The following is a 72,089-nucleotide window of genomic DNA, read 5'->3' as shown; positions in this document are numbered from 1 at the left end:
ACTCAAAGCCATTGTATTCTTCTGCACTGCACTCTGTGCCACTTTACTATACACCACTGTACTCTATGCCACTGCATTCTACTATGCACCACTTTGATCTACATCACTGCATTATATGATGCTGCATTATAAGCAACTGTACTCTATGCCACTGCACTCTACCCCAGTGCACTCTGCAACATTCTACACCAATGCACTTTACACCAAACCATTCTACGCCACTCCATTTCACTCTACTCTACTCTGCACCACTCTACTCTACCGCACTGCACTCTATGCCACTGCACTGTACTCTGCACCACTGTGCTCTATGCCACTCAACTCTACACCACTTCATTCTAAGGCACTGCAGTCTACGCCACCGTATACCACTGCACGCTACGACGCTCTACTCTGACAGACTGCATTCTATGCCAGTGCACTTTATGCGTTTGCGCTCTACGTCACTCTACTCTGCATCACTCCACTCTACGCCACTGCACTCTGTAGCACTCCTTCTATGCTGTTGCACCCTATGTCACTGCACTCTATGTAACTATACTCTACGCCACTCTAGTCTGCACCACTCTACACCACTGCACTCTATGCCACTCTACTTTATTCTGAACCACAACACTCTATTCTGCACCACTCCACGCCACTGCACTGTAATATACAACACTCTAGTCTATGCCACTGCATTCTCCAAGGCTAAATTCTATGTTGCTGCACTCTATGCCACTGCATTCTACTTCACTATATTCTGCAATACTTTACATCAATGCACTCTACACTAGTCCAATCTATGCCACTACACTGTAGGCTACTTTATGCAGCTCCGTTCTGTGCCACTCAAATACACACCAACTCTTTGCAACTCCATGACACTTTAATCCCTCACCATTCCACTCTACAACACTCCACACCACTCCCCTCTACACCACTAACTCTTAGCCATGCTGTACAGCAGCCACGCGGGTGTACAACATGTCTAAAACACATTGGCAAAGTCCAATAGGTATTGCATAGGCAAGACCTATTGGCTTTGCCAATGCTTGTGTGTAGCATGAAGGTGAACATCAGCCAGACCCCCTCCCTTTTCCACGGGTGGCTGACATTCTCTATTAGAGCTCAGGCGCAGAATTCTCCATCTCTTTGCAACCCATGGGAGTTTCTGTCCTTCACTTGTCTGAATATTCCACACCACTAATCCTGACAGCCTCCTTGACACTGCACACACTGGCAGAAAGGGCGGCCGATTGAGCAGATCCCTTCTTGTCAACAGTGAACATATTAAATCCTGTTTTCCCCAGCACCTCTCACTGACAGTAGGAACTCTGTGTGCCTAGGTCTGAAATGCGAAGTTTTAACGAAATGGTATCACTTGTTATTTCTAGCTATAAGTGAGACTAAGCCATGCTGATTTTTGGACCCTAATTATTACCACAATGCACAAGGATCAGAATATTTAATTTAATTATGAGAATTAATAATCGTTCAAATCAGATGTGGATGATACTGAGAGGCAATTCAAATCTTCATGAAATGTGAAAACAGCGAATGCTTTAAAATTGAAGCTCTACTCAGAGAAAACAGAAGTCCTCATAGTTGGAACCACCCCACCAGCATGGAACAACACCTGGTGGCCCACCGCACTCGACAGCCCTCCTACCCCCACGGACCACGCCAGAAACCTTGGCATCGTACTCAACTCCTCCCTCTCCATGAACAAACAGGTTAAAGCAGTCGCCTCCAGCTGCTTCAACACCCTCGGCATCCTCTGAAAGACCTTCAAATGGATCACCCCAGAGTCAAGGAGGACAGTCACCCATGAACTCATAATCAGCAGACCGGACTACAGACCGCCCTCTATGCCGGCATCAACAAGTCTCTACTCCGCAAGCTCCAGACGATACAGAACACCGCAACCAGACTCGTCCTCGGCATCCCCTCAAACGAGCACATCAGCCAACACCTACGGAACCTCCACTGGCTCCCCTTCGAGAAAAAAGTGACTTTCAAAATACTCACCCACACCTACAAATGCCCCCACAACACAGGACCCGAATACCTCAACGAGAGAATCGCATTCCACGTACCCAAAAGAAACCTCCGCTCCACCAACCTAGCCATCGCCGAAACCCTGCGCATCCGCAGAACCAGCACAGGGGGAAAAGCTTTCTCCTACATCGTGGCCAAGACCTGGAAAAAACTCCCTGTCGACATCAGGCACGCCCTCTCCCTGGACACCTTCAGGAAGACCCTCAAGACATAGCTTTTTGACCGAACAGAACTGCGCCCCACCCAGCGCCTTGAGACCCCCACAGGTGAGTAGAGCGCTTAAAACCCCCTGATTGATTGCTTGATTGATTGAAAGTCATTACCAAGCCCCAAAATTCAGAAATAATTACAACAATTTTTAAAGTAATAGTGAATATGTAATTTCTTGAGCTCAAAATATAGCACACCTTTGCAACAGAGAAATGCTTCATTTATAGTCTAACTTTTCTCCTGCTTTGGCGGGCACACCTCTGCACCCACCATCAATTCCGTCCAGGTTCCACTTCTCGCCCCTTTTCTGTTTTTCGACCTTTTTGAGGCAAACGTCTTAACTCCGTTTCCCCTTTTACACTCCCCCCCACAACATCTGACCCCTGCTTTTCTCCCTTCTCCTTGCCCCAAGCTCCACCATTTAAAGATAATTTATTGCATTTCTTACTATTCCCCACTACTATCACTATTATTTTGTATGTAATATTAACATTGTCTATTGGGTTGATAAATATATTTAACTTTGTTTTAGCATAATTATTATTTTAGCAGCATAATTGAATGTATTCTCCACTAAATGTAACATCTCAATTGTTCTCCATACATTAACTATGTTAAAATATTCCCGTTTATTTTTTACGCTTTAAAAACTCATATTTGTTATTTTGTTTTCAAAGTTATTGCTTTATTGGTGAACTATCAAGATTTTCTCAAAATCTCCTTGCATTAATAGGACCATAAAAAATCAACTGCTTGCATCTTCTGTTTTCCCAGCCTTGAGATGATTAACAGCTATCACAGCATAACACACCATTTATAGTATGTTAAGATTTTCGTATGCTACTGTTTTATTCGAACAATAGATTGGTGAAGTGTCCATGCACAAAATAGGACTTTGAATGTTCCAGGATACAAGAAGTCATCAGTAATGGCATTTCTCCTCATCACCACCCAGAATGAGGCAAGCAGCAGAACGTTTTAGAATAATTAGTCTAAAAAGGTTGTAATGCATGAATAAATCATTTATGCTTACGCTACTTTGCAAGGTATGTTTAACATCATCTATACAGAGCTGAGCTGGCCTGGATATGTAGTGAAGACATCTTCAAGGACCTACAAAACATTAAAGAGGATGTTACTGCCTTGGGACATAGAGATGAGACCCTGGAGGAAAGTGGGATGCCAGAGAGACTGAGGTGAAAGCCACGGATCATATAAGAAACATAAAGATCCACCCTCAACTTAACGTAAATGTATGAACTCACAGATTGTGTGTGTTTCCTACAGTGGTTGGAAACACACAGTGTTTGTTTCAATATCCCTACCACACCAAAAGGGCCATTGGTGTCATGCTTCATCATGGAGGTCTTCCCGCCCCGCTGCGGGACGGGGCGTGCTGCGACCTACGACTGCGTGGGAGCACTGATTTTGAGAAAACTATTTGGTGTGTAGGAAACTGAGTTGAAGGGCCAGGAGTGAGTGAAGGAGTAAGTTTAAAAAGTACCTGGCTCTTGTGGAGTAAAAAACTTTAATATTCATTGGAGCGGGTACTGTTAAAAGGTGGGTTGGAGGTGTATTGCCTCAATGAGCAGTCCCCCCTGTGTCTGTCAAGATGTTTCGAAGCCCCCAGGCTTCTTCTTCAGGACCAAACAAGATCCCTTCTGCACTCACTACAATATCCAGCAAATGTCGAGAAAAATATTCAAAGTAAATAAATGTTTAGAAAGTGATGTATGTACAACTAGAACTACTATTTGAGTGGCATGAAAAGTTATCATGCACAGTATACAATACCCAATAGGTAAGCTACGTAGTAATTTGTTCTCAATGGAGACAATGCCCCATGAGCCTTAGAATGAGAGGGAAGGGTACCTATAGTCACACTTACTCCAAGGACACTGCCTCTACTAGATATTGCCTCCTCGCGACTCCGTCAGATCAACAACTACTCACGATACATGATCAAAGTACCGAACAAGAGACCCACTGAGAAGAGTTGGAAAAAAGATCCAGAAGACAAAATATCCACATCAGGGGAGTACTGCTACTTGCCGAATCTGACAATCTTAACCCCTTTCCTGCTGCCGTCGGTCGTTGGTCGTGGCAAGCACTACCTCGCTGGTGCTGCGGAAGTCCAAAGGGTAATGCGGCCCGACACTCCACAGAACAGCCGCACTGCCGCGAAATAAGGCCGCAGCTAAGGTGTTAAACTATAGGTCGAGAAGCTATTCATGCACATGTTAAAGATTGGATGGATTTGTTAGCACGTGTTTGCCATGTGCTGCCACGTGCTCGCCATGTGCTCGCCATGTGCTCTGTCCTCCCTCAGTGTTGACTGCTCTTGTAATCTGCCTAGAAACGAACTATATTTAGCATCTTCCACCTTTGCACATGCTCAGTTGAGCTTGCAACTATCCTTGCAACTGTTTCTAGTCTGTAAATGTCAGGATGTGTTCACCAGAATTAGCAACTTTTAGCTCCTCCCACTTTGTTGAGCAAGCAGATCTTGCATGCCCATATTAGTCATTTTGCATGCTTACATGAGCCAGGACTGCCCCTTGGTCTTATACAGACTATGTAACCCTAAGCATATATAAGTCCCCAGTTTTCTGTACTCCTTAGACTGCCTCATTCATTTGCTAAGGCTTCTGTGTGACGTAGTCTCCCTCATTTGAGGTTGATAAAGATGTTCTTTTTATATTTCAGCTTCTGTGCCAATTTCTTCTTTGTTGGTTTAAAAGGACCAAGTATCAGTGGGACCCCTGAGAAGGTTTCTATTTTCTACACACACACTCTCAGAGCTGACTGAAATGGAGATTATTTATTACAGGGCACATAGAATGGGTCCAAAGCCATGTGGGTCTGACCACCCCCTGGATATTCTCACATGTGTGCACCAGTACCCGCAAAAGAAAGCTATCATGGTGGCCGTTCGGGAGAAGGGCCTGATCACCTTCAACGGTCATACAATAAACATTAACCAAGATCTGTTGGCAATTACTCACAGGGAACTATGCTCCTTCCAACAGAGCACATCACATTTACAATCCAAAGATGTCAAATACAGGTGGGGTCACACCATCAGACTTATTTTCCGATGGAAAGGACGATTGCACCAAGTGCATTCTGTAACAAAGGCCCTGAAGATTTGGAGGCTGGAGCAGCTGGAGGAGGACACAGCCTCCTTGCAGGGGAGTGCTAGAATCAGGGGTTCAGGATGAACTGGGAACAGTGCACGGCAGACTGTCTGTCGAAAGCACAACAGAACCAAACCATCTGCTGAGGTTTTTGCTTCGGAGAGGAAGGCAGTTCTTCCACATTTACTGGGTTCTAGGTACCCAACCCGCTTCTGGGACTTGATTAATATTTTGTCTGTGAGTAGAGTGAGAATGCTAGTATCTTCTAGCAGTAGATCTTAGGGGTCCCATCCCAACATGACATGCATATGTGAGGGTAGGCTTTGGCTGAGGGACTGGGGCGGGACTGAGGGACAACGGAAGAGAGAATGGTAGTCTTTAACAGACAAATGTTGACTTGTCTGAGCCCCAGTACCACAAGGGGAGGGATGATGCTTTGCCATGTGTGTTCGCTGCTAGGGTTGCTTAGTTTGGGAGAGTCTGGGAAATGCCTAACCCGTGCTTTATGATGCATATGACCATGGGGCAACAGTTATATGCGCTCTAGAAGTATTTAATCCCCCTGCATTATTCACATATACTCATCCTAATAGAACTTTACTATGAGGCAGGACTGATTTGATCCACTGGCTTAAAATCTGAGACTATGCGAGGGGCCTAAACGCACCTGTGTAGAGGAGTGCTGTTCTATCATACTTAAGGGACTTAGAGGCCCATATTTGCTTCCTACAAGAGATTCACCTGTTGAAGTGCGATTGGCCTAGACTGCGATCCAGATAATTTCTGTGTCCATACTATTCCTCTGATCGCACTAAGAAATGGGGAATTGCTATTGTTGTCTCAGCTTCATTTACTGGTACGCTGGGGGAGACCTTGATGGACCTGGCGCTTAGGTTGCACAGGGAGATAGTACTTTCACTATGGCCTCGAAATAAGCCAATAATGATATAAAAAACACTTTCTCACACCTGCCATTCTAAAGATATTGCAAACTCTAGACAGAGATATAATAATGGATGGGGACCTTCATGAAGTTATCAACAATGCTACCAAAAATTCTATGCTGAGAGTAAGTCACTTGGGGAATAATCTAAGGAAACTAATGCTTGACTACAAGATTTGGGCCTCAGAGATATCTGGAGAGACACGCATCTAAGATAAAGTAGGGCATGCTCTTGAATGAAGGGAGAGGATCACTCTTTGAACCAAACACGCTATCAATACCTTCTTTCGTTATGTCTCTTTGTTTCAAGACTTTGACTTGATGTTGTAAGGTTGAATTACCTAAGTGGTGAATGTACGAGGGTTGCCAGAGACCAGTGAAGGGAGGCTTGTTGAAAATTCTTTAAAAAATATATATATATATTTTTGATTTTGTACTTATTGAATAACAATAGCCAAAATACATGATTTACAATAGAGCAAGGTGCCAGAATTCATCATACAGTATAATCAGTACATATCTTTGTACCCAGGTACTCAGAATTACATTATTTGAGGCGGAAGTTGAATACATTCTAAAGGTGGAACGTCGGATTACATGAACTAATCCACTTTTCCAGTGTTTGTGTCCCCACAAAACCCCCGTGAAGGGAATCAAAGCCACCCCACACTGCCATGAGGATTCTTGAAAATTCTGTTGAGGCTCTCCCAACACATAATGTATGGTTTGAGGTTCTGTTGTTGTGTTAGGGTTGTGTTGTATCTCTTAGCAGACGTCTGAAGCTTTTATTTGACTCTCAGATATGCACTGCACTTAGGGTTTTCCATCTGAGTACCAGCCACAGCTGCCACTATATACTTCTGACTAGATCATATGAACAGGCTATGCACAGGAGCATCAGAATTCCTCCCAAACAACTTACAAAGATTCCAAAGTTCAGTGGTCAGACTTCTCCTGCACCTTAAACATTGGGATCACATTATCCCAGCCCTCCAGTTTCACAACGGATCTTCTCAAAGCATTTGAAGCTTACACCAAGAACAGTTCTTACATCAAGCCACAACCCAGATTTCCACACAAGGCTAGAAAAGGCTTCAGGCTGTTTCTAATTTGAAAATGAACATTTCCTTTAACCCATATTTGTATTTCATCACATACCATCTCACAAGATATTGGACTGCACCCGTATAAGCATACAACCACCTAGAGTTGAGATTGGGAAAATCCAAACACAAATCAGTACAGTGATGGCAGAGCGCAAAGCCCAGTGGCGGCTCCTCCACTAAGGCAGAGGAGCGTCACCGCACTTCTCTCAGAGGAGTGAAAAAAGGAAAAATAAAATGATATTAACATTGTCATTATCATTTTGTTTCTTATGTACAGGGTTAGGTTAGGGTGGGCAGGGTTGGGGTCACAGGGGGAGGAGTAGTAAGCACACACTAAGGGGCCGATTAGGATGGCGGACGGACTTGCGTCCGTCCGCCACCCTTGAGGAGGAGGGAACGTCCGCAGGGGCTGCGGCGTTCCCTCCGTGCTGATTAGGATGTGACCGCCAGGGTGGCGGTCACATCCTCTATATTTAACATTGCGGCAAGCTGCACCCGCCGCAATGTTAAAAAAGCATGTGTTACATTTACATGCACAAAGCGGCAGGCACCGCACGGTGCCTGCTGCTTTGTGCACGCAAATGCAGGGGGGTACCATAGGTACCCCCCATGTGCACCCCCCACCCCCCATTCACCCAGGGGGCCCGCAACGGGCCCCCAAAGTGAATGTCCGTATGCTTTTCCATGGCGGAAAAGCCGCCGTGGAAAAGCAGTTTTACACATCCATCCTAATATGGCGGACGGTGTCTCATAGACACCGCCTGCCATGTTATAGCTTTTCCGCCGCGGTCGGAAGCCGACCGCGGCGGAAAAGCGGCGGACGGAATTCCAGACCCACCAGCCATCCTAATTTGGCGGTGGGTCTTTGGAGCCTCCGCAGAGGATTTTCCGCCTCCTCCGGGCCGGAGGTGGCTTCCGCCGGCCCGGAGGAGGCGGAAAATCCTCCATCCTAATCGGCCCCTAAGTGTGCATGACGGTTTGGCTGACTATATTGAGCCGCCAAAACAGTCTTTGCATGTTCCTCACCAGGTTGTAATGCACAGTCTGGTGAGGAACATGCACAGGCTAATTTTCCCTGTCTGAGCGCTGAACCAAGCCCTCACAACGCTGCATTGCAGCATTGTTATTAGCTTAGGCGATGCTATTTCTGTTCCGGGACTCGTCGGATGGGAAGCAGAGAAGAGACGCGGCCGGCCGAAGTGGTACATTTTGTTTTATAGTTCGTATTTTTCACCCTTTTGTTTTTTATTTTTTAACAGATGACAGTATGGACAGTTCTCGGATCACCGGGAGCACTGATTGTAGGAAGCTGGCTCTATATATACTATACCAAAGTGAGGTATAGTGAGCACAGAGCCCAGTGGAACCCAAAAGGTAGGCAGTGGTAAAGAAGATAGCACCTCACACTCTATTTAAGGTAGTGTGGTCGAGCAGTTAGGCTTTATCAGTGGACAGTGTTAAGCATTTGTTATACACAGTCAGCAACTGAACTCACACACTCAAAGACTGAACTTCAGACCAATTGTTTTTGTATAAAAATATTCTTTTAGTTATTTTATCTTCCTAGAACCAAGCAAGCCTGGCACAGGTAAGTGATAAATACTTTGCACTAAATATACAGTTGTAGCATAGTTTGGATTGTAATTGTATATGCACTTTGTTTTGTTTTGATTTACAGTACTATATACATTAGTATACCTGGATACTACACTGGGACATTTCCTGTAAACAGGTAAGTAAAAGCATTTTTGTTATTTAGTACTGCTGTAAAAGGTTTTCATAGATTTTCGAACTCCACACTTCGAAACTTTTCATAGAAAAATAGTCTGTGTTATTCCATGGAGGAAAATAGTGTTATTGGTTCAAAGGTAAGTACTTTGTTGTGGGAGGTGGTATTCTGGGGTTAGACTCAGGGGTCCCCCAGGGTCAAGGATGCACTCTTGTTAAGCCCTCTGTGGCACTAGGGCGGCTAGTGCAGAGTGCTGAGGCCCAATGTTATCCAATGGAGGATAGGGGACCTCCAGTTGGTGTCTGCTGATGAGCAGGCCACTGGGTTGTGGGAGCAAAGCTCCTGGACTTTAGCTCAGGGCAAATGGGGGTTTAGGCCAACACAAAAGATTCACCCTCAGCGGCACTGGGGCGGTTGGGTGCAGAGTGTTGTTTTGGCGTTGGGTACCCTGTAGCTTTCGGTTTGCAAAAGCACTGCAGGCTCGGGGATGAAGGTCTTCTGGGTGCGACCACAACTTGGAGAGGTAAGTTGGGATGTTGGGGATTGGTTAGGCACCATCGTTTGGGTCACCCAAAGCCGTGGGACATCGGGTGCAGGGGTGTCTTTTAGGCTCGGATCTTCTTACCCGCTCCTGGTCGCAGTCGGGGGGACCTTCCGGGTGGAGGCTGCAGGTGTCGGCTGGAGGCTTAAGGCATGTCAGGGGTCACCGGATCTCGGGTCAGGATCACTGGGGAGACCTCCTCTTGGTATTGGGCCACTCGAACTCGGGCCTTGGGGGTCAGGTGCAGAGGGGTGCAAACTCGCGGATCCTTGTGGAGTGGAGACTGTTGTTTGAAAAAATTTGGTGTTCACAGGAGACAGAGTCTTTAGGATTAAAGGCAGGCAGGTCCTCCAAGTTTCTCGAGGTTGCTGGCTCCAGGACACACCAGGATTTTGCTGGAGCAGGTTTGAGGTGGGGACAGGCCAATAGTTGTGGGGTCAAGTCAGTGGGCATCCTCCTCTTGTTAGCTTTGGCACGGCTGTTCTGTCCTTCGTCTTCTTTTCTTCTTGTACGTTCTTGTCTGAGGAAGAAAGGTTCCTTTCCCTGGGGTGGTTACACCTCCTATTATGTCACCTGCCCATCCTTGGGGAGGAGGCTTGGCACCTTGTCCCAGGATGTGCATTGTTTCAGGCCCCCGAGAGCAGCAGGCTCTCTACCCAGGGGTCCAGAAACATGTCTGGTGGTGGCAGCTGAAAGCAGCCACTCATCCTGGACACTAGTGGTAGGTTGTTTTTCAGTGGGCATCTCTAAGATGTCATCTGTGTGCATTTTTCATTAAATCCCACACTGGCATCAGTGTGGGTTTGATGTGCTGAGATGTTTGATACCAAACTTCTCAGTTTTCAGTGCAGCTATTATGTTGCTGTGGCGTTCGTATTGACAATCTCCCAGCACCATATACTCTTAATGGCAGCACTGCACTTACAATGTCTAAGAATTGACTTAGACACTGTAGGGGTACAGAGCTCATGCACCTGTACCCTCACCACTGGTATAGGGCACCCAGATAGATGGGTGACTATTTTGTGCCAGGACAGTGGGTTGCAAGAATGGCACCCAGGGATGTGTGCCATATTGACTCTTCACTTTTTTCTGCACCAAGACACGCAGCCTGCAAAGGCAGTGTGTGATGGTACAGGGCCACTAAGGGTGACACAATTAGTGCTGCAGCCCTTAGAGGTCTTCCCTGGTGAAAGTGCCCTGGGTACCTGTGGTACCATTTACCAGGGGCTGACTTGTGGCCAGAGATGCCAATTAGGTTTCGTTTTTAATGCAGTGTAAGGGAAAGAACATAGGCCCTGGGCACTTGATTGGCAGGAGCCCAGGGCACACTCAGTCAAAGCACCTCAGCAGTTCAGCAACAAGTGGGGGTTACCATTCAGAAAGAGGGCACTTTCTCACACGGATGAAATATTCACCTTCAAGGGAAGTATCCAAAGAATTGCAAAATAAAAAGAGGCTTGCTTTAATTTCAAAATGTAATGTGTACTAACGCTAAAAAGTCAAAGTGAAAAATGGTAGAGCAGGTTAGCAGAAAAGAAACCAAAGTAGTAGAATCCAGTTGCCATCAGTCCCCCCCTCATGTCCGTCTCTGATGCTGTAACTGGCTGCAGCCCCAATGAGAAAGGACAGTAACACCTTTATATCTCTCTTCTGCTGCACCAAACAAAATCTACACTGTTTAAAGTGCCGAGACTCTGGACAGCAGAAACTGAATGGCGAGCCTGTAGCGAAATAGTCAATTTCCTGACACTTCAGCTAAGTGGAGTTTGCAGGGAATGGTAAAAAAAACCACAATTTTCCTAAAGATGAGTCATTCTTCCAGACATGAGCCGAAGAGACAGGCCTACTGGGGAGAAAATTCTCATTTAGAGTAAGGTTCTGTCTTGGGTAAGAGCCAATTCTTAAGTGAAGCATAAAATATCTAATACCTTGTCAATAATGCATTCCATGAACAGGGCGCGTTTACACAAGACTGAGTGTAATCCGACCAGCAGAGAGTTACCGGCTACTATTTCATCGCCATTAGCACTTTGGTATTTAAGAATCACTCTGTCTGAGCAGGCAGAAGATGCCCGTCGAACCCAGAGCAATCGGAGCAAAAAAGCCTTAATTGAAAGCCAGGGGGAATTAATAATCAATGGGTAGGAAGGGCGCACTTATTCAATATTAATGCAATAATGATGTCTGTGTTCTTGCTCCATGATCCCATTACGGCCAGTGTGAGATTTCAAAGAATGCTGCAGTGTTAGTTTGATGGTGTGGCTGGCTTGATTGTTTCTTTCCTTCTCTAAATAGTTTGATTCTATTGTAGCGCTGAATACTACCGTTCAGCTTTTTCTAAGCACTGTAAAAGGCAGGTGTAACTGTCATACATTTTAATGGTACTCAACAGTAGTGCTGGAACGGATTTTAGAGTGGGAGTGCTGGTCAATAATGTCACCTGAAGAAAGGCATATGGGATATTTGACAGTGTTTCTTTGAAAATACAAAAACTGCTGCCAGAAGAAACACATTTGAAGACTCCCTTTACGGTGCAGTTTCGTTAACCGCTTTCAAGCTTTACGGGGGTGCTGGAGCGCTTGCTGCACCCCTAGTTCCAGTGCCACTGGTACTCCATTTAACTAAGCTAGCATAAAGGGTTGGGTTTGTATACTGGGATTGTAAACACACACAGGTCTTAAAAACACTTGATCTAGAAGACCTTAACACACTGGTCTTATTCATAAAAGCTTTCACAAGTACGAGAGATAGCCAGAGGCGGCTCCTCCGCTATGGCGGAGGAGCGTCGCCCCACTGCCCACAGAGGCAAACGAAAAATAAAACGATCTCAGTGCAGATCATTTTATTTTTCGTCTGTGGCTGTCTTGAGGGCGGGGCCTCAACCGGATGGAGGATCAATCAATCAATCAATCAGGTCATTTGTAGAGCGCACTACTCACCCGTAGGGTCTCAAGGCGCTGGGAGGGGGGGGGTGCCGCTACTGCTCGAACAGCCAGGTCTTGAGCTTCTTCCTGAAGGAGAGGTGGTCTTGGGTCAGGCGCAGATTGGTCGGAAGTGAGTTCCAGGTCTTGGCGGCCAGGTAGGAGAAGGATCTTCCTCCTGTTGTCGCTCTTCGGATGCGGGGGACGGCGGCGAGGGCGTGGTTGGTTGATCTGAGGAGGCGCTTGGGAGTGTAGAAGTTGATCCGGTTGTTGAGGTAGCTCGGGCCTTGGTCGTGTAGGGCTTTGTGCGCGTGGGTGAGGAGCCGGAAGGTGATTCTCTTGTTGACCGGGAGCCAGTGCAGATCTCTCAGGTGTCCGGAGATGTGGCTGCGTCGGGGGATGTCGAGGATGAGTCTCGCCGAGGCGTTCTGGATCCGCTGGAGTCTCTTCTGGAGTTTGGCAGTGGTTCCGGCGTAGAGGGCGTTGCCGTAGTCCAGTCGGCTGGTGACGAGGGCTTGGGTGACCGTCTTCCTCGTCTCGGTGGGGATCCACCGGAAGATCTTACGTAGCATGCGCAGGATGTTGAAGCATGACGAGGAGACGGCGTTGACTTGTCTGGTCATGGAGAGGGAGGAGTCCAGGATGAAGCCCAGGTTGCGTGCGTGGTCCGTCGGTTTGGGTGCGGTGCCCAGGGCGGGGGGCCACCAGGAGTCGTCCCAGGCGGAGGGCGTGGAGCCCAGGATGAGGACCTCCGTCTTGTCTGAGTTCAGTTTCAGGCGGCTGGTCGTCATCCATTCGGCTACGTCTCTCATCCCTTCGTGCAGGTTGGCTCTGGCGGTGGCGGGGTCGTTGGTCAGGGAGAGGATCAGCTGGGTGTCGTCGGCGTAGGAGATGATGTTCAGGTTGTGTTGGCGTGCGATGGCCGCGAGGGGGCTCATGTAGACGTTGAAGAGGGTTGGGCTCAGCGAGGATCCTTGGGGTACGCCGCAGATGACTTTGGTGGCCTCTGACTTGTACGGTGGTAGGCGGACTCTTTGTGTTCTTCCGTCGAGGAAGGAGGTGATCCAGTCCAGTGCCTTCTCCTGGATTCCGATGTTGCTGAGGCGCTGTACTAGGGTGCGGTGGCAGACAGTGTCGAAAGCCGCGGAGAGGTCCAGGAGGATGAGGGCCGCTGTTTCTCCGTTGTCCATCAGAGTTCGAAGGTCGTCGGTGGCGGCGATGAGGGCGGTCTCGGTGCTGTGGTTCGCTCGGAAGCCGGACTGTGATGGGTCGAGGGATCCATTCGTCTCGAGGAAGGCGGCCAGCTGTTTGTTGACGGTCTTCTCGATGACTTTGGCCGGGAACGGGAGGAGCGAGATGGGACGGTAGTTCTTGAGGTCGGTGGGGTCTGCTGTGGGTTTCTTGAGGAGAGCGCTGAGTTCGGCGTGCTTCCAGCTCTCAGGGAAGGTGGCGGAGTCGAAGGAGGTGTTGATGATGTCCCGCAGGTGGGGTGCGAGGACAGCGTCGGCTTTGTTGAAGACGTGGTGAGGGCACGGGTCAGTCGGAGATCCGGAATGGATGGAGTTCATGGTGCGGATGGTGTCTTCGGTGCTGATCGGGGTCCAGGTGCGGAGGGTGGTGGTGGTTGGCGTCGTTGCGGTTGTGGCTTGCGTTGGTTGGTTGTTGAAGCTGTTGTGTATGTCCGTGATCTTGTTGTGGAAGTAGGACGCGAGGGAGTTGCAGAGGTCTTGCGACGGGGTGATGTCGTTGTTTCCGGCGTTGGGGTTGGAGAGCTCTTTCACGATGTTGAAGAGTTCCTTGCAGTTGTGTGCGTTGTTGTCCAGCCGGTCCTTGTATGCATTTTTCTTGGTGGCGCGGATCAGTTGGTGGTGTTTCCGGGTGGCGAGCTTGAGGGTGGTCATGTTGTCCGTCGTTGGTTCCCTTCTCCAGGCTTTCTCGAGGGCTCGACAGTTCTTCTTGGAGCACTTGAGTTCGTCGGTGAACCATGGTGTTTTTCTGCTGCAGGATTGGACATCTTTGATCTGAATGCCCTTGTGTGCCCCTGGATTTTACACGCGCCGCTACTCTGTATTCTATTGATGTTGTGCCCTCTTGCATTAGGACTTGTTTTATAACACTGGTCATAAGCCACAAATGCTATATGCTACATGTCACCTTCACGCCCCCTTTCACTTTTCCGTACTTTCACCACTTAGTAATGGCCGATCTTTTCACTTTCCCCTTAACCTCAACACGCTGTGCTAAGATGGCCGCCACCTCAATCCCATTGGTTACTCTACCCCATGTGATCCGGAATGTTCCCCACATCCGGCAGCATCACGGCTCTTCCTTGATCGTGAGGTTTCGCCACGACTCACAAGGACCCTCATTGAGGACCTGCGCCCATCTCATACCCGGTAAGCCTATTTCGCCCTTTATGCGTACTCCAACTGGCTTAATGCCTCCTACTCCCAGCGGGCTTAACATTATCGCCCTTTTCCTCCACAGCACATCATCGACATCAATACTTTGGAACCACTGTTCCTTGGGTAAGCAAATTGTACACGAGGAGCATGCTTGATATCGAATCAGCTCACTTCTTTCGCCCGTAATTTCTCTGTCCTTTTCCCCACAGATATTGCAAGTCGCCATTGTGCACTTTGCAAATGCAGAGCTTATACTGATTCCTCCGGGTAAGCTCCTCGCACAGCCAGCAATCGCCTGGTTCTGCTTGCCTCACAATTGTTTTAACGCCCCACCACCCTGTCGTGTCTTCAATGCAATGACGACAGACACTATAGATACTTTTAATGTACAGCTTTATTAGCTACCTCTTGGTCGGTCCCTGTCCCTACTCTGACTACCCTTATCCTGTCTATCCTCCTCCTCTTCCCCTCATCCCCAGCTAGCTCCACCCACTCAACTACTAGACTGCTGACCACATAACATCTCCCCCTTTCTTAACAAAATGAAATTAACTTCGACCACGTTCGCACTTGTCCGTTCAGCCCCATGAATCGGCAGACAGTCTGTTTGGGCCACAGGAAGGTGTCTCCATGCATGAGTCCAGGTTCAATCCGGTCTTCAAGCATCAGTAGAGTCGAATCAGTGATGGGCCTGTCTTTAGTTGATCCTTCTGTTGTCTCAACACAGACGTCTTTGACCACAGGAGCGCTTTTTTGAAGATGTGGGACATTGTGTGTGAACTGCTCGTTCTCAGAGTCCACAGTTGTCACAATTTCTTTTTGCTGTGTGACTACTGATATCTCGGCGTGGCAGTGGCGGTCTGTTCTCCATTGTGGCACTTGTTTTTCTAAGCATCCGTTTGTGAGTTCACTTCTTTTGTCCATTAGTTCAAGGGCATCAATGCTCTCGTGCTCACGACCCTGCATATCGGACAATGGAGCACTGAGTGTCCTGGTTCGGTTTTGGGACTCATATGCAGGATCTATCGGTCCTGTCTGCTCCCACTCGCGTTTGTCAGTGTTGAACTCCTTGAGCATTGGGGCATGGGCACATTCCGTTCTCGTCCCCTCTTGTCTTCGTGATGCTGATCCATCTTTGCCACCACACCTTGTCTTTTTGACGGAGTGATGGGACGGTCCTTTTTCCCGCCAATGTCCAGTGTCCCATATGGTTGTCTTTCTTCCGAAATCCCTTGGAGTCAACCTCGCAAACCCCTTCAGGGGTGACGGTATCCTCCTCAGGTCCGGGTAAGACTGCAACGGACCGGACAAGTTGCTTGACGAGGTGATCGATTGTTCCGAGCCATCGGCAGGGGATGTGTCGCTTTGGATGGGTGGAACAGTCTCTGAGTCCACTGTCCGCTCAGGTGATCGATACCACGGGGTTTGTCGTGAGCTTGAGTCCGTTGATCCGAGTGATCGTACCGACATGTCTTTTGACTCAGAGAAGTCTCTCGCTGATTTCCTTCGGGACCCTTCTTTCAAGTGTGGTTTGACTGATACACTTCTTGAGCTGGTAGACTGTGACAAACTGCTTTTAGAGTCAGAAGTGTCTTTGGGACATTTCTTGACATATGTCTCTCGACATGTCTCCCACGCTGTGTCCGTGGAGAGACTGTCTGACAACCAGGCGTTTATTTCTTTTGTTCGATCCCAGGGCCTTTTGTCGCTGCCCCTCTCGTATGATGTCATTTGTCTCTTCCCAGTTTCCTCATTTTCACTGGTATCATGAGTGTGCTTGCCTATCATTTTCTGGTGCCGGAGTGAATCACCCAGCTTCGTGAGGTCTCTTTCTTCTTCTCGCTTGTTGAGGGCCCTGGTGTCTGTGTCCTGGGAGTGTTGTTTTCTTCGGCTACATGGTTCTTCTGGTGACCCGCGCGTTGCTCGGGCGTGCTTGTGTAGCGGCTCCCAGAGTTGACATGACTGGTCCGGCGTTCTGTGGCTTGTCTTTCCTTCATACTTGTTGAGCAGGCTGACCTCGGTTCTATCCATGTGATCCATCCCACTTGACACCTTTTTAGAATAGTTTGTATCATTTGTTGAGTGGCTCCTTGAAGTTGAATAACTCCCTGAGGTTATGTCGGTGGGGCTGTCATAATCCTGGATCATCTCAGTCTTTTGTCTTTGCTTTGTTGACTCAGAGTACTTCATGTCACTTTGTCTTTCCCGCTGTCTTGTCGCTGGCCTACCTTCATCCTCCCTCTTTCGGGTTTCAGTTGCCTCTTGGATTTGATGCTCTGACACGAGGGATGTCTCCTTATACTTATCTTCTTTTCTTGCATTGACATGCAATTCTCTTGACAGCTCTCTTGTTTCGGCTCGCTCTCCAGCTTTAACCCTCCTGATGATTTCCTTTAACGGGAATTGCCTTCGAAGTATCTTGCGCTGTGCGTCTGGTTTTAAACAGCTCTCAATCGCCCGGAGACGGACCGCTTCCTCATTTGTGAATGTATTGAATTGACAGTACCGTACTAACTTTTGTAATCTCGTGCTGCGTTGAAAACGATGCGTTCATGATCGACATCTTCCTTTGTGGTGAAATGAGCACGTATCGTTCTTTTGAGTTTTCTATATGTACCTGTATCCTTTGCTGAAAAGGTTCGGATTAGGCGTCGGCCTTCGTGACCCACCAATTGGAGCAGTAGTAGTAGACGTTTGCTATTTCTTCGCTCTCCGGTAACGTCAAGAAATGCATCCAGTGATTCCAGCCACCGGTGCCATTCTGGAGCCAGACTCTGGTTGCCGGTCTGCGTCACTGGGGGTGGCACTCCAATGCAGGGGCTCGATGTATGTGTTTCTTCTCTCACCGACATGATGGTGGAATGTGCTGGCATGACAATGTCGCAGGACTGTTCCCTTATTCTTCTTCTCGCGCTTCCACTTCGTTGATGAGAGAAGGCTTCTTTGATATTTGTCCACCCACGCTTCTGGAACGTTTGTTTTATTAATCTCTGTTGCTCTTGAATTGTTGGTCTTCACATGGTGCTGAACATGCACCTTGGTACTTGCCTTTGCCTATGTTTGTTGCATTCTCAGTGCATGCATTTTCAGTATATGTCTTCAGTGCATCCTTTGCACTTACCAGTGTCTGCAGTGTTCATTTACAATCGGGTTTACATTAAGTGCAATCTTCGCGATCTTCACTTGTTTCTGGCACTGCCTTCTGCTCTCTTCAGCTTGTGCCACTGTTGTATTTTGCATTTGCTTAAGCTTGCTCGTCACCTTGCGCTTGCCGGTGCTTGTTCTTCCACTCACTTGCATTTGCCAATGCTCGTTTTCATGTCGCGCCTCTTGCGTTTATTTGGGTTCGTTCTCTCGTTTCCTTTCTGCCTTTACGCGTGTTTGTTTGCTGTGCAGTTGTCAATGGTTGTTTGGCTATTGTCACTACTTCAATCTTGCATGTACCAATACTTGTTTCTGCAATTTTCAGTGCCTGTTTTGTAGTTTCCAATGTTGCCTGACTTCAAAACGGCCGCCCATTCACTTCACAGGGATGTCCTTGACTGCTGCCTGACTTCAAGACGGCCGCCACCAGTCATCCACGAGGGTTGAGCTCCTCTTCAGCCTCAGTCACACTCGGGCTCTTTCTACACTCACCGAAGGTCCCCTCTTCCAGCAGCAGGGATTTGGCAGCTCCACATCCACTTCTGGGCCATTTTCCACCCTTCAGGTAGGCCAGGGCAGGCTCTAGCGTCTTCCGCTCGCCGCGTGCCGTTTCTCACGCATCGGGGGTGAGACCCGATGTCGGCGAGATCGGCGCTTTCGTTCTGGCGCCTCCGTAGGCTTCACTTGCCTTTCACTGCGCTCCTCACTTGAACAAGACGTCTCAGAAAGGCTGGGGGGGCTCCCAGTGGGCTCCTCTGGGTCCCACGCTCACTCGGCAATACCTTGCCAACTCCCACGCATCGGGGGTGAGTCGCGTTTTTGGCGCGATCGACCTCACCTCTCCTCAGCGCTCCAGCGCTTCTTATTTTCCTCTCCTTCTGGGCTCTACACAGTGGCTTGACTGTGGAGCAGGGGCATGTGCTGCTGGCCTCTCAATCTAGGCGGCAGCCTCGCTTCCCACGGCAGCGTTACTTCTCTTTCTCACGCTGCTCAGGACAGGGCACTCCTTCAGGGTCCTGTGGGTGGCAGATGCACCCATCCCACCTTCGTCGCCAGTTGTCGTGTCTTCAATGCAATGACGACAGACACGATAGATACTTTTAATGTACAGCTTTATTAGCTACCGCTTGGTCGGTCCCTGTCCCTATTCTGACTACCCTTATCCTGTCTATCCTCCTCCTCTTACCCTCATCCCCAGCTAGCTCCACCCACTCAACTACTAGACTGCTGACCACATAACACACCCCAATCGGTTGACCGCCGGCCGCCAGTAATTCACAGTCACCGCGTCCTTTCACTAGCTTTTGCGGCTGTTTTAACAACCCCCGCTTCACCGATAATTTCGTCGCTGACCGTAGGTCCGCATGTGTTCCATTATCCTCATATGGTTATTTACCCTGTGTCTCTATCCTACACCAATCAATTCACTCCGGCAGCCCCTTCACTTTGCACCTTGTGCACTTCACGCAGTACTATTCACCAGATGGATGGAATTGTTTCTTTTAGTAGCCTCATATGCTGCCCGCTATTTGATGTCACCTATACACAATTTAAGAAGTTCCTGAACTGTAGCCAAGTATTAACCTGTTTTATATGCTCTGTATGTTTGACATGCTTACACAAATTTTCTAATTTGTTTTATGTTTCCCCCCCCCCCGTTTTCTTCCTATTCCTTCCCCGTAACTGTTTATATTGGCACTTATTCACACAGTGTGGGTCTTAGATATATAAACGTCCATTAGGCAATCCATTGTTGTCCTGAGGATGAACGTTGTATTATAAATGGGTTTGAAAGGTCGTCGATATGAATACACTAAATGCATAACTACTTTGTGATTTAATGCTTGCATATGTGTATAATGTGTATTGTCTGTGTATGATTAATGATATTCAGACCACCAAACCTTGCCTAAAATCCCCCTGTTCGTTTTCCCTTGAGTGTGTTAGTCGGGCATCGGCTGGTGTCCCACTTGTATCACACTGATCCTTACCTGTACCCTATCTATTGGAAATTAAAACTGTCCGGCTGGACATAAGATATAGAACTATCTAGTCTATATTTATTTGATTCCATTGTTTTTTTATTTAAGGACCATTGTCTCTGTTAAAACGTAACAGAGGAAAGTGGCACAGTCCTTTCTGTTTGTACTAAATGAACATGAATATTCCCTTACTGTGCCATTTTATTCTCATTTTAGGCATGGACATCAATTCAGCAAAATGCCAGGGGTAGCAGAAGTGACATCACATGCCCCTTCACCTTCACTTTCACTCACACATATATATGCTTATACATACACATGCATTTACACATACACACACACTCTGCCTACACATGCACACAGATTCACACACTCTCTCTTACATAAACATACTCAAAACTGCAAGCACGCACACAACATACATACATTTAAAAGCATTTTTTTACTTACCTCAGCTGCTAGGGAAAGTCATATTCCAGCTATTTATACTCCATTTTATAAAACAAATAGTGCATAATGTAATACTTTTCACTATTGGTGTAATAAAACAAGTATTTTCAATGCAATCGGTCTTGCCTTTGGGACCTTATATATATATTAAGCTATGCAGCACATTAACCTGAGTGCTGAAACATCTGCTGTTCTTTAACATGGACGGAAATTAAGCACCAAACTGCTTGACACACCAGGTATGTGAACACATGGAGAGAAATAATTACTTTCAGCAGGAAATGGTATAGTCTAAAGCTCTCTTTTTAATATAAAATCAGGGCCTCCGGTAGAGATATCACTGAAAATACAAGATTTGAAAAAAAACATTATTTTCTACGGGTGCTCGTGGAAGACAATTTCTATGGACTGGAATCTAGAGAATGCTAAAGTGATTCTGGTATTTTACTGATATCTGCTTGTCGTTTTCTATCAAGAAAGTTGAAAAGAGGCAGTTGCCAGAAAAATAAAAAAAGAAAGTCCCTCAGCAGAAAGCAATTCTGGTGCTTTGCTGAACTCTACTGGTTGTTTTCTATCAATAGATTAAAATAGAGGCTGTTGAACAGAAAAAAAGTCCCTAAGGGGAAGCAGACAAGTCATAGGGATTAACTCCAGAACCCAAAAAGTACATACACATATAAGTATATACTGAAGTATAAACAAGAGGTCTTGAATGCTCGACCTAAAATTTACAAAAAAATTAAGTTATTGAAGCTCCCACCGACGTCCATAAGGACGGTCTGCTTCTGTTCCTTCCACTGATTTTGCCACTGCTGACGCTAGGGGTCACAAAGGCAGTGACAGGGGTCAAAAGGGGTCACAGTAGCAACCCTTGGCAACGCCATATTGATATCAATGATGTCAGATGTTTTAGAGCCAATTCATAAAGGCATAACGGCTATATAAGAGCGTTCTATAGGAGCAGTCCATTACTTACTCTAAACTCCCTTTGTAAATAGCCCCCTATCGATGAAGGGCACTGTCAGAGTTCTGGCACTGGACCCTGTGATGTGGGGAGCAAGCCCTGGAACAGTTCTGGCAGTAAACGTAAAACAGTGACATCATTTATGGGTTGAAAAGCAATGTGTTTTAAAAAGGGGTGAATTCCCACAAATGTACATCTAGAAGAGTAACCTTAGGTACATGTGTTCTAGATTTACATTTTTGTAGGAATTAACACAATTCTGCTGGGTTCCACACAGAAATCTATTCCTCGATTTCAAGCCATAAGCCGGCAGCCTCATATCCCTAACTTTCCTAATACTGGGGGCGGAGCTTGCCGGCATCGATGGCGGCCGCTTGAGCGCAGGGCTCTGCCAATTCACCTCAAATATCCTCCATTTTTCCTTTCCCCCACAGCGCTGAAAGTCTGGCGGGATCGTCGTCTCACCCCCGCGTGCCGCTGACACCCCCGGTGCCATAGTCAGAGTCCGGGCGGGGCCGCAGGGCACCGGAGTCTGTAAGCGGAAAAGCCAGGGCGGAGGGCCGCGGAGCCGCGGCCTCAGGTATTAATGCCCCCGTGCTGCGTGACAGGACGTGCTGAGCGGGCGCTGCCTGAGGCCCGAGTGACGTCACGAGCCCTCTTTCCAGCCCCGGGTGATTGGCTGGCGAGGTCGTGGAAGGCTGTACACTACCCACAGGAGCGCCGGGGGGCCGCGGAGGGCCTCCATTGACATCCCCGGAACAGCGGATCGCTCTCGCCTCAGAGGAGGTAGTGGGCTGAACTCGGCGTTCGCGCCGACCGCCCGGGGGGGGGACGGGAATCAGTGGGGCTGCCCCGGCGGGCCCGATCAACGAAGGGGGGCCGTCGGAGTCGACGGGGGGGCCCTTGAAGGTGAGGCGTTCTCTGCGCGCGTGGCTGGGCCCGGCGCTGTGCAGGCCCCCGGACATCTCTCATTGCGACTGCCTGCGCGTGCCGGCCAGGACACGCTTTCTACCTCCCCCACCCCCCACGGGCCATCGGCAGTATACTTTCCTGAGCCCGGCGGTGTTGAGCACCTAGCCCGAGGGGGCGACCACGACAGCGGCAACACTTCTGGGACTGCGCTCCAGGAACAGAGGGAGCCCGCGGTGTTGCCCTGGACCAATTTCACCCCAGCTGGGGTAGTGGGAATCATCGAGGCAGGCACCCCGCGGCGCGGACCTGGTCAACGGCCCGGTTTACACTACAGAGCCCCCCCTGCACGGTGGATAGGTAGGGGGCACAGAGACAGTAACGATCCCGCAGAGCCCAGAGGGGTTCGGCTAGCGGCCCCCCCCCCCTTCCCAGCGGGGCTTGCGAACACGAGGAGAGTCGAGCTGGGGTGTCCCGGAAACCCCTCCACTGAACGGGAGTTGCAGCCACCGCGAAAGACAGCTCCCCCCGGGGCCTGCAGATCAAGAGGAAGCCCGACGGAGCAGCAGCGAGGCAAGATGGGGAAAGGGGACGCGAAGCAGTCAAAACTCCCATTCGAGCAGCGTCGCACCAAGCCGGTGGACTCGGGAGAAGCGTACAGTGGGCAGGCATCTGCGGCGCAGGCGGGCTCTATCTACGCCGGCATAAAGGACCTGCTGGTCACTATGGAAAAGGGCCTGCAGGAAAGTATGGCATCGATAGGGACCAAGATTGACGCCCTCACCTACCGCATGGACAGGATGTCGGAAAGGGTCGACAAGCACGCAGAACGCCTCGACATGTCCGAAAGACGGCTTACGGAAGTGGAAGAAGGGCAAATGGAACTTGATAAGGACCGCAAACACATGGCGAAGTTATTGCAGGTCATTCAGGACAAGTCTGAGGATTTAGAAGCGCGCTCCAGGAGGTCCAACATACGGATCACGGGGGTGCCGGAGACGACCCAAACGGGCAAAATGGAGCTATTTGTGGAGAAGTTGCTGACCAGCCTGCTGGGGGAAGGTGTATTCTCCAACATGTTCATAGTGGAGAGGGCACCACGCTCTTTGGGACCGAGACCTCCACCGGGAGCCTCCCCCAGGCCCATAATAGCCAAACTCCTAAATTACCGCGACAGGGACTCAGCTCTGAGAGTCGCTCGGGAGAAAGGCCAGCTGCAATTTGAGGGATCCAACATATCCTTATACCCTGACTTCACTGCTCGAGTACAGGAGGATCGGAGGCGTTTTGCCCCTTACAAACAACAGATGAGAGACCTTGGTCTGGACTATGCAATGCTGTATCCGGCGAGGCTGCGGATAAATCAGGGTGGTCACTCCCATTTCTTCACGGTCCCGAAAGAGCTTCAAAAGGCGCTGAAAACCTGGGCAAAAGAGCGACGAAACAGCCCGAGGGATAGACCAGAGGACCCGGGCCCCTCCAGTGCTCTGGAGGATCAAGAATGACGGCTCAGCCTTTTGGGACTCGTCCAGTTGGAGCCGGGCCGGCGCCCCGCCACTGCGGGGTGTCGGGCAACCAGTTCTGATCGGGGGTTCACACGACAAGACGAACTGCGCAGAGGGGGTGAGCTGTCGACACATTGGGAGAGAGCACGGACTTCGTCACGTGGTGAGATTGGTCCTACATGTGGGGGTTTGTTTAAACTTGGCGCCACTTGAGTGCATTACTCGCTCACTCTGACTTAATGGATTTCATGAGACTGTTGGCGCTGGCAGATTTTTCCCCCTGGTCTGCATTGAATTTTCAAAGAATGGGGTGTTGGGGCGGCGGGCGGGTGGGGCGTTAAGTTTCGGCTGACGAAGACACTGGTCATGATTAATGATTCTGTTATAGAATGCTGTGGTAGGATTACGGATAGAGGTGAAGGGGCGGGGGGCCTGATGGCGAACGTTGGTTTCGGTTAAATGCTTTCTGCAATTCTCTTGGTGACCTCTGCCCTAGAGCTGATCGTGCACAGGGTTCCGGCTGGGCCCTATGGTTTTGGTTTGGGGGACATAGGGAGGTGGGAGGTCTTTCGCATCATGCTAGGCCAAGTTGGGGTTGGTCTGCTGTGGGTGGAGGAGGGGGGAGGCATGGTTGCCATTACGAGACAATGGGAGAGTTGCAATTGTTATGTTCTGTTTCAATGTGCCTTGCCTCAAAGAAATCAATGCCCTTGCTTCAACTGTTTGATTGTCTGCTCTTTAGTCTGCTCAAGACACTTGCCTGCGATGATACTCCCCGGGTGGCGCCCTGATGGCTGAGGGGGGGGTTGGAAGGGCTGATGAGCGCCCTGGGTTGGTACACGCTTTGACATGGAATGTGAGGGGGCTGAATGACCACAGGAAACTTAGAAAAGTGCGCTGCTGTCTTAGACGCCACAATATCGACATCGCGCTTCTACAAGAAACGCACCTCCCACTCACCAGTAACATGCTACGCACCAGGAGTTTAGCGGGTAACATAGCGGTAGCGGGGTTCACCACTCACGCGCGGGGCGTCCTCACCTGGATAAACCCGAAATCGGGATTCCTCCTGCAGACCCTTCAGGTCGACCCAGAGGGGAGGTATGTCATGGCGTCCTGCACAGGGAGGGGGATGGAATTGCTAGTGGTTAACACCTATGGCCCCAACTTTGACTCTCCTGTATTTTTTGACTCCCTGGCCACTGAGATCTCCAACCATAACAAGTCACACATACTGTGGGGTGGGGACTTTAATTTGACGTTAAACCCTGACTTAGATAGGTCTTCGGGTCCCCCCGGCGGCCCTCCGCAGCCGCGCAGTCACTCTCCGCGAAGCTGGTGATGTTGGACATGATAGATGTGTGGAGGAGCAGGAACAACGGGATGAGTGGTTTTACCCATTACTCTGCGTTCCACGACATACATACAAGGATAGATTACTGGTTTGCTACTGCGAGCTCTGACCGCTTGATCAAGTGCTGCAAGGTTCTCCCCCGCACCCTCTCGGACCACTCCCCCATTCTGTTAACCCTGGAGACCCCAGTGAAAGGTTACGCTCCGTTCACCTGGCGCTTCCCGCCGTATTCCTTGTTGGATCCGATTTTCAGCGGAGAATTGGCGGAGGCGATCAAGGTGTTTTTTGAGACAAGTGTGGGCTCGGTTGAAGACTTCCAAACGGTGTGGGAGGCATTCAAAGTATATATTAGAGGGATAGCAATGTCCAAGCACTCTAGTGTCTTGAAGACTATCAGAGCCTCGTTGGCTGACCTTGAGCGGCAATTGAAAAAAAACAAAAAAAACCTTTCCTAATACTACCCCTAACGGATTTCAGTATGGGGGTTTTAGTGTGTTTTGCACTTTTATGTAACACACTTGTTTTCTCCACCACGGACAAACCCCTTCTACAAAACCCTTGTTAAATACGTGTGACCCCCTTCTCTCTCTGAAACATATGTTGCTTACTCCAGCCTTTTGCAGGAGTAGAGTTCTAGGTGCTCCCAAGATGGAAAACCCCCTTGGAAAATCTTTTGTGAATACCCACGAAAGTGAGACCTTTTGGGTGTTCAGTTAAATGTGGATTGTTTATTAATTTGATAGTCTTGTGAAAATGGAGTGAAAAAACATTCAATCCATAAGGAAGAGTACAGAGAGTGCACAAAAGTAATTAAAGTGAGTAGAAAAAAGAGGAGACGTGGAGAACAATACAATGGAGATACATAAATAACATTTTAAGGACATCATTGCACCATATAAATATATGCATTTGGATGGGCACACGAATGAGGGGGGACATAACATGAAATTACAGAAGAACATCCAGAAATATTGCTAAACACTAGGAGGCGTGCCATAGTGTTCTATTTGGAAGAAAGGTAATTAGGAACTAGTTATAAATAGAGGGCAAAGACGGACAAATGACAGCAAAAACTATTGAAGAACAAAGTGTGTGGTACAAAAATATGGCTTTTATTTTATTTTATTCAAATGTTATTCTGATAAAAAGCATCATTATTTTATTACAGGTAATTATCGTGTGCATGCCTCCACTATACATGTGACTTTCAATCTACATATATATACTTATTGTTGCATCCTATACACATTTCAAGGTAATTAATTTAAACTTGAAAGTTGTGTGGAAGATTGTTTCAGCACACTGTACATAAAAACATGGCTAAGTATGACATCTACGCGCGTTTCGGCTGGGGGCCTTCATCAGGGAGCCATGTGAGTATCCAAATGGACCTGGGTAAATAGATGGTGCCGGTTCTCACAGAAGGGGAAGGATAAAGAGATCTTGACCTATGAGATGTTTGTCTTTGAGACGTGGGCGCTGTATTGTAATTTATTTTGCTTGTTTTATTTCTCTTTCAATGGGTGTCCTGCTATCTAAGGGTAAGCTTCGAATTTTGAGCTGTAGAGATGGTCTTGTACAATTGCTAGGTTACGTGCTCCTGGCGCAGGAGAAATGTTGTGCAGGTAACCTGTAGATTAGGTTCATAGGTGCTCTAGGTTGGGATCTCTGGACGTTTCTTGTAGCGCTGACTATCTTTAGCCTGCGTCCACTGTGTTTACACTGGGGGTCTGTGGGCTTCTAGGGTTTAGCCGACGGATGCCGTCATGTTAATGGCGGTGCGAGGACAATCTGATGGTTGTCTCTTCTTCGCTTTCCGATTGGGGGGTCTGCCATAGTGTTCTGACAAAAGAAGAATGTGGGAAGCTTGAAGTCAGAGAGAGCAGAAAGGAAAGGAGACAAAAAGAGGTAGCAGGAAGGTGTGCAGGGTTGATGTACAAGGAGGACGTTGCAAAACAGTCAGTGTTGTTGGACCCCAACTGGTCTGAAATGGCATCTTAATTTTGCAATGCAACTGATGTTTCAATCATTTGAATCACACAACACACATTTGCAGGTTCTCACAAAACGTCCTTCCTTCATTAAATGGCCCTTAGGAACAATGGCTACTTTTATTTAAAAAAAATAAAAAAATAGAATTTTATCAGGGAGAGCATTCAGAGATCCCCTAGCCCTAACTGTTCTGCCCCAGAGGCGGCCGATCACTGTTCACAAGATGGAAGCTACCTAATGGGGGCAGCTTCGACGTTGTATATCGGTTACCGCCTCATGTTGTTTGTCCATAACCTATCAATGGTTTACAAACCCGTTTGTGGTTGTAAAGCTTTGTTACATGCCATTGCAAGAGGGACGTCCCTTTTGCATGCCCGCTTCTTTGCGTTTTGGAACAAGTTTCAAAAGTCAATAGGCACTTTGCAAAGTGCAAATACTTTTCCAGTTTGCCTTTAGTATTTGTGACTTTTGCTTTTGCCGCTGCAAATATATATACTTCACAAAGAAAACCATATATGCCCACTGTACGGGTGGTCAGTACATATTATCCAAGCATTAAGTCATGTGGGGCTGAAATAGATGAGGAGGTATCGGCTGTACATTAGAGGTATCCACAAGCTAATTAACAACATGATATCATTTAAACTTAATTGCAAAAAAGAATAATTCTCAGAGCACCAGCAACAGACAAACTTAGGGCTCCATGTACAATCCCATTGCACCATCGCACCCTTGGGGCAATGGGCCTGCTCATATTTAAAAGGCCACATAAGGTCACCCAGCGTGACTTTTCATGGCCTTGTAAATATGTGCCCCTTTCAAGCATTGCTAGGCGTGAAAGGGACGCTCCATGGGTGCCTTGGAATCTGACACATTACCAGCTTTACAAAGTGTGGTAAAACTGGGAATGCAACAGAATCATATGCCTTCCAACGGGAGGCGTAGGAGTGGCGCAACAAGGAGAAATACTTTTATTTCTCCATATTCTTTAGGAAAATGGCATCAATTATTGGTATTATAGTGGATACCCCTAGGTAGTTTTAACCTTCCCAGCACGCACCACACCACCACCCTTCCCTGGATCCCTTCTCGCTCCTTCCCCGACCCACACCCGCACTCATCTAACGGCTTTCTCTCTTTAAAAGATCTCTGTGAAAGAGCCGCTTTGGGGGCCCATCAGGCCTAGCAGCGCCGGCCTGACGAGGAGCAAAAAAAGCCCGATGATGAAGCATGACATCCTTCTGGGTGTGTGAGGGCGAATAAGAGGCAAGACTTGGCCCTCCCCTTCGGGATTGGATCATTGAAACTGGGGATATACATCTGCCTCTTTTCCTTCTTTCATCCCTTTTTCTTACCTCTCCGCTACTCCAGTCTTTCTCCTCCCTTCCAATTTGGGTGACATACATGCACCCTTTATCACGGAACAGTGTCCTCATTCATCTTACTAGTAAGTATTTGAGGAGCACGGACACTGGACCTCAACGAGCTCCCGGTCCCCCCTTCCCTTTTTGTTGATTCACTTGATAAAGGTGGTCCACATTGTTACGATACCATCAAAACGCGTCAACGCATCTAGCAGACCAAATCTGTAGAACACACCGGCATGCTAGTTGTAAATCCTATACTAATCAGATGCCAGTTGTGATCAAGTATACTGATTAGTCGATAAGCTGAGGACAAAGTGTATTGTTGTTTGTGTTTTATCTCTCTTTCCTTCTGTGGTTTCCCTCATTCTTTGTATTGTGTACTTTACACTGTATTTATTATGATAGTGCAAATGAGGTGATGTGTTGATGGTTGGATCAATTTTATTGATTTTTACATCATGTTTACAATTCACTGTGAAATAGATTGTATGCGTTATTTTAGATGGCTATATTATATATTTGAATATGAGAGTCACATTTTTAGCAATATATCTTTTTAATAAATACTAAATATTTTCTCATTCGTATGTCAGTGCTACTATAATTGATGAAGGAGGTTTAGATGTATTCATGAGATGTGATTGAAATTAACAAGTGTATGGTTGACAGAATTGAACTTGAGTTTAGACCAAGGGGAATTTGAAGTTTTACATACATTAATTGCAAGACAGCATAGTTTATCTGTCTGTTTTTGCTTGCCTTGGTAAATTGATCATTGCTATGTCTTTAAATTAATTAAGATAAACTGTTTCTCAAGTGAGTCTAAATGGCTTCGTGAACCATTGTTTGGCTCCAAAACTTCAGCACAGTGCAGCACCTAGGACTCTTTTCACTATACACATTCCCAATCTAATACTGAAGCATCCATACACCAACACAAAAGCCCACAAATCTAGTCAGTGGCTCGTGCCATGATACCCCACATCTGTAGATGTTACAGCTAGATAAATGCCATCAAATCCCGGCATCCTTCACAATACAATTCAAAAGATCACCTCAGTGCTCGGTGCAACACACCGCATATGACCAAACAAATAATAAACCTTATCATGCCCAAACACTCCAACTCAGCAAATGATCAGACCTAAAAGACATGCCATCTAGCTTTAAGCTCCAGGATCATTGCTGGGTGTCCTTGAGTGCGGAGTCCCGCAGGGCTCTGCATTGTCACCACTCTTATTCAATCTTTATTTACAACCATTTATAGACTCCTTGGCAAGCATGGGCTGCAGAATTTTTAACTATGCGGATGATACTCAGTTATTACTGAGTATTGACAACACAGCATTTGCACAGACCCAGGCCCAGAATATACTTAGATATACGGTTAGCTGGATGACGGCAGATTTGCTGAAAATAAATCCCGATAAAACTGAGGTTTTGGTGGTTTCAACGGCCGCCTCGCCCTGGAGTGATTTGTTTTGGCCCCAAGAGCTTGGCCCCACCCCGAAACCATGCCCCAATGTAAAAAGCCTTGGTATTAAGATCGACCATGAGCTGACAATGGCTAGCCAGATATCTTCTGTTGTTGGGACCTGTACTAACCTAATTAGGCAGCTACGTAAGCTAGTTCCCCTACTCTCCCTAAATATGCTTCGGACCATTGTCTCGGCGTCAATAATTTCAAGGATTGACTATGGGAACGCACTCTACCTAGGTCTGCCAAAAATCCTGATCAACCGCCTGCAGATAACTTTGAATGATGCAGCGCGACTGATCTTCAGATTACCTAGACAGACCCATGCTTCCCCACTACTGCGCAGGCTACATTGGATCCCCATAAAGCAAAGGGCGGAATTTAAAAGTTTATGCATCGCCCATAAGGCAATCTATGGGCAGGCGCCTGCCTATATAAAAGAACGACTTGAGGTCTATAATCCCAAACGAGCGCTGAAGTCTTCCAACTCCCAATTGTTGTCTTGTCCACGTTTCAAAATGGCAACGAAGGGAGGGAGATCTTTTTCGGTCCAAGTCCCACAGTTGTGGAACAAACTACCGGAGTCCCTTCGTAAAGAAGTAAATCTTCTTCACTTTAGGAAGTCATTGAAAACACTTTTGTTTAGGGAAGCTTTTTGTTCCATTTGAGTTGTTGTTATATCTGTACCTTCTGTCTACCCACTCAGCTGTTGTTACTGCTTCTGTCATGAGCGCCTAGAGACCTGACGGTGATTTGACGCTATACAAACCTCAGATAACAATAACAATAACAATTGCTTACCGCTCCTGTCCTGCTGACAGCATTTACAAAAGACATTCCCCACTACCAAATGCAATCACTCCCTCTCCTCCTATTGCACAGTAACTACCTCAGCTCCAATGCAAAGCTATGCAGTTCACATATTCCATTGCAGTCCAAAAATCCCTATTCTTTCATTACGGGTTAGCATAATACACAATAACAGACGTCTATCTGCAGTTGAGGACAGAACCTTATGGGAACCCAATAACCTTTTCACAGATAGTTGACTTGAAGCATAGTTTACACCAACACCCAAAGATCATATGAAATTGCAACCCTAGATAGAAAATTCGATTCACCTTTACGTTCTGCACCTGCTAATTCTTTGAGAGCAATATTACAGTATCCTAAGAATGGGATCTTCTGGTTTCACTGTACTCCCTGCACATAAAGTGGATCTTTCTCCAGCTTCAGTACAATAGTCACTTGGGCCTAACTCATGTTTGGGGTGATCCTCACAAGTGAATGCAAAGGAAATGAACAGCTTCATTAACATTGGGGATTACAAAATGGTCTGTAGCTTTGTCTGTTTTCATCAGTTATTCTCTACATTTCCACCAATTTCATGGCCTGATGCAATCCTTGGGATTGTAATTGAGAGAGCTCCAAATACTTTCCAAGTGATCTATTCGAGATCCTAAGAAAGCAACATCCCCTTGCAGATCATTAAGACAGGCCTCAAAAACTTTTGTAATTGTTTCCACCTTTGACTTAATTTTACTGAAAACATTTTGTAAAAAGTTCAAAATAGTACCCACTTTTTCCTGGTCACTTTCCTACTTGTTCATAGAAGGATGCTCGGATGCTCCTGGGATCTAATCTTTTTCTTCCTTGGATGACCAGGCCATGGGCATCTCCTTCAACAGCCCATCTCGCTATTCTCTGTTACTAGCCTTCCAGACACTGAGAAAAAGTTCATTTGGGTAGTGGATAGGTGGGGTGGCATCTACATGTGGTTCCTCACTGGAGCTGTCACTTTCTACAATATCCTGCATGGCCTCACTCACTCATCTCTGGCTAAAAGGCCCAGTCCAAGGCAGATGTCCACATGCATGAACCAGAAGTGGTCAGCAACCAGTGGTGACTCTTGTAGGGCAGAAGCTTCTTTAGATCTGGGATCCTACCAGGAAGCTCTCCAGCAGAAAGAACATTAAGTGCAAACCACACAGTATTTCCTGCCTTTTCATCACTACCAGACTGCAATTGTTGCCAATTTTGACAAACACTTCTCTTCCTCAAAGAAGGTCTTTGTTGTCTCCTCAGGGTAGATGACAAGTCCCTGACTAAGGTAAGGGTTGGTTGATTGATCTTACGACTTGTCTTCAGGCAGCACAGGACAGTCACCCCCTGAGGCAATCATTAGTGACATCTTCCATCTTCTAAAGACTCCTTTAGATATTCCCTTCCACTGTGATCCCACATTTGCAGCGAAGAACGCCCCTCGAGCATACTTTGTCACTGTCTAGAAAATAGGGATAGGGTCATTCCGTACAGAGGGTCAGGTTGCTGCTTAGTTTGCTGCTGCAGTCTGCCTCCCAAATTCTTTCCACTTCAATATCTATGATCCAAAGAATCAGCCTCCAGCCTACGTGGGTCCAGAGACGGTTGAGTAATCTAGCACTTCTGCACACATTTCCCTTTCATGTTTCAGGTATGGCTGGAGAATTTATCTGCAACTTGATTTTTGCTCTGGCCTGACAGCCCGATCCGGTCCCCATGTTTACACTCCCACAAGTATAGATTGTGGGGGTTGGGGTGCCGAGATAACTCGCTTTCTCCATGGCCGCATGGGCTTCAGGCGAGTGAAATACAGCTACTCCCTAAGGCCATGCTCCTCGAATAAAGATTTAAAGCCAAAAAGGCAGCAGTCAAAGGCCTATGCTATAATGTGGAAGAACTTTTCGAGAGTTATCGATTCTCTAATCTTTGATGTTTTTTGAATCATCTAATGAGTGTTACTCATAAGTAGGCTAGGTGGTCGTAATTTTTTTACTAAATGGCACCCACACCTGACATTTTTCACCTTCTCAGAGAAAGTAGATAATATCAGTGGTTTACTCTTTAGAATTGGAAATTAGGCATGGGAAAGGATCTGGCATATCTGAATTCATGCAGTTATTGTCCATTTTAGGGAGAAAACTTAGAATATCAATTTTTTGATATCTGTAAATGAGGGGTTCTGGCCCAACGGTATTTACGCCCCAAACGTGGCAACCAGCAAACTTGTAATCAGGGCTTAGATGCCCATCTCTCCTTTAACTAATTTCTTTCAAATGCTCTTTTCCATACCACAGTAAGTAAGTAATATATTTATAAAGCGCACAAATGCCGAGGCGTCTTGGCGCTAAAGAGAACATGATGTGTGATGTCCAAGCAAGCAGTGGAGCTTATTTTGGGGGAAATAGACAAGTCTTAATCATTTTCATGAACTGGAGCCTATTTGGATGCAGCCTGATAGTGGTTGGCAGGCTGTTCCAGAGTAAAGCTGCTAAATGGGATAGGCTCCTCCCTCCCCATCTTACTTTTTGAATTTTGGGGACCTCAACCCGTCCAGTATTGGCTGATCTGAGATTCTGTTGTGGGGAGCACCAGAGGAATAGTTTCTGCATATCCAAGGCTCCCCCGCCAAAAAATGTCTTGTGTACCAAACAGAGTGCCTTAAATTTCACACATTGTTGCGTCAGAAGCCAATGGAGTAGCCTAATGCTAGTGGAAATGGAATAATATTTAGGGATGTTGAGTAGTATTCTACACTGACTTCCATTTGGCCATCTGATACATGTCAATGCCCAAAAATAATACATTGACATAGTCTATTTTTGAGAGGATTAACACACCTATTACCATTGTCCTAAGATCCTGGGGGATAAAAGACAGGATCTTATTTAGAATGTTTAATAGAATGAAGCAGGAGGATGTCAGACAATGAATCTTTCCTGCAAAGTTTAACTGATTGTCAAATGTCACTCCCAGGTTTCTCGCCTTGGTAGAAGGAGATGGACAGTTGCCTGCCTCAATTGGCCACCGTGCTTGATTCCATATGGGTGGACCCTTCCATAACTTCATGACCTCCGTTTTTATCAGTGTTGAGCTTGAGAAAATTTAGGGTCATCCAGCTCATAATACTCTTCAGGCATTTGTGAAAACTAACGGCTGTGACTACAACCCTTTGTGATATAGATATAACTATCTGGGTGTCGTCAGCGTATGAGATCAACGTAAAACCATGCTCTCTGATTAACTTGGCTAGAGGGCTGACATAAATATTGAACACGGTCAGTGATAAAGCTGAACCTTGTGGCACCCCACATGGGAGGTGAAATTTCTCTGATTTGAGATTGTCATAGCACACCCTCTGCTCTCTAGATGCTAGGAGGGAGGAGAGTAGGGCAGAGCCGTCTCTTTAATTCTTATTGCCTACAGCAGCTGCACCAGCACCGCATGGTTAACGGTGTCAAATACTGCTGATAGGTTGAGTAGGATAAGGACGGCTCCCCCCCCCCCCCATTCAATTGCTTATGATTCTCCTCTGTGGCCATGATCAGGGCAGACTCTGTGGAGTGGCGTGGTCTTAAGCTATGTTGGGTAGGGTCTAAGAGATTATTGCAGTCAAGGTAGTGGATTAGCTCTGTATTTACTGATTTTTCTAAAATGTTGCCCGTTATTGGTAAACATGATATTGGACGGTAATTCTTTACCTCAGTGGGGTCCCGGGCAGGTTTCTTCAAGATAGGCCTGATGCACGCCTTTTTCCAAGACAGGGTAAAAATCCCTGCATTCATTACCTTGTTTAGAAGTGGGGCTAGATTAGCACTGGTCTTTTCTGAGACCAGATGTAAAGTGGCAGGAGGACACGGATCATTAGGAGAACCTCACTTGGTGAGTAGTAGTATATTATTCACTTTCTCTGTAGTTAGTGTCGAAAACCGGGTAAAATTACCTGGGGGTAGGTTCTCATAGATAGTTAGGTTATTATTTACAGTCGAGTTCGGTGCTGTTTTAAGGAAATCATCGTAGACCAATTGCACTTTGGTTTGAAAAAAGTTAGCAATCTTATTACAAAAGGTTTGATCTAGTGTAAACTGATGATCCTGCTGCCGCTTAGACAGAACGTTAACCGTCTTGAAAAGCTCTTTAGAGGAGTTTTTAACTGCAAAAATTATAGTTGTAAAATAGTCAGTTTTTGCTTTTTTGATTGCTTCCTTATATTCCTCTAGGACTCAATTGTACGCCATTTTGTGTTCCCTGCTGTAGTCGACCCTCCATAATTGATCAAATTGTCTACATTTGGACTTAATGTTTTTAAAGTCTGAGCTACACCAAGGAGCTGACACCTGTTTTTTTCTCAGTCTCTTCGTTTTTTCCGGAGCTGACTGATTTACTGCTGATCTGATCCAATCATCGAAGTTATTGGCTGCCAAATTGTTATCTGAAGCCTGCATAGGGGGTTGCCTATCACTGCCTCTTTTAACTCTATTTTTTTGTATTATGTTCCAGGGGCGGGTTTTAACAAGAAGCGGTCTGGTTGGGATGAACCTGTTACTCTACGTTATTAATACTTTAAAGTGGATGGCTTTAGGATCTGTCCAAGGTAATGGAAGAATTTTGTCCAGTATGATGTTAGGATTGTTGGTGAAAATGCTATCCAAGATATAACCAGTCAAGTGTGTAGATTCAGATCATTTTGGTTAGACCATGTGCTGCAAGATTATCCAGCAAAATGGCTGTATCTGCATTATTGTTAGATTCGAGGTGAAAATTGAAATCCCCCAAAATTGTGAACATGGGAGATTGTAGACAGGATTCTAAAAAAGTCTGGAGTGATTGAGTAAAAGCGGACCATGGCCCATGTGGCCTATAAAGAAGTAGGCCCGGGAAGGTCAGAATGTTGTTTACTTTGATATTAAAAAGCATAGCCTCAGCTACAAGTTGTTGGATGGGCTCTGTTCGTACATTGAGGCAAGAGCGATATAGTATGGCAATAGCCCCCTTTTCCCTATCCTGTCTAAGCAGGATACTTGATATCCTGTGGGAAGAGCGATGTTCCAGTCTGTCTCAGACGTGTTGTTCGCCCAGGTTTCTGTCAAGAAAACGAAATCTGGATTTGAAAGTTGCAACATGGTATTCAAATTCATATTTATTCCTTATCAGTGACCTGGTGTTCAGCAGGAGGCACTGTAAGGAGTCTTCAGAGATAGCCTGGGAGGCATTTCCTCTTTGAGGAGGATCTGCTTTTACTGGGTCCAGGTGATGGAGCGAGGTGGCAAACGCAAAATTTTGTGTACACCTCTCGAAATTAATGTCCCATAACGTTAATATTTACTAATTGTATGTTTTGTGAAATTAACCAACCATAAAGTAAGATGCACACATTATTTTGTTATTATACATGGGAGTACTAATTTTGCTTGCATGTTGCCATATAATTAATTAACATGTGTTGTTATGGTGTTGTGGATTAATGCATAGCTTTAATATAAACGAACGCAAACTAAATGTGCTTTTTGTAGACGTTTTGTTATAAGAAGAAGTCGATTATGTAAGTATAAAACGCATTTGTGTGGCTTATTTGCTAGGTAGCAACTAATGGGAAACATTAGTATGGGGGGAGGTAAACAGAATGGGTTTAAATTCAATAATTAACATGAATTTGTGTTTGTTTCTATGATAGTTCCAAAAGTGGCTTCTGAGGCCTAGTCAGAAAATGGACGCTCGGGTAAACTGTGAGTAAGAGCTGAACAGCGCAGGCACGCCAAAACCTGCAAAGTCAGAGTGAACTGCCTGTGCTCGAGGAGGTTCAAGGCTGCCTTGGCCCGGAACCTAGGATGAGTGCCAAACATGAGCGCTTGGACGTTGTGATCATGGGAAAGAGTACCGATGTATCTACTAGAAGAAATAGTTACGCTATGGACTGTCTTAAAACAAAGACCCTTTATTTTTCTGCTGAACCATCGAGAAAATGATGTTGTAATGGTGAGATGATGCTCACCCACCCCGAAATTGTCCAATGAAATTTTGAATTAGAGATGATAGTTACTTTTTAGATAGATTAAGTTAGAGAATTAGGGTATAAAAACCCCTGGATTTGACTAGAAGGGGTCGCTTTTTCGAATTCATCTGGAAATGCTACCCGACTGATGACCGATTCCTGGATGTAAGACTTTAATGATTTTTCTTACTTGTTTGCTTTGCAGGATTGAAGGATAAGATGAGGGTGTTATTTAGGGATGCTAGGAGAGAATGAATTTGAAACTATCTGATTTTTGCTACACTTTAACTGTCTTCTAAAATAAAGCAATTTTCTTGAGCTCTAAATTAAATGATCATTTTGAAATAAAGTTTAAGATTTTCTGAATAAAGAATTTATTAATGCATAAATGTCAGACATAATAAAGTTTTGCTGTTAATAAAATTGGGAAAATGGAATTTTAAAAACTGGTCTTGTGATTTTCCTACGCCTAATTTTCTTTCTAGCAGATCCATTGCCACAATGGTGGTGTGTCTGAATAAATTAAAAGTTTGACTAAAACCATGGTAAAATGTAATAATCTGCAGGCGTAAATAATAAATAGTTAAATAGGTTTAAACGCTCCACCAAATGTTACAGCATTTCTCCATTGCGATTCACCAAAGCCTTGAAGCCAAGTGTAAGGGAACAGGGTAAAATGCGCAGTGTTATGGGCCCCAATGGTGCATGATTTGTGAGTTTCAAGGTTTCAGGGAAATTGGTGAGTATTGATTAGAAATGTTTTCTGGAGCCACGCTGTAGCAGTTATAACTTGGTAGCAGAGTAGTGGTTGCTAAGGAAATTAGCTAGGGTTATGTATAAAGTACTATATAGAGTTTGATGTACAGAATTATGACTAACATCTGTTGAGTTCGTATTATGTTATATGTAGTCCTGAAAAGGCTTCCAAGTGTTGGGTGAAGCCAGTGCCTCTGTCTGCAGACGAGGAAGTGTGGCAAGGTAAAGTCGCACAGTGAATTAGTCTGTTTCAAAAAAAAAATATCGCCGAATACTACGGTGGTATCGTTGTATATCACTGTTTAGGGACAATAGGTGTGAAAGGATAAATGTATAGTGAGGACAGTCTATGAAATTTCAGCCTTCAAGTATAGGGACCATTCCGTGCATCCTGATTAAAACTTACTGCTGGGAGAATAATAGGACTCAACCCGAGCTTGAAAGAAGGGTAAAGGAGCGGCGTCTACTTTACTAACGATAGGGGAATTCTGTGATGGGTTAGATGGACGTGCTGCCTACTGGTAACACAGTTTATGCGCATATGAATAGGGTTTTTCGTATGAACGTGTGTAAATGATATTGCAATACGCGTTCAAGTGAAACTCTGGGATTGTCTCTAAGGAGGTGAAAAAGATCTCTGTATGTGCTTTCCTAGAGAAACAAGTTAATTATTGCCTGATGGAAGGGTAAAGCCAGTAGTGTTGCTTTATCGACGAGTCTAAAAATTCTAAGGAGATAAGCGTCGTCTACTCCGGTTACAGAATATTTGTGTGATTGAAAATGTTATCACTTTATTAGCGAAACAGTTTAGTGGAATTGTTTTGTGTAAGTTACTAACTGATTTTGTAAAATATCTTGTAAATACAGCTTCTTGAAAAAACCCTGTAAAGGAGGGGTCAGCCAGCGCTGCAGAAGCCGGAGCGCTGGTGACGTCAAAAGTGTCGCGCTGGGATTGCTCCACGTGACCAAGACAGAGTTAGAGCTGATTGGTTCATCACAGAAAGCAGCAAAACCTATTGGTTAAGCACTATAGTGACGTATCGTGTTGTAACTGGTGCATTAGTGCGAACCGCGCTGTGATAGGTTGGTGTTACGGAATCAGCAACAGAGTAGTACGCGATCTTTTGAAAGCAGGGAAAAGTTACCAAAAATGTCATACTACTATTATGATGAGGACAAGAAGAAACCTTCATGGTTTAAAAAGCTGAAAAGCATGTTTGTAAAAGACAAAGAGGTAGTTATGAGAGGGGGAAAAATACTTCCTTCACCGAAAACACCTGCTTCCTATATGTTGACGAAATATGGTTATCATACATGTTTTTGGTTGGAAAATTGGCTACATTATACCAAGGATGATGGTGTGTTAGCCTTTCCAGAAGGAGGATCATTTAATGTGGCTATTCTGAGGAATTTGAGAGACAAAATGATGAAGCTTGAACCGAGACCCAAACCAACCCACTTTGAAGCATTGGTTGAATGGGAAGATGAGATGCATCAAATGGAAAGTGAGAGGTTGAGTAGGCATCTTAGACCAAGAGGCAGAGGTAGAAATTTGTGGGGAGAAACACATGAGACTAGAATGCGAAGATGGAGGAATGGAAGTATGTGCGATGGTATGTATCCAGTTAGATTGGTAGAAGAATATGTGGGACAAAAAAGTACAGAAAAGAAAAAGAATACTGAATTAGGAAATCATAGCTATGGTGAAAGTGAATCAGAGGATGCTGTTTTAGAAGAAATATTAAATAGGAGACCGCCCCCATATCAACCAAGTTCTTTATGGACTACCCCAAATGCCCCGATGGCAGAAGAAAGAGTTAATGAAACGCCAAGACAACCATCAAATTTCAGAGATTTCCCTGAGAGAGTAGAAACAAGATATGTCCCGAGTACACCGATAGGAGAAGCTAGAATTACGGGTACACCTGTGCAAAGTAATGATTCACACAGACTTGTGTTAAGTGCGGAAAGACGAAATGATGAACAACCAAATATGTCTGATTATGAGCGATCTGCACATGAATTGATTCAGACCCTTACTAAAAATATGGAAGCTGTAACTGTCCCCGTAACAATAGGACCTGTAATACCAGTGTTTGAAGATCAGAAAATGAAAGAGCCGAGATTAACTATTCCATTACAACAAAGTCTACAGTGAGCAAGAGGGAGTACTAATCCTGATTTGTCAGAAATAAGGCAGAATATAAGTGTAAATCCACCAGAGTTAACTTTTAATCAAAAGTTGTCATGCGAATACCCGACAGGAGCAGAATCTGACTCTGCCACTCCAGAGAGAAGTGCAGACAAAGTAGATTTAACACAGCCACCCATGGGACCATCAGAAAGAGAGTTGAGTGAATGGATAAAAACGTTAAAATTAAAAGAGCAGGAATTAAAAGTATTGGATGTAGCTAAATTAAAAATAGATATGGAAGAATTAATAATTGGAACAATTGGGACAGACAGATTAAAAACTAGGATGATGAGCTCATGTTTTTATGTAAAAGTATAACATGGAGAGCTAAGACAATGTATGACCAACTAGAAGAGGTAGCAAGTGAATGTGGAATAGATTTTTCCAAAATAAAGTCATTGCAGAAAACCTATCGAGTAGATTTTGCAGAAAGAGACATTGAAAATATGAACACTGCAGGAAGACAAGCTCAGATAAAAGATTTGATTGTGTTGTTGCGCAAATGGGGTGATGTAGGTAAATGGAGAGTCAAGTGGGCAAAGAAGAAAGAAGATAATAGTGATACATCTACCTTGGCTTTCCCCATCAGAGAAAAGGGAAAGGTGTCAACTGAATTCCCTATGAGAGAAGTTCCTGGAGGAGGATATGTGCATGTTCCTTGGAGCAGACAAGATATATTCTCATTTACGAATGATTTCCTAGACTGAGAGAAAAACCAGTAGAGTGGTATCGGCAAATTGACAGATTTGTAAAGGTGTCAAAGGTATTGTGGATTGATCTGGATGGATTGTTTGACATAGTAGTGCCAACAGATTTATGGACAGAATGTAAAATATCTGTGATTGGCCAAGGGAGGAGTATCCCAGAGACAGGAGCTCCATCGCCTGATGTGATGAGAAAATACGAACAAGTGATAGTGTGGTTGAAAAACAAAATACCTCCAAAAGAAACTGATTGGGTAAAGATAGACAGGACCACTCAAGAGCCGAAGGAAACTGTGCATTCATTTTATGAAAGATTGTTGTTGGTTTTCAAACAATATAGTGGTTATGAGGAATTAAATGAGAAGGATATGAGTAATTTTGTATATAGATTTGTATATGGATTAAGACCAGAAATCTCAGACATGATTAGACATAGCAAGATGGATTGGCAGTCGAGCTCAGTAGATAAGGTACTGAGACAGGCAAAGTATTGCAGCAAAGAGATTGATGCAAAACAAAAGAAGTTGAAAGAGAAAGCCATGTGGGCACAAGTGAAAGTAGCATAACAACAAGTAGCACAGATGAAGAATAAGAATGCAGGGGATCAAGGAGGATTTAAAGGCAAACCTAAATTGGTAGGGAATATTGATGAATTGAAAAAGAAAATGCCCTGTTTCAATTGCGGCAAGATAGGGCATTTGAAACACGAGTGTAATGGGGAACACACATCATTGAATCCGCAGGTGCAGTTTGAGGTAAATCAGCAGCAACCACGGCAACAATAGATAGCAAATCAGCAAAGTCAGGTGCCGCAACCGCCACTGCCATACAGTGGGAATCAGCAGAGATACAGTGCAGAGACAGGATTCAGCGGAGGTGAGCAGGTAAAAAGACCGCAAAGAGTAAATGCGTGTCCTCAATATTGGTTGCAAGAAGAGAATGTGAGCCGGATGAAAAGTTTCTGACGGTGCCTGAGGAAGGAAGAAGTGTGTATGCTTGGAGCCACTCTTGAGGTAGGTCAGTCAGGTTCATTTGTGAGCGGAAAGGTGAATGATGTGGAAATAACCTTCCTAGTGGACACTGGTGCTACCCGTTCTACTGTTAGATCAGTGGAAATTCAAAATCTTCCTCTCTCGGGTGAGACCATCCAGGTTGTAGGTGTAGCTAACAGACAAATAAATACCCCTTTGTCAAAACCAGTTGAAATAGAGATTGGGACATACAAAGATGTGCATTGGTTTGTGGTGTGCGACAGCAGTCCTGTGAATTTGCTAGGCAGGGATATATTGTGTAAAATGAACTGTGCCATATATTGTTCACCAGATGGCATAGAATTGCAAACTCCAGATGAAGATAGTTTGTATAAACTGACGATGCTCATGATTGAGGCAGAACAAGATAAACTGTTTCCTGTTTTTGATAAAGAGAAAATTCCTGCTGAATTGAAAGAGGCAGTGAAAGAAAGCATGTGGGATTTCACTGGAAAAGATATAGGTTTGATGAAAGGGGTTGATCCTGTGAAAGTGTCTATAAAAGAAGGTGCAAGCTACCCAAATATACCTCAATATAGAATGACTGCAGAGGTAATTGGAGGAATTACTCCAGTAATTGACAAAATGATTGAGCAGGGAATTTTAAGAGAAATTGAGAGTAGTCCTTGTAATTCACCAATTATGGGATTGAAAAAGACAAATGGAACATTTAGAATGGTGCAGGACCTGAGAAAGTTTAATAAAATTGTTGTCCCATGTTGTCCAATTGTTCCGAATCCAGCAGTGATTTTGTACCAAATACCTCATGATGCTGAATGGTACACATGATTGATTTGTGCAATGCGTTCTTTACTGTTCCATTGCATCCAGAAAGCCAACCAATTTTTGCGTTTAGTTTCCAAAATCGTATCCTAGCATGGTGTAGAATTCCACAAGGGTACACTGAGAGTCCATCGATTTTTAATTAGCTCTTAAAGAAATCAGTAGAAGATTTGAGCATGCCTGGACAATCTGTGTTAATGCAGTATATTGATGATCTTTTGGTTGCATCAAAAACAAAAGATGCCTGTATAATTGATACAGTAGCATTGTTGAATCATCTGGCTGAGGAGGGACATAAAGTGTCTCCATCAAAATTACAGTTTTGTCAAAAAGAAGTACAGTATTTAGGCCACAAGATTGCTAAAGGAATTAGGCAGGCCACAATTGAAAGAATTAAAATGATACAGGGAATGCAGCCACCTAAAACTCAAAGACAGGTAAGAATGTTCTTAGGAATGGTAGGTTACTGTAGACAGTGGATACGTGGATTTTCATTGATTGCAAAACCATTGCAGAGACTGACAAAGGCAGACATCAGAGACCCTATTGTTCTGACCAAAACAGAGATGGAAGCATTTGAACAGCTAAAAACTAAGTTGTGTGAAGCACCAGTTTTGGGAATGACTGATTACGAAAAAGAATTTGAACTGTACTGCAGTGAGCGAGAAGGATGTGCTTTATCAGTATTGATTCAAAGACATGGAAAAATTAGAAAACCAATTGCGTATTTCTCAGCTGTTTTGGACACTGTTGCAAAGGCTTTGCCAGGTTGTCTGAAAGCAGTAGCAGCAACTAGTGTGAGTCTGGAGCAAAGTGAAGGAATTGTTCTGGGATTTCCTGTGAGGGTATATGTACCTCATTCAGTGTAGATTCTCCTCACAAGAGCAAAGACCCAGTACATGACTAACAGCAGAATGACACGTTATGAGAAAATAATTTTGGGAGCTGAGAATGTGACAATTGCAAGATGTGTGAATGTCAACCCATTGACATTGTTACCTGATACAATTGGAGCAAAAGTGAAAGGTGAACTTGATCACGAGTGTTTGGATGTTCTGGAATATTGTACAAAGCCTCGTCCAGACATTAAAGATGAACCATTGCTCAAATCAGATTTTGTAATGTTTGTGGATGGATCATGCTTGAGAACGGAGTGTGCTGCATATGCTGTTTGTACAGTGGCAGAAGTGTTGGAGGCATCTTGTCTGAAAGGAATTCATTCTGCTCAGATAGCGGAGGTGATTGCTTTGATACGAGCATGTGAGTTGGGAAAAGAGGTGAAAGTAACCATTGTGACTGATAGTCAATATGGTTATGGAGTTGTTCATGATTATGGACAGCTTTGGTCCCAAAGAGGATATTTGACCTCTGCCGGAACACCCATTCGGAATGCAGAGTTTGTGAAGACACTGATAGACGTGATACAGTTACCTGAAAAATTGGCTGTGGTAAAATGTTCGGCTCATAAAAAGGGTGAGGATTATATCACCAGAGGAAACAGTTACGCTGATGCAATTGCAAAACATTGTGCAAATAATCAAATTTCTATCAATCGGGAAAAAACTGAAGAACATGTTCCAAGTCCTTTAATGCTAACCACTGTAGTTGAAACTTGGCAGGAAGTGAAGCAGATGCAGGAAGAGGCAGGAACAGAGGAAAAAGATGTTTGGTTAAAATCAGGATGTAGACAAAGGGAGGAAAATGAAATTTGGGTTTACAAAGATGAAAGACCAGTAATGCCCGATAGCATGATTTCAGATATGGCCCGAATGTACCATGGTCAAGCCCATATAGGTAGAGATGCTATGATTCGTCTCTTCAGACAAACTTGGTATAATCCTAAATTCAGAATGATTGCTGAAAGCCTGTGTCAAAGATGCTTAGTCTGTCAGCAATTTAATCCAAACAGAAAAACTGTTGTAAGCTTGGGAACCATAGGACGGGAGGGTGGCCCATTCACAAGAGTTCAAATGGATTTTGTTGAGCTACCTCCATGCAACAGACTCAGATATGTTCTTGTGATAATCTGTTTGTTCTCTCGATGGGTAGAAGTTTTCCCCACGCGGAGGAATGATGGATTAACTGTTGCTAAACTGTTCTTGCGTGAGATAATACCACGTTTTGGTTTTCCGGTGACGATTGAATCGGACAGAGGCCCGCATTTCCAAAATGAGTTAATGCAGATGATCTGTGAAGCTCTGGACATTCGCCAGAAGCTACATTGTGCATATAGACCTGAGGCTTCAGGAGTAGTTGAACAAGTGAATGGAACAATTGAAAACAGAATTGCAAAAATGTGTTTGGCAACAGGGATGAAGTGGCCTGATGCTCTGCCACTTGTTTTAATGACATTGAGAAGCATACCTGACAGAAAAACTGGATTAAGTCCACATGAAATCTTGATGGGCAGGGTGATGAGACAGGCCTATGTACCAGTTGATAAGTTGTTAACAATTAATGATAACCGTATACTGGATTACTGCAAAAATCTGTCTGATGTGGTAACTTCTGTGCTCCATCAGGTGGGAACTGAATCAAATCCCAAAGAGAAAATTCCAGCTCATGATCTAGTCCCTGGGGACTGGGTACGAGTGAAAGTTCATCGCAGAAGCAATTGTTTGGTACCAAGGGGGCAAAGACCACGTCAAGTTATCTTGGTCAGTACTACCGCAGTTAAGTGTGCTGGACTGAAAAGGTGGGTTCATGCTAGTCACACCATCCGTGTGCCTGAACCTGAATACCCATACGACGGTGAAAGTACAACTGACTCTGATTCTGAAGGTGAACCAGAGAAGGATCCAGATATTGAAGATCGACAGGAACGTTGACATCTGGAAGTATCAGAAGCCAGTTCTGCGTCTGAAGGTGAAGGTGAAAGGGAGATTGTTGAAATACCAAATTCAGAAGATCAACCTGAAGATCGAGAATCAGTAAAGACAAGCACCAGTAAAGACGCAAAAGAAAGTGAAGAGAAAGTTGTTGAAAAGGAGAAAACTGTAAAGCAACCTGAAGACTCTGGAAGCAGGAACGGAAATCCAGAATCTGGGGAAAAGGAAGTAACTCACGATGAGGATGAGATTCCAAGTGCCAGTTATGATAGTGTTCTTAACAGAGTAACAGTGGAGAAAACTAAAACTGATGAAGACAAAGACATTGTGTAGATCATAATCAATGATACAGTAGAAAACACTGAAAGTGAAACTGATGACAGTGCAGACGAAACTCCATTAAGAAAAAGCACAAGAAAAATAGCTTGGAGAGTGGAGCATAACACAATAGAGCCGAAGACTTAGAAAGTCTGCAAAGGAGACAATTGGCCTAAAGGAGCTGGAGGATTAAGATTCAAAATAGTAAATAAAACAAAAGAGCAGGAAGATCAAGTGAATGAAATTACCAGTCAGAAAGAAACACTGGGAAAGAAAATAGAGACTATTCAAAGGCCAAAAAGAGTAAGACATCCAAATGAGAGGTACAAATCACCTGGTATACAGCCTTTACAACGAAACTTTTACAACGAACTACCATTACAACGCAACTTTTACAACGCAAACCATTACAACGCATAGCGCTGGGGGGCGCTCTAGGATAGGGAATAGGTTTAATGTACTATCCAACACCTTCCCTACTATCCACGGGGACTGGAGTTGGAATAGTAAATTAAACTATTCACTACCCAGCGCCCAAAAGCATTATGCGTTGTAATGGTATGCGTTGTAAAACTTGCGATGTAAAGGTAGGCGTTGTAAAAGTATGCGTTGTAACGTCATACATCCAAATCACCTGAGTGGACATATATTGTCCTGCCACCAATTGTTGAAGTTAATAGCAGTCAAGAACATCTGTACAACCCAAAACCAATTGGGAAAAGTGAGTAAAGAAGTCAACTAAGAAATGGAAAGTTAGGTGTTCAAATTATATAATATTAAAGTAAAAAGTCTGAAGTCCTGTGAGACAGTTTTTGTAAATATAGGAGAGGTCGGAGTTGACAAAAGGTTGAAGAAAAACTTGTTAGAAAATCTAATTGTAGTATAATTTAGAATAGAAATTGACACAAGGTCGAAGAAAATTTGTTAGAGTGCTGAGAGGTGTGAAATTTATAGGTGACATAAGGTCGAAGAAACGGTGTTAGGGAAGATGGCAATGAATAATCATAAAACTAAATGTTCTATCTTTAGAAAGTGGTGTAGATGTTTTACAATATGTATGGGACTGTTGATGATATTGTGGGTAATTTTAGCTATTGCGATTCCTTTCTAAAGTAATTTAACAAAATTAAAACCGAATGTGAGTTCAAGTAAACAAAGTGAGAAAGAAAAGGTGCATGAGACTCATGTGTATAAGCCAGAATTGTATCAAGATAGGTCCATTAGTGATTATACCAAGAACACTTATTCAAAGTTACTGCTTGAGTACATCAAAACAATGAATGTTGATGACTGTTATGTTTGTGTAAAATTACCAGCATCAGTGTCAGAAGGGGTGACCTATCACCACCTTCCTCTTACATATGGAGTAACTTGTAGTGTAATTGCAAGTTTGTTTTACAAGACTGGGAAATTGGAATATCATTATTCCAATGTAGATGAAATATTTGCAAAGTTAAAGATTGACAATACATTAAATAAAAGAAAACATGCAGAGGTAATGGGAGAATATTTTTTAGAAGTAGATGAGTTAACGCACGAGTACGCTTTTAATCATAATTTGGCATGTAAAATGAGAGTTTAGGAGAAAACATTCTTAAACGTGGTTGAGGAAAGAAGAATTGCTTACAAACGAAAAGAGAAAATGAAACATGCAAAGTCAAAATATTATACATTTGATGAAGAGAATATTGAGGACAAGAATGTGAATGTAGCAATCAATATAGATGCACCAATGTTGGGAACATTTTGTATTAGAAGAGACAACTCAATGTATGACAATTATTTTGTGGGTGCAAGTCAATGTGAAGATACCTATAGAATTATAGGGGATTGGGGATTTAAAGGAGGAAATGATCCTGTTTTTCCTGGAATTTATTTCATTTGTGGGAATAGAGCATATTATAGACTACCGGACCATTGGTATGGGACATGTTATGTGGGTTTGGTCTTTCCTAAAAATTTTCATGTAGATAGAGGTACTTATGGAAAGCATGAGATAGGTAAAGTTCTAAGTCGATAAAGAAGAGAAAGTGTGTTAGAAATAATAGGAGATGTATTAGGAGCACTGATACCAGCAGTGGGAATTTCGTACAATGCAAATAGAATCAGAAAATTGTCCACAATTGTTGATCGATTATCAACAGACACAGCAGGAGGATTCCTGATGGTCAATACTGAAATGGTTGCTATGAGAGCTATGGTGATGCAAAATCGACTTGCCCTTGATATAATTTTAGCAAAAAAGGGAGGAGTCTGTGGAATTTTGAAAGTTCAAAATTGTTGTACTTATATTCCAGATAAAAGTCAGAATATTTAAAAGTATATTATAAACATTACAGAAATTAATTAACATAGAGAAATTGAACCACTGGAGGTTGAAGGTGTCCTTGAAAGGCTGGGTAAACGTTTCTCAGCAATCAAGCATTGGTTTCAAGAAATAGGTAGTTCAATTATAGGTAAAATACTAATACCGATAACAATCTTAGTGATAGTAATTTTTATGATAAGGTTATGCTGCATATACAAAGGTAGAAGAGATTTTAGAAAGTCAATAAGGAAAAGGAATGAAGAACAACAGGCCAGAATGAGAGAAAAGAATGAAATAGAAATGGGAGAAATCAAAGAAAAGTTTTTCAAAGACTCAAAGGAGAAAGAGACAAAAGTACAGATGACATTAACAAAACAGAAATTGAAACATGGTCTGCTAAATTTTCCAACATTTTGAGAGTTATTTGGTGATTAAATCACCAGATGAGGGAATTGATGGAGCGAGGTGGCAAACCCAAAATTTTGTGTACCCCTCTTGAAATTAATGTCCCAAACGTTAATATTTACTAATTGTATGTTTTGTGAAATTAACCAACCATAGAGTAAGATGCACACATTATTTTGTTATTATACATGGGAGTACTAATTTTGCTTGCATGTTGCCATATAATTAATTAACATGTGTTGTTATGGTGTTGTGAATTAATGCATAGCTTTAATATAAACGAACGCAAACTAAATGTGCTTTTTGTACACGTTTTGTTATAAGAAGAAGTCGATTATGTAAGTATAAAACGCATTTGTGTGGCTTATTTGCTAGGTAACAACTAATGGGAAACATTAGTATGGGGGGAGGTAAACAGAATGGGTTTAAATTAAATAATTAACATGAATTTGTGTTTGTTTCTATGATAGTTCCAAAAGTGGCTTCTGAGGCCTAGTTAGAAAATGGACGCTCGGGTAAACTGTGAGCAAGAGCTGAACAGCACAGGCGCGCCAAAACCTGCAAGTCAGAGTGAACTTCCTGTGCTCGAGGAGGTTCAAGGCTGCATTGGCCCGGAACCTAGAATGAGTGCCAAACATGAGCGCTTGGACGTTGTGATCATGGGAAAGAGTACCGATGTATCTACTAGAAGAAATAGTTACGCTATGGACTGTCTTAAAACAAAGACCCTTTATTTTTCTGCTGAACCATCGAGAAAATGATGTTGTAATGGTGAGATGATGCTCACCCACCCCGAAATTGTCCAATGAAATTTTGAATAAGAGATGATAGTTACTTTTTAGATAGATTAAGTTAGAGACTTAGGGTATAAAAACCCCTGGATTTGACTAGAAAGGGTCGCTTTTTCGATTTCATCTGGAAATGCTGCCCGACTGATGACCGATTCCTGGATGTAAGACTTTAATGATTTTTCTTACTTGTTTGCTTTGCAGGATTGAAGGATAAGATAAGGGTGTTAGTTAGGGATGTTAGGAGAGAATGAATTTGGAACTATCTGATCTTTGCTAAACTTTAACTGTCTTCTAAAATAAAGCGATTTTCTTGAGCTCTAAATAAAATGATCATTTTGAAATAAAGTTTAAGATTTTCTGAATAAAGAATTTATTAATGCATAAATGTCAGACATAATAAAGTTTTGCTGTTAATAAAATTGGGAAAATGGAATTTTAAAAGCTGGTCTTGTGATTTTCCTACGCCTAATTTTCTTTCTAGCAGATCCATTGCCACAATTGTGGTGTGTCTGAATAAATTAAACGTTTGACTAAAACCATGGTAAAATGTAATAATCTGCAGGTGTAAATAATAAATAGTTAAATAGGTTTAGACGCTCCACCAAATGTTACAGCATTTCTCCATTGCGATTCACCAAAGCCTTGAAGTGTAAGTGAACAGGGTAAAATGCACAGTGTTATGGGCCCCACTGGTGCATGATTTGTGAGTTTTAAGGTTTCCGGGAAATTGGTGAGTATTGATTAGAAATGTTTTCTGGAGCCACGCTGTAGCAAAGGCAAGTAGAGAATGACAGAGTGGCTTGTAAGTCTCCTTCTGGCGCGCTAAGCTCTCTTTTTGCAGCAGACGGAGCTGCGCAGTTGTTTTTACATTAGTTGTTAACATGCTCGGTGTATCCCTAAAGGTGAAACCACAGGAGTTACATTTGAATGTCCCTTTGTCCCCAAAACCAAGACATATAGCGGGGTTGCAACACTCAACAGTCTTGTACTCAAGCAACTATTGTCTGGTACAAAAATGGTAGGGAGATCGGGCAGGGGTCCTGGTTCTGGTCACGCTCCGGGTGCTGACGGGCACAGACGGGCTTGCCTGTGGCACGCCTTCGGTCGTGCCAGTGTGTGTTTTTATGCTCTACTGGACGAAAACGAGTGCAGTGACCCGTGTCTCTTACTTATGGGCACCGCAGCTGTGCACGGGGTCTTATTAGGCTTATTAGGCTGTGGCAGGTAACTACAAGTACATTTGAAAGCAATATAAAAACAATGTGCAAAATTAGGACAGTACTTAAAAGCTATCAAGCAGACACGCGAAAGATCCCGGTTCCTGTAACTGACACAAACAAGTCACACGCTGTGCGGTCGCGCCATCATGTGTTTTTATGCTCTACTGGACAACAACCCCAGATTTACCAAGCCACGCAGGACCATGCAAGGTGGCCTTGTGCGGTTTGGTAAATATTATTCTAGGTTTTGTGTTTCCCGTGCTCTACCTTGCATTGTGCAAGGGCAATGCAAAACTTTGATAAATATGCCCCATTGTATCAATTTATCTCAAGTAATAACTACATTTAATAAACTGAAGATGGATACTTTACTGCATGAAGTACGTGTGGTTTTCATGCATACCACCAGACTTTGAGTTACCATCAGGAGAATCACGCTGTCAATCGCAATAGTTAAAGATAGCTTGGTGATTTACACAGTGTGTAGTTATCTTTGTCATATTGGATCACCGGGCAATGTAGTGAGAAAATAAAATCTACTAAAAGGGTAAAGGAGCGTGTGAGAGATTGAAAGAAAGAGGCTCCTGTGTGAGAAAGTAGCATCTTGGCTTTTGGCCGGGGCTAAGGTGGCAAGAAGTTGTCCTGATATACACAATACTCCTGACAAGCATCCTGGTAAAAACATTCATTAACAACAAGATGTATCTTTTCCTGAATCCACCTCCTTTTGCTCAAGGCATGTGTGACTTTTGCTGGGCTTTCAATGTGCCTAGCACTGGCCCGCAAACTCTCTTCAGGCCTCTTCAGTCCTCTTGCATGATTGGTGGCATCCACATTTTCTTAAGCATGGCTCTCAATAGAATGGGTGCCTTAAGAGTTTAAACTTCTGACTTCTTTTATTTACAGTGTAATTAAGTGGAACTCATTCTCTGGCCCCCAAAGCATAGATTTAATAGGAATGTGGTGCTCTTGTGGTTTTCAGTGAACATGCAAAGAATTACGACATGATCAACGGCATGCAAAGAATCATTCCTTTTCTAATATTTAACCACTTGGGAGCTAGTAAACAAACCTCCCCAGTGCTGCGCTGTCCATTATCCGGTGCTGAACTGGACGTCCAGCGGTCGCACGCAGCACTGGGGAGGTAGTGCCCGTGACGACCGTTGGCCGACGGCAGCACTTAAGGGGTTAACGCATACTGTTTACATACCACTTACACATGTATATCTTTCAAAGAACTGTTTACAATTAATAATACGTTATCTGACTTGGTTCTCCTTTCATTGAATTAAACCTGTGATCTGTAGATCACACAAACATCTCATCATAGCTATGAAAGCAGATGACACTAACTTGGAAGGAATTAAATACAAGAGTGTGATTTTATACTGCTAAGACCGACATGGCCCCTTTTCTCCTAAGTAAGTATAACTTGATAGAAAGAAGTGAGGACAGCCAAAGTTACACTGCTTAACTGAAATAAATCAAAGGAAATTGTATATTTTCTGTGACACAGTACAAGATGATTGTTCAGATGACCTACTTTCTTTATTCACATTACTTGCATACATTCCTAAGGTGGTCAGAGCTAGTATCCAGCTAAAATGAGTTTTACCCTAGACAATGTGTTCGCCCAGGGCTTTCTCAGGGCTCAAAATTATTATAGTACAATAATGGTTGACAAAAAGAGATTGTATTGCTCTTAATTAAGATTTGGGCATTTCAATGCATGTTTCAGTTCTTTGCAGTGCAACTGCAAACAGTGAAAAACTGTGAATGCTTTTCCCATTGATTTCATTTTTCTACTTATGGGGCCAGATGTAGGTAATTCATATTTACCGATTCTTAAATACCGAATTTTACTGATTCGGTATTTAAGAGTCGGTAAATATGAATGGGGGAGACGTAGGTATTACAGATTCTGTAAATACCGAATCTTTAAAATTCGGTATTTACCAAATCTGTAAATACCGAATCGGTATTGCCCATTGATTCCTATGGGCCTTGAAGCCCATAGGAATCAATATCAATACCGATTCTGTAATTACAGAATCTGTAAATACCGATTTTGGCAAGGGTGCAGGGGGTGTCACTTTGACACCCTCTGGCACCCCAAAAATAGGCATGTGCGCCATGTGGCACACAGACATGCCCTAAGGGCATGTCTGTCTGTCACATGGCTAGGTGTGCATGCACACATGTGCATGCACACCTGAATTCGGTATTTTAACACCCAATTGGATTGTGTGTTCAAATACCGAATTTGTAGGGCCTTTGGGACTCAGAAGAGTCCCACCTACATCTGGGAATTACCGAATCGGTAAAAATACCGATTCGGTATTTTACAGAATCGGTAAATTTACCGAATGGGTAAATTTACCGATTCTGTAAAAATATGCCTCTACATACCAATTCTTACATACCGGTCGGTAACGGCCGAAAATACCGATTTTCGACCGTTACCGACCGACCTACATCTGGCCCATGGTTTTAATGATCAGTTCTGGGAAGAAATAAAATTCTTGAAGAATCTCAGGAATACATGGGAGCAAGAAGTGGGAAAATGATACACCAATGAGAGTGAATATAGGGGTTCCAACTAGGAAGAATATGAGGATATAGAGGTGACACCTGGGGCATTTAAATCAGAGCAGATCTTCACACCTATATGCATTAAGATATATGAATGGTTAACTTCGTCAACGTCCACATCAAATACCATCGCCATAGAACGCAACTGGGCTGGGGGTCCAGTATATAAAACTTGTTTAAGTTGTGGTTTAATAATTCAGGCTTAATGCAGATTCTTAGATTGAAAAGAATAATATAATATGGTAATATTGATATTTGGAAAATAAAATAATGGGTGATACGAGACTGCTAAAAATGACATATGTATGAGAAATGTTGAGTTATGCTTACAAATGTAAAACTAATAAACATATTTGAAGAATATTGTGACATATTGAGAACATTGAAAATATAAGTTACTGGGGCTGGTTTAGAGTTTGAACTCGACAGACTACTTTGTCTGCCAAACTTTGATCTGCCATCCTCATCTAGAGTTGGGAGGAGCCCCGCCCCTTTGACTTTTGATTGAAGTCTTCCTCTGATGGCCCGACAGAGTAGCGGCCATCGGAGAAAGGGCATTCAACTACTCTGCCTGTTTAGAGTGGATGGTGTAATACCTTTTTTTTCTGTCCGTCACCATTCGTTAAACCTGATGGTGAGGGACAGATAAAAAACAATAATGACCCTCACACCCTAGAAGAAAACTCCCCGGCCATGGTGGTCTTTAGGTTTTTTGTTCTTCAGAAACATACACCTGCTTTAGGAGTTTGTTTTTGAAAAACAAAACCAGTTCAAAGTTTGGTGAACAGAAGTCAAAACTGATGGCCGCCATCAAGCGCCCCTTTTTTTGTATTTTGAAGGGAACAGTGTGACGGCGGTTCTCTTCAAGGTACAGAGAAAACGGCTGGGCCAGCGGTCCTCTCTAAACGTGATGGATTGGAGTCTGTTGGGGTGGAGGATGAAATGTCCTCTGCCATACCAATGGACAGTATTTCGTTCATCAAAACTGAAAATGAGACATTTTATCCTTGCTGAATAACATTTAGCCATTTGTAGAAAAATCCTCTTAACTCATGATGGCAATACAATGATATCATTTCATTGAATTGCTTACAATCTCTTCCTTCCCTAATACTGCTATTTCTCCTGTTTAGTTTCTCTGTAAAAGAATTTTAGAATATTGTTCTTTAAATTACCAGATGATATGTATGGAAAAGATCAGATATTGTATCGCAATTTTTGTCCAGTGTTAGCATTGCTGTATTCTTAAACATTGTTCATGTCCTAGAAACAAATAAATATTTAAATAACACATTTCACTAGACCATAAGCCACTACTTGATCACATTCTAATATGACAACAGAGCCATGGTCACATGACGCCAAGTTAAATGAAGGGTTTGCTTCATTATATTTATTTAGCATCATATGTATCAATAATATGCAACGAGAACTACATAATAATATAATGTGGTATCTCCCATGGACATTAACCTGAAAAATCCTTCATGATGCACCTATGTCATTTCATTTTACTCAGGTGTGTGATAAATACCTTCTTCAAGGACTGAGTGTGCTTTCCACACAATCCCTCCTTGAGAATATAGGCGCTTTGTATAAACCACAATGTTGAGAATATATCACACTTTATTTTATCTATTTTGCATTGTCCACTGCATAGAACTGAAAGACATTAATTGAAATGCACTAATTATTTTTAAGAGTAAAACAATCTCTTTTTTCCAACCACTATTCTGTTGTGAGAATATTTAACCTTGAAAAGACTCCTTGAAAATGACACATAGGTTGAAACAGGTTCGCCACATGCTACTTCTGACCACTATGAGAATGTGACACAAAGAATTTGAAAAAGGGAAATTCAACATTCTGCATTATGTCCTAGATAATACGCAATATTCTTTGGTTTAAATTCAGGTATGGTCTGTAAGTTTAGGTGTCCACACGTCTTCCCTTTAAATTGTGCAGACCTCAGTAGAATGGGTGTCCGACTGTGTTTTAAATACGGAAATCTGATCAATAGGAGACAAGAAAAAAGTACTGAGAAGTATTAACATATCCATGCCCAGGCGAACACTGAAAATGCTCTTTAGCTGCACACACAGAAAGTCAAACAGGTATATTTTTCTCTATTTAAATCATGTTTCTCGTCAGCCTGTTTGAATTACGATCTTCCCTAAAAAGATCTTTACAAATTAATGCAGTCACGATTTCTAAACATCAACATCTCGTTTCAAGGTTTGGTGTCAGAACTGGTTAAATATTCATAAACAAAACTGTCACGACTGACACCAATAAATATCTTCAGGGCTATTCCTTAGTCTTCCGTCCTTGCAGACATAACTTCCCTTCTGCACTGATTATTATTACAACCTGTTATTGTTTCTGCTAGATGGACAAACTGACTACATTATAAAATAGAGATTCCTATTAATTTTAATGCGCCCTATTGAGAAATATTGATGTTATTATTAATTAGCTGTGACAGTGTGAAGAAGAGAAAGTGATGCTCTCAACAGACCCATAGTGTGAGCATGGGATGAAGCACACTCTGGCCTTTGGGAGGCTTTTGTCTCAAGGGAGGAAGCAGCTGGAACTGACAGACCACATGAAATGATCTTTTTATTGCATGACACGTGTACATATAAGATTCTGCTCTGCTAAGTCCAACACTATGGGCCCGATTGCGACCTGATATAAAGAGAGAATGAGGATATTTAGATGCCGCTCTCTATCGTGCCAATGAAATAAACAGAGTGATTATTAAGAAACACAAAATTATGTCCTCTGCAGGTTTCACATGCCGATTTTAGGGAAAGAAAATAACGGTGCCTCACTTACTCTGTTTTTAACGGAAGAAATCTACAGATGAACCGTCTAAACAGAGGTCTATGTCAGGTAAAGACATGGGAAGCTTAACATTCTGGGAAAATAGGAATAGGTATACACCGATTTAAATGCAACACAGTATTGGCGAGAATAGAAATGTAGTACCAGTTACGTGGACTAATATAGGATAGGATAACAGTTGCTGGCGTGGTCAAGGCTAATATTTGAATCTCTTTGAAAAATATGACTGAACCTTTATATCTGTAGCTGTAAATTCTCTTTTTTTCACTTATCTTGCTGCTTAAACTTTTTTTCTGGGTTTCTCTCGCCTTTTCTTGATAGAAGGATAAAAAATTGATGTTATTGAATGAAACTTGAACAGGATTTTTAAAGAATGTTAACAGCGAAACAAATGCACATTGTAGACAAAATAGATCATATCAAAATTGTAATTGTCTAGGCCTGTTCACCTTAGGATACCTCCAGTAATAATGTATCTCTTGTACACTATGCTATGTATTAAGTAAGACTCTGGATAAAATAACGAACTGCACTAGATATTTCCATGCTAACTGAAGTGAACCAAACAACAGAAATGAAATGAATAATTGTTCCGGGGTTCGCTATCACCAATCATGAATGAACAAAATGAAACTGTAAACTGTGACACTGTTTTTAAGAAAAAAATAAGAACTAATATCATTTTGTTCTTTATAGATGAATTGGCTGAAACTATAAATATCCTGAGGAAGACACCACGACGTGTCGAAACGCGTTGACTCACATACAACAGCCACAGCAACAATAGATAGGACATGTATCACTGTCCTTCTAATGTTTTTTAATTTATGTTTTTTTAATATAAAAAATATATCACTTTTTATCAACAATTCATCATAATTGTATATTTACATTGTAAAAATGTATCCCTGTTTTTATTAAAACACACTATTTTTGATATCATTATGATTGTTTGTGTTATGGTTTAAGTTCTCTATTTTTGGGAATGGTGCAGTTGAATACATAGCTAGTGTTTTGTTAGACAGATAGCCTGGGTGTTTACCTTCACATTGAAACAGGTTCGCCACATGCTACTTCTGACCACTATGAGAATGTGACACAAAGAATTTGAAAAAGGGAAATTCAACATTCTGCATTATGTCCTAGATAATACGCAATATTCTTTGATTTAAATTCAGGTATGATCTGTAAGTTTAGGTGTCCACACGTCTTCCCTTTAAATTGTGCAGACCTCAGTAGAATGGGTGTCCGACTGTGTTTTAAATACGGAAATCTGATCAATAGGAGACAAGAAAAAAGTACTGAGAAGTATTAACATATCCATGCCCAGGCGAACACTGAAAATGCTCTTTAGCTGCACACACAGAAAGTTAAACAGGTATATTTTTCTCTATTTAAATCATGTTTCTCTTCAGCCTGTTTGAATTACGATCTTACCTAAAAAGATCTTTACAAATTAATGCAGTCACGATTTCTAAACATCAACATCTCGTTTCAAGGTTTGGTGTCAGAACTGGTTAAATATTCATAAACAAAACTGTCACGACTGACACCAATAAATATCTTCAGGGCTATTCCTTAGTCTTCCGTCCTTGCAGACATAACTTCCCTTCTGCACTGATTATTATTACAACCTGTTATTGTTTCTGCTAGATGGACAAACTGACTACATTATAAAATAGAGATTCCTATTAATTTTAATGCGCCCTATTGAGAAATATTGATGTTATTATTAATTAGCTGTGACAGTGTGAAGAAGAGAAAGTGATGCTCTCAACAGACCCATAGTGTGAGCATGGGATGAAGCACACTCTGGCCTTTGGGAGGCTTTTGTCTCAAGGGAGGAAGCAGCTGGAACTGACAGACCACATGAAATGATCTTTTTATTGCATGACACGTGTACATATAAGATTCTGCTCTGCTAAGTCCAACACTATGGGCCCGATTGCGACTTTGGCGGTGCAGCGATGGGTCTCTCCCGTTGCCGCACCGCAAAAGCACTGGTAGAGCCGCCTGCCAGATTAGGAGTTTCCTCATGTCTGGTGGCCAGACCACCTGACTCCTTATATGGAGGTCGGGAGACTGCCACTGCTGCCCCCCCCCCCACTAGCCTGGCGGGCCGCCAGACTCGTGATCGGGCCCTATGTGTGTTTCACGTGCAAGGGGAAGGGCTGTGAGTCTCTGTCCCCCTATCTGAACTTGACCTTCTGTGGTGTCCAAGTCCTAAGGAAAAAGCTACAGATGGAGACTAAAATCATGATTTTGAGTGATACTGTAAACCCTTCATTTCCTGGAGGAAATGCCACACCCGGAAGAGAATATATGGCGGCATTATCTCCACCTTACTATTCCTGTGCTGGAGATAATCCCACCAGGGAATTCTCTTCAGAGTTTAGCATTTCCTCCAGAAATCAATTAATTTTACATTACCATAACATCTACCTGGACTGAACTTGAGTGCATTCCTTCAGTATATAGTTCTGTAGTTTGAGTCTACAGTGCTTGACACCTTCTAAGCACTCTGCTCTAAAGGTCAAACGACAAAGAGCTCAGACACAAAGCACTGGAGGGCAAGAAGTTGCATGGACATGTCAGAGGATATATTTTTTCATAATGGGATCTAACACCATTCCCCTTCCACAAACAGGTCAACATAGATTTAGTGGTGCCCTTGACCTGTGGGACGTGTGGGGCTAGTTCTGAGTAGCGGCTGTGCTCTCTCTTTCACGAGCCTGCTGTGACAAGTACATGAGTGGATTTGGGATGCAGAGGACATCTCCACGCGGCTGGAGCACCGCACCACCATCACAGATGTTTTGTGCAAGAAGCTATAGAAAATATTCTGTGCCATAAGGCACCTTCCTACAGCCTGAGGCACACCACACTGTCAAAAAAGTTGCTGGTGGCAACATGGGCATTTCATTACATAGATATATGGATTGATTGAAACTAATTTGTGGAACACAAACAATTGTTAACTGGATTCACCCTTTTGAAACCCATGCTTTGGTTACAGCAAGAAAACATCCTGTTTGTAACTTAAGAAGAAAAGACTTCCAAAAAGAAGATTTCCTGGTCTCCTGACAGAGACCAGTGGGATGAGCATATCCTGTTCTGCCATTAAGGTCCTCTCCCTTTACTGGTCTCTAGAATTGGCAGACCTTCTTTTTTCTCTTTAGAGTCTGGATCTTTTTGCTGGAGGAACTTGCTCTCGGGTGCTGGGAGGCTGAGATGACCATGCCAGCGTAAGCTAGCCTGCTTGCTGGAGGAATTAGCTTTGAGTAGCTTGACTACTTTGTAGCTGAGATGAGCCTGGGATAAGATAAAGCTGCAACTCGAAGAGACTAAAAAGGGTGCTATGGTAAGCCTGCGCTACATCCACAAGTTGTAGTGGAATGTTGTGGCTTATCCAGATAAACTGGAATCTTCTAATCGCTGAGACCTTTTACATTGAGCTGCCTGTTGAGTCAAGCTGGATCATCGAGCAAGCACCAAGCGACTGCTGCAAGAGGTCTCTGTTCTCAGTCAGACTTCTCACAAACTCATGTAGAGCCCAAGTCTTTGATCCACATGCACCCAGTTTTGTACCGATCTCAGCTAACAGCCCCTTGGAGTTTGACTCCATGACAGATGATTCCAGAACTTCAACATCATCAAGCTGCTTCAAGCTGGAAACTATATAACATCAAGCTGACTTAGTGCTTGATTTCCTGTGAAGTGAATCAACACCCACAAACCGGGGGCTTAACTCTTTAAACCGGACCTTCAATACAAGTAACCTGTCGTCTTCTAGCACGCGAGCCAGCTTACCAAGATTTTCAACACAGCGTCTATGGGTTAGACGCTGTGATGCGACCAATTGATTTGATTCAAATGTTCTCTGTGTATCCATTGTATGTTTTTGAGTTATTTTTAGTCCCTTACATTTTTGATGGTGACTTGGCAGTTTTAACCCACAACTGTTTAAACATTGTCATCCATGTTATGCTAATGTGAGATTTACCTTTTTTGTTTCATTATATCTTTCTTTTTTATTCAACTTGCTTTGCACCTTTACCTTATTTTATTCTTAATGACATTAATATTTCACTAGCTGTAAGAGATATACAGTACACATTTTTTAGGACCCCTTGCTGAGCGACCTTAATTATTTCTTACAGAGACCAGGTTAGCTTTGTGGTTTTGATTGTTTAGGACTTATAGAACCCCAGTCATAACTCACATGAATGCAGTGCCCTCTGTCCCCAATAACCAAATATTCAAATAACGAATATGCCAACTCCCTACTGCGCCAAAATACATTAACATGGTCCTCCAGATAAAGAAGGATGTGTGTGGTGACAACCACTTTCAATTTCACTGATATCATCTTTCAATAAGATACATGAACTGTGTGTGACACCCCCACCCTCTGAATTTATAACAAAGATTGTATGTCAGTATTATGGCGATCGGATGAATGGTGTAGTAATGCATATGCCAGAAACCTTCGCGGGAGTGTCCTCAGCGACTTCCCAAAGTTTCATGGCAATCGGATGAATGGTGTAGTAATGCATATGCCAGAAATCTTCGCGGGAGGGTACTCAACAACTTCCCAAAGTTTCATGGTGATCGGATGAATGGTGTAGTAATGCATATGTCAGAAACCTTCACGGGAGTGTACTCAACAACTTCCCAAAGTGTCATAGCGATCGGATGAATAGTGTAGTAATGCATAAAGGACAAACAGACAGACAGACAGACATACATTCGTTTTTATATATATAGATGAAGGCAGACGTGTTGAGTTGTGTAAAATCTTGTATATGAAGAGATTACAGGTATTGAGTTATCATTAATTTGGATCAAGACCACGAGGTTTATATCACTTGATCCCCCTATTTAATCACACAGTTTAACTTAGGGACATTCTCCTTTTAGCATGTTTTCCAGCTTCAATCTCTACAAAAGTGGGGACATTTGGAAACATGCCACTATTGCACATCAAATAAAAAACTGCACATTCCAAGTTACTTTACTTTTTTGGACGTCTCAGCAGAGAGGTCAGGGACTGAATGGCTGCACCGTTAATATTTACCTTTACAATTCAGGCTTTTACTTGAAAACATTACATTTTATTGGCATTGATATGGTGCAGGAATAGGGGCAGTGTAAGGTTTGAAAATGGTGTAGAAGAAGGAATTGAAAAGAAGTGAAAGGAGAAGACTGCCCTAACTCATAAGGGGTTTCTTAACATAGGCTAACCAGGGGATTCTGAAGCCCTTGTTGCATGCAAGACAATCTTTAAGGATGATCTGATTCTGCACCGTCTCCTTGTTCTGCCATATGGAAATCCATAGAAGGGCTCATTTTAGTACAACCCTCTATGTAACTGAGTCTTAATTCCTCATGGCATAGACAGTGTGGAGTGGTCAAGAGGACGGTCAAAACCCTCCTGTAACAACGGGTTTACTCCACCTGAATAGCAGCATAATTTGCTATGCCCCAGATCTCTGCTCCATAAGTTGCCACGGGCAAACATTGGGTTTAATAAATCTGTAATAGTGGTAATAATGAGACTCCATTCGGGAGACGGGAAATGTGAAAAAGGGTAAAATGTCTCCTTCGCTCGGTAGAGCTTTAGCCGGTAGTGCATGAAATTAGGTGCCCTAGAACCCAAGGAATTAAATGTGATCCCCAGTCAAGAGAAGCTATTTGTTTTTTCTAAGCGCTTGTTTCGCAATGCAAGAGTGAGAATTCTGAGAGTGAATCTAGGTCAGCCATAAACTGGGAGAAAGAGATGACTAAAATAAGCAGAACTTTGGGGGTGTTGGCCATTAGAACTGCATCATCGATGTAGAGCAGAGTCGTCACAGGGCCTCCACTGACCTTGGGAACCTCTGAACAAATGTTACTTAAAAAAGGACTTAACTTATTAATATAAAGTATAAATAAAAGGGGTGCCTGAACGCAGTCCTGCCTAATATCCTGAGGAATTGTAAATTTGTTGGTAAGTTCTCCATTAACCCTGTATCTGATTCTTGTAATCTTGTGAAAGACTGATAAAAAATGCACAAGGGCAACATCCAAACCCATGGCCAGAATGATCATCCAATACTTAGATTGCTTAACATAATCAAAAGCTGTGGGCATATCCATGAATGCAATATAAAGTAGGCAGTGCTTAGCAATAGTTCACTTGCCAATTACTATGTTCAAATTTAGACACTGCTCTGTTGTCCACAAACTTTTCCTGAAACCACATTGACAGCTGTTAAGGATGGAATTTTCTGATGCCCAATCACAGATCCTGTTGTAGATAACCCAACGAAGAATTTCAACTGAGGTGTCAATGAGAGAAATTGAGCAGTAACATCTGGTGCTGAACTGTTGTCTTTTTGTAAAGATTGGAATAATAATCCAACAGGACCATGAACAGGGTAGAGGGGAATCACCTAGACTGTTCAAACATTGGTCAGCATAAATGCCTAAAGATCGAAATTACATTCAAGCAAGTCTATTGGAACTCTATCTGGACCAGGTGCTTTCCCATTAGGGCTTTGTTGAATACCCCTGAAAACCTCTCAAAGAAAAATAGACAGATACTTCCGTGGTTTATATGAGAAAAAAGCTTCCGAATAGATATATCAGGGAAATCAGAAGAGTAAATGTGGGAGAAGTGGGCCACTCATGCTGCATTAGAAATATGGCAACTAACTGGGGATGTGAAGAAACTTGGGCTTCTGGTGGTGGTTAGAGTAGCCCAAAATGGCTTCAAATTTGTTGCGAATGCTGCATAGTCCAACTTTTCCAAGTCGAATGTGTTAACCTGTATCTGCCTATTTGTATCTGCTATTTTATGTAGCCTGCGCAAAGCTGCTACTTTTGTAGGATCTCTAGAAATAATGGTGAGAGCTTTACACAAGGACCTATTGGCTAATGAGCAAGCTTTATTAAACCGCCTGGATGTAGCATGATGGTTCCTGACATGTTTTTGGATAGCATGTTTAATGGTTGAATGCAAACAAAAAGATCTACAATAGAGCGAACAACTAGTTCTCTCCATCCCTCGCCCTCTTAAGCAGCTTAATAAAACCCCTCTGCTTCCCTTAATTATGAATTCTAGAAACTGGGTGGGATTTTCCAAACTCCAAACGAGCCTGAGCCTGTGAGAGGAAGGTTGGGGCCTGTGTACCACTAGCAACAGAGCTACTTCTAGGGGGTCATGATCTCCAGACTTGGATACCAAGATAGCTCCATGGTCTAGAAGATTGACCAGGCCTCTGAAAATAAAGATAGAATTCATTACCGAAGCACACCCGCTACCACTGAAAGTTGCTAAAGAATTTCAATTGCTTCCCGTAAGTTCCATGGTGTTACGCAAATTGTGGGATGCCATGTAACCCCCAAAGTCAATACCTTAGGATACGTATTACCCACGCGGGCCAGCACGATCTCTAAGGATCCCAGTCACCTGCAAGAATCAGGTGTATTTCCTGACCCAGGGAACTGTACTGACCTTTAATAAAATCAATAAATGCAAACAGTGTAGGGAGCTTAGTATTCAGTAAGCTTGAAAATGCATTACTATAAAAAATAAACAGAGGAACACAGAAACTAACATTTTCCTTAATGGTTACTACTTGAACATTCTGGCTGGCTGTTTCCATGACCACATGTTTCCATGTTTGACTGTCAGGGACAAATTAATCCTTGTAGACAAACCTCTTGAAGTACACCCATGCTTTGATGGAATGGTCAGTATTCTAAAACATTCATAACCATTGTAGTCCACCAATTGGGGTAAACATCCTTTACAATGCAACTTTTACCACGCAGTACCTTTACGACGCAACTGTTACAACGCATGTCATTACAACGCATAGCGCTGGGGGCGCTCTAGGATAGGGAATAGATTTCATTTACTATCCAACACATTCCCTACTATCCACGGAGACTGGAGTTGGAACAGTAAATTAAACTATTCACTATCCAGCACCCCTTAACGCTATGCGTTGTAAAAACTGCGATGTAAAGGCATGCGTGGTAAAACCATGCGTTGTAATGTCGTACAACCACCAATTGGGAGTCCCAGGTGTCTTGAAAAAATAAAATATCATAATCCCTTTTAAGAAGTTGCCAATCTGGCGGATTCAGTTTAGAGTGAAGGCGTGCTATGTTCCAGCTAAGAATTCTAAGATTGGGATGATGCTGGATATGTTTCGTTTTGGGTACCAAGCATTGGGTAGGATGGAGAGATTGCGCCAGGGCTGTGCCCTGATTCACAGCCTCTATAGCTGGGAGGCAATCATCTGAATCAAGATCATACAAAGTTGCTAATCTGTCCCTTTCCTCCAGAACTGAAGGATGCCGTTGCATAGAAAATATCAAAGGGGACTACCCAAGGGACAGGGTAACCACCTCGGTACGCAGGAGCTCCAGACTTCCCTGATAGGATAACAGATTCCGTGCAGGTATTGGGGTTTGAAAATTGACCACAATGCAGTCCTCAGTAATTTTTTTCCTCGAACACCCCAGCCATCCCACCCTTCAGACCACCAAAATCTAATTGCAATTAGCCATATAAAATCCTCTATTCATGCCCATCCATTGGGTAACTTTATTAAGGAATTGTCTCAGAGATTTGGTTTAGTTCAGCCTCAGATGAGGGTCTCCTGCCAACACCACCACATAGGTGCCAGAAGATGGTGGCAATTCTGTAACTGTCTGATTTGACGAAATCATGTTACGCTGTTTTTCCAGTTGTGCAGGGTTCTAAAACACCTGTCTGTATTTTCATTTATAGTGCGATGATTGACTGCTGAGATGACCGGATTGACCAGGATACTAAGAGCGAAGATTGAGAAAAGATCCTTTCAAGTGACCACAACAGGGCGGTTAGCCATGCGAAGACTGGGATGGAAGTCCACACAGGGGGTTTCGCTGAGCCCGGAGGTGCCTGGCAAGTAAACATGTACTCGGGACTGAGGGAGGTTTGTTCGCTATGGTTATGGCAGCTTGGGGACCCTCCAGTCAATACTTGATGATGCCCAGCCAATCCAAGAGGGGTTGTAACTGAGCATGAAGAATAGAAGAGAACTTATTACAGCACTGTTCAATAAGCAAAAGGTCAGAAATCGATGGTCCTACAACCTTGTCTCGGGAAGAGGTGAGACAGAATGCTCTTCTTTTACCCTTAGCTGCGGGTTTGTCAGTTTCAGGGGGGGTGGGTGACATGGCTACTGCAGTGCATGGTGGAACATAGAACTGGGTATAGCACAATATGGCCTTTCGCAGTTATTAGCAGCTTGCTTTTTTCCACCTGCATCTAAACCTGCAGAGGCTTGTACATAATACATCACAGGGTGGAACTTCTGCTCAATTGAGAGTCGATGCTCAGTTAAAGCAATTTCATTTGATAAGACAGCAACTGCCCTTTACAGCATTCAATCAATGTTACTCTTTGAGACACATTAAACGGACAAGACACCTTGTACTTACCCATGGCAGATTAAGAATGACTCTCCTAAGTCGCTTCAAAATGCTGGACCTCCAGATGTAAATGAAACAGAGGGGGACCAGCTCAGCCGCACCTGGACTCGGACGGATGCAGATGGGCTCGCTCTTGGTCTGGTCTTTGTCTGGCCTTGCCAAGATGTGTTCCATGCTGTGGGAGAAGACAAAGTGCAATAAACGCTGGGCCCGCGATGCCCCTCCTCTTGCCCCCACCACCAACATCATAGACTTATGGGCCTGGAAGTCCTTGGCCCTGTGCTCTAGTGTCCTGCGCTGGGGGAGAACCCAAAGCGCTATAACCCTGGGGTTGTGATGCTTCTCCTTCTGCCCCCACCACTAGCAGCTGAGACTTGTGGGCCTGGTAGTCCCTGGCCCTCTGCTTTAGCAGCCGGTGCCAACGGAGAACAAAAAAATTGTATAAGCACTGGGGCTGTGATATGCTCCTCTTCTTGCCCCCACCATCAACAGCAGAGATTTGTGGGCCTGGAAGTCCTTGGCTCAGTGCTTTAGAGCCCAGCACTGCGGGAGCAGATAAATCACTATAGGCTTTAGCGACCTCAGTATGATCATATTCAGGCCTTTCATTAGGGGTGGCCTCTTAATTCCGAAGTGGTTGGTAATGGGAGTTACTGGGCCCACCAGAATTATCAAAATTGTGGTAACTGAAATGAAAAGAATTTAAAAATTGATCTATACCCTGAGGTGTCAAAGCGCTATCAGAAAGCACCCTGAATCATTAAAAAATACCCCATGGGGCTAGAGAAAATGGGAAGTGAAAAGCCATGTTTTCAGATTTTTTTTTAAATACATCAAGGGAGTCAGTTTCCTCGATATGGGCAGGCAGAGTATTCCACAGTTCGGCACCAGCTACCGAGAAAGAACGACCTCCCCATCTGGCCTTCTGAAATCTGGGAACCAACACTTTCTTGTGGAAGGAGGATATGAGAAACTCTAGGCGTGTACCAGTGGTAAAGAGAGTTACCTTGGCTGGAACCTCTCTGATGCAGGGCTAGAAAAACCATGCAAAGAGCCTTAAAAATAATCCTGTTTCTGACTGTAAGCGAGTGGAGGGAAAGAATGCCATCTCTGGCCTCGGGATGTTAAGAACAAGTTGGGCAGCCGTGTTCTGGTACAATGAGTTGCAATAGTCCAATCGTGAGGTGACTAGCGTGATAATAACTGATTAGTGCAGTTCCACCAGAATTCACAGGAAGATCTCCATCAAGGTCCTGATGATAAGAAAACAGGTGCTAGGAGTGTGCCTGACCTGAGTATCAAAGTTCAAGGTATTGTCGAATAAAGCACCCAGGTATTTGGCCGATTTGACCGGAGTGGGAAGAGGTCCACACTCCTCCGGCCAGCAGATGTTAGACCAAATATACTCCTGAGTGCCAAATTCCAATACCCCCATTTTGTCAGAATTACGTTTTAGGGCGTTGGTCTTTCATCCACCTATTAATGCTAGATTTACAATGAACGAATCATAGGATCTCACCCAGAGATTTTGGTAGCTGAAAAATCTGTGTGAAATACAAGAAAGAAATGAGGAATCAGCAGGACAATCAAATATGGTATTAATGAATCCACCATTTCTCAGAGACCCATCAGCACTCCACTCATAATACCCAGTATCGACTCACCCAGATTTTCCAATGTCCACAGTATTGGTAAGTCCAAACTCTGAAGATCTCAACAAGTGGCCCCTAGCAGCATTTTAAACATGTGCCTAGATCCTACAGGAACAAGTTAGACGTTTCTGAGCATTTCTCATATGTTTAACAATCACCATCCATTAAGTGAGTCAATGGTTTCATCTTAATCCAACAACCTTATGAATGGCTCTTTTTGGAAACACTTTCAAAAGTGTAGGATATTGAACTATTATTATATTCTGAACTGTGTCTGACATGACATTCAGTTTAGAAGTTTCCTGGGTGTTAACTCAGGAAGTCATGGAAAAGGGTGGTACTCTTGCACCACCAAATGTCATCTCCCCTCTAGCCTCTGCTCTGTGGAGATCATCGGTAGACAGGGAGCTGTAGTCCATGTTGATGTGAAGCTCTCCTGCAGCCGCTTGGTGCTGCCTCTCCTCTCTCAAAATGAGAGCAGAAAGTGTGACTGAGTAGGGATGGGAAGAGAATAAGCAGAGAGTGGTGGGATCGGTGGTAGGATTTCAGTCATGTTTGCTTTATGGATGAGATGTAGAAGCTCAGATACTTCCCCGGGGTGAGCCTGAAGGTGGATACCAGATTGTTTGATTTGGGTTGGGGAGTGTACTCATGAAGGGATTTGGGAGAGGATAGCCGGATGCCATTTATTTTATTTTTGGGCGGATGAGAGGAATGGAGCTTATTGTTAAAGGGGAGTGGGTGGGGTGCAGGACACAAAATATTGAATGTTCTCTCTAATTTTTTTATGTTTAGATTATAATATACTTTTTCTTCAGAGTTTCTCAACGGAAGTGCCATGAGTGTTTAATGTGATACTACCAGGACCTCTCAATAAGGCACTGGTTGGTTGGAAGTTCCAAAGATAGTCCTTCAGTACTGGTGTTCCAGTCAGTAGTCTTTCAACCTTCATCTTCCATGACTTTTTAAAGAATTTCTCAACTGAGACATCATGCGATGGCGAGTACCAGAACCTCTCACCGTTGCAACTATACTTTTTATGTGACAATAAAAGCACTTTTCAGAAGGGCTTGTGCTCTTTCATAAGTCAGTGTTTCATTTCTCTAACTAACTGATACCCTTTTGATGACACAATACTGGGACTTATTGCAGCAGGGTCTCAAGGATGGAATGGGCATAGCCTGAACTTCAGTCTTTCCCTCTGTCCCTGTTGATCATTACATGAATCACAATTGCCAAAGTTTTGGTAAAATGATCTACTCCACTAGTTTCCTGGTCAGAGAGCTCTCAACCTAGACATCTTTCATGGCCTCCAACAGGCTAGACTAGTTAGTGGGTTGACACTGCCCAAGTTGACTGGTCTGTTAGAGGCATCTATAGGAAAATCTCCAGATATCCATATTGAACTGCTCCCGCCATATGCGATAGGGCATAGTCAATTACATCACGTATACCTTACATTTAACTGATACTCTTCCAACCCTGTGTCCGTATTAGAGGCAAACATCTGTTATGTAATACAGCCTGGTATGTTAGTGTCTCTTCAACTGAGAACTGTATTTTCATCTGTAGGCTGCTGGTTCCAATCCTTGTGAGATTGATTGGTAGATTCAAGTGCCTATTGTATGTACTGAATGCAACCTGTACTTTATCAACTCTACTTCCAGTTGCATCAACGAAGGACTCTCTTCTGAGTTTGTCCGGACAACCATCTCAAGGATTCCGTCCAGAAAATATGGACACCACAGCGATAAGTGTTTTCTGGGGCAAAGTTTGGAATCCTACAAAAGGGAAATGACAACGGGAATCAGGATACCCCCATTCATTCACTGAGCCTTTTTCTTCACACACATTTTGGCATGTTTGTTCCTATAGTAATGTAGTTAGTGAATTAAAAATGATCGTGTGGTTTAGATGCCATTTTGTAATGCTGATGCCGGTGGAAACAGCATTTCACCCTGCACTAGAATTTTAATGAGGCCTCTAAAAGGGCCTTTGGACCACATCTATACATCGAAACTGGGCTTCTATACTTTATTTATGGAAGAGCAAGAATTTCTAAGCAAGGCTGCTACACTGTCAATAAAAAATTACTGGTCCTTTTCAATCATATTGCTAACGCGGGATTACTGGTTACTAATTATCTTACCAAATCCCATTTCCTGTCGACTGAATCGTTGGTACCTGTCTTGAGTAAAAGGTAATCTCACAATAAACAATCAATTTAAGAACTTACACCACTCTAAATGACCACTGACCAAAATTAAGTTTTAAAGATTTAATATAAAGTCAAAGATAACTGAAGATACAAACTTCTCAAAATGAGATTCAAAAGGTATATCGGTATCACTATGAACATGAACTTCTTGAATAGTCTGAGTCTGAAGAACAAAATAATAAGTACAAGCTCTAATAACATGAGCGTTGCCAAAATGAATACAAGTTGCAACCTCAAAGTCATTACAGAAAAGAAAATTAAGGTTAGTCTGTCCCTACACTACACTAAATGACATCCCTACTTAGCAAGATCTTAACCCTCTAGGTGTCAGCCGTGGTGATTTCCTAAGAAGATCACGCACTTCTCTTTGTCTCTTCTCTGATAATGGGTCTCTCCTGATCAACCTATCTGCCTACCCATCCGCTTCCTTAGGCTCCCAAAATCATCTGCTTTGCTCTCCTCCCGGGTCACTTTCCCTAATACCAAATCACATTTCCAATAGAAACGCCCCTTGGGACGCCCCTCACGTGGTACATCTTTCCGCGGCAAACTCCATGATGGTACTCTTGAAGACCCTCGTTAAAGTTGACCTTGGTTCCCAGGCTTCTTCTTCAGTGCGCTGATACCCCCTGAAATTCCTGGAAACTCCTACAGGCCTGCGCAAGGCGCCACTGAACAAAGTCCCTTTCATTCGAGCTGATTAGGACCCTCGCACCTGCATACAGCTCGTCCTGCAGTGGGCCTCAAATTCCAGACTTCACCATATCTTAGGCCATAAAACACTCTCAGAGCTCCATACTGGACACCTCACGACCTCTCCTCTAACGAGCACATGACGATTTAAACTACATGACATTATCTGCTCTGGCCTACTTGATTTACATGCAGCAGGTTCCTGCACTCTTAAAACGTTAACTTGATTTAAACAGCAAACATTCTTAACTAGCATACGTTTCTAAAATAACACATCTATAAAGCATATACTTTTAACCCTAAGTTCAATAGTACATTTTGAAAGAACCATGTCAACCTTGTCTCACATTATTTTAGCAGCACGTTTAGATTTGCTTGTGAATTGCCATGAGGCCTACACAAAATACTGGGTTTTAGAGTTACATTCAACTCTTACATTATTCCTTTAACATGAGAACGTGAGGTTTTCATATTCATCCCAAACATTTCTACATTAGTCTCACACAGTTATGATTATTGTTACTCTACTTAAACATTCTATGCATTTCACCACTGAATATAAGACACTCGGTGTATTTCACTTCTAAATATAAACACTCTGGTGCAAAGTACATGTTAACTAACTACGTGCTTGTAAATATGGCGTACTTATACATTTTTTTCAAACTTGTGCTCTCTCAGTCCCCCCTTTGATGACCTTTAGGGGTCATCATTACCATGACACAAAAATGTAGAACCTTTAAAGTGAAGACAGGGCAGTACCACTTCTTTTCATACTCTCTAATGCTTTCAGACTCTTATATTGAGTGTCCTGCATCACTGTCAACTCTTCTTCCTGTTTCTTCATAGCTCTCTGTAACCTATTTGCTCTATACCATTGATACAAACGCACCAATCCCCACAAAGTGATTACACAAATCACTACTATGATGATGGGTTTCAATATGTACCAAACGATACCCTTTCCTAAGTTGGCAAACCAACTTCCAACTTTACCCATTCCATGGCCTACTTTTTCCCACACATTTACCTTTGCCAGGTCCTCAATTTCGTAGTGTATGGCAGTGATGTTTTGTATATACTTCTCTAGAGGCTTTGAATTGTCTGGAATGTAAGTACAACATTCCTGGACCTTCAAGGCCCTACAGACTCCTCCCTCTTTTGCTAACAGAACATCTAAAGCAAGTCGGTTCTGAAGAACCATTGCCCTAATCGATTGCATCTCCCCCTCTATCAGCATCAAGGATCTTGCAGTACTGGCAGACAGTCTATCTACGACTGTAGCTAACCTCCTGATCTTGATGTCATTCATTATCAATACTAGGAAAGGGAATGCAGCACCTATTACATCTCCGACTACTTCTGCTGCACCCAGCCCTCGCTTCCATCTAGTTGATATTTCTTTCTTAGGCGTGTCTAAATTCTCAACATGATATATTTTAGGGAAGACAACAGCCAGATAGCATGATCCGTACCAATTATCTGGTAACTTCACATAGGCATATCTTCCACATACAAAATATACATTTGGTATTGCTTGCATCCCTTTCATGAAGTTCTTAGAGTAGTACTCCAATTGAAAAGCATGTTCGCAATTGACTTGTCCTACATAAACGTTTTCATAGTAGGAGTAACTCCGGTGAATGCACAGTTTCCCCCGTTTCTCCTTATCCAAAGCAATTGGACCAATACTTCCTTTTCGTTGTTGTGCCCTTTCCTCCTTGGTCCAATCTGTTTCTCCTTGTCCTGATGCCTTCAATACCTTCTGCTTCCTGTATCTAGTATCTACCTGTGCTATAAACTTTTTCTCAACTTCTGATATTTGACAAGTCAGATTGTTTATTCGAGCATGTGAAGTATCTAACGTTCTCCATGGAATAAACCATTTGTGTAACCTGTCTTCGCTTTTGTAGTAGTCCCATTTGTTCAAATGCTTGAAATTCGGAACCTCTGGCAATGTCGAGTCGAAATTCGAGAAGTAATACTCAAATCCGTCTCGTCCATAAAACATACTTAACAATAAACTGCACGTTATTCCATATGTCAACGGGAGATGATGGTATTTGATACCCTCCTCCACCGAAATTGGTAATTGCATACAGACATAACAGTCCTTTACTTCCATGGCATCAACATATTCATAAAGCAACTTAGCATAAGCATTTGACTTGTAATTCCCCTGTGACTCATCCATGTGTAACCTTTTTACTTCTGCATCTAACAACGCTTTGTCTTTCTCATTGATGTTTCCCTTCTCCTTAATAATGGTAGTTCTCGGTGTTGACACT

This window comes from Lissotriton helveticus, chromosome 12 (genome assembly GCF_964261635.1).
Source record: "Lissotriton helveticus chromosome 12, aLisHel1.1, whole genome shotgun sequence".
NCBI classification, from domain to species: domain Eukaryota; kingdom Metazoa; phylum Chordata; class Amphibia; order Caudata; family Salamandridae; genus Lissotriton; species Lissotriton helveticus.
The sequence above is the reverse complement of the archived record's forward strand: the minus strand, read 5'-3'. Positions refer to the sequence as shown.